Source organism: Eschrichtius robustus, chromosome 2, assembly GCF_028021215.1.
Source record: "Eschrichtius robustus isolate mEscRob2 chromosome 2, mEscRob2.pri, whole genome shotgun sequence".
Lineage (NCBI taxonomy): Eukaryota > Metazoa > Chordata > Mammalia > Artiodactyla > Eschrichtiidae > Eschrichtius > Eschrichtius robustus.
Window position 1 is genome coordinate 74,512,696 of NC_090825.1, and position 72,089 is coordinate 74,584,784.

Genomic DNA, 72,089 nt, shown 5'->3' on the forward strand with positions numbered 1-72,089 from the left:
ATCAGAACAATTTTTTATACGATTGTAAGAATAATTGTGAGAACAATTTGATCTGTGATGTTTTAAAAGTAATGTCTTTTCCTTCCCATCAGTACATTTGCTTTTCATTCCTTAAATTTAAAATATTTGAAAGTTTTGGAAAAAAAACTAATATTTCTAAGAGACACAGACTATTTTTAATGTGCTAGATTTTTCAGATTTGAGCCGTATTTTTGGAAATCTAGGGCAAACATTTAGTGTAGTTCACTCTAACATTTGAACCTGAGTCAGAGGCCCCACTCTTTTTGATGCTTAGGCTAAAATCCTATCCTGCTTTCCTCATTTTAAGTGAAGTGCTTATGAAACCTGTGTGAGTTAAGACTCTCAAGTACACTTCTGAACAGGGTACAGAAAGCCAGAGAGAAAAATTATGCTGCGTGTTGAAAAGCCTGACGCATATAAGATTCCACTGACCTGAAAGGGTGCACGACGCATCTATAAGACTCAGTTACTCTTAGCGAAATAGTTTGACTACCCAAGTAAGCAGAGTGTTGTATCCTCGCGCTTTCTGGAGGCTCGCCTCTGCTCACTGGTGCTTCCAAGGCTGATAATGAGTTTCCTACAGAGTTGACACCTAGCGCAGTAGTAGACCCCTGAACTCTGCTCCAGCGTTAAAGACAGTATTGGTCCGTCCCTATTCAAATATGATTGCAAAACATTTGGAGAATCATCCATGGACAAATCTGAAAGTATCCATAAGCCCAATCCCAGAAATCTTGAAGAATAATATATGTCTTTATTATAGGTTTCCTTGATTTGAGACACAGGTTTGCATACGTATCATTATCTAAAAATCCTCTTCTGATTGTGTGCTTTGAATTTCCTCATTGCTCATGACCAGAGATAGATGATCTCTAGCAAAACTAATGGTCATACAGAGGTGATGGATGGCTTGCTAAAAACATGTAAATCTACATTTAAATCTGTGATTGCCCCCATTTGCTCTTCATAAAGGGGTGTGATTCAATCTACTGAGGCTTACTTTCTTCTAAGATACTAGGACACAAAAATACATTGTGTCAACCCTCAAGGAGCTTCTGTTTTAGTGAGTAGAAACAAGTATTGCCCAACTAATGCTAATGCAAGGCAGAAGCTAAATACAACAGCAGAAGTATGAATGGAAGACCATGAGGTCACAGGATAAAAAAGGGGGCCCTTTGGAGGCAAAGAGACAAATCCAGCATCAGCAGGCAGTAATGTCCAGTATCTAAACTCTGTAGGCTATGATACCAGAATGAAGAGAAGGGGCTAAAAGCAGAATCAAGAAGATGATGTGCTTTACTGAATACTGCTGGAAGCAGTGAGGAGATGGAGCCAAGGAGGGCAGGGAGCTCTGCTGCCGACACAAGTTCATCCACTGGATGTATCTAACCTTTGTAAGGCAGTATCTGCGGGGATTATTTATTTAGTTTAAGTTTGGGACCTTATCCTTGTGAGAATCCAGATGCTTTGGTACATTTTATCTTCAGAATTTAACAGAAAATTCTATCCTTGCCTAGGGTGGCATTTGCTGCTATAAATCATGACATGCTGGGGTTTAGCTGCAGCTGCAAGCTGAAATATGTCTCCTTTAAACTTCTACTCAGTCCTCCCAGTTCTGCCCTCAGGAACTAACAGAGATTAAGCTGAATCCCTCTTCTGTGTGGCAGCCCTTGAACTGTCATTATGAGGGGTCCCTTTCATTCACTTCTCCGGGTCCTCAGCTCCATGAACTATTCATGTTGATATGGACTCTGCTCCCTATGCTGTCCTGGTCATCTTCCTCTGCACATACTCGAACCTGTGACATCTCTCCTAAAATGGGGAACCCACTCGGGGCACAAGGTTCCAGAGTGCTGTGACTGGGAGGAGTAGACAGGAAGGGCTGCCTTCCTCATCCTGTGCACTATGCTTGTAAAGATGCCCTTGAATGGCTAGCAGTCTTTCTAAGCAGCCCCTCATACTATTGGTGCTTCTGTGTTTCCAATGCACCCACACTTGGAGACATTTATCACATGAACTTTGAAAATCCATCTGTTCCCATGCCACCTCCTTATTTAACCTCCAACTTTACATTACTTGTTAGAGCAGGAGCAAAATTTCTATCACATCTCATGGGGAAAAGGAGCATTTATTACTGGCAGCCAACATCTATTGAGCTCTCACATATGCCAGATAATATTAATCATTTTAATGAATTACATCCTTTTAAAAAATTAAACTATGCATTTAATCATAAAAATAATATGAACAAATAGCAAGACATCAGACAGTATAAAAGGACATAATATGAAAATTAAATCTTACTCTTCCCTTACCTTATCACACATTTCCACGTTTTGGATATCCCACCAAAATCTTTCTGTGCATATATGTTATATATATTTTAACATAAAACCTAAAATAATGTTAGACGGTTTTAATCTAACTAGTTCTTGGCAATTTTTTAAAATAAATTTATTTATTGTATTTATTTTTCGCTGCGTTGGGTCTTTGTTGCTGTGTGGGCTTTCTCTAATCGCAGCGAGCGGGGGCTACTCTTCGTTGCGGTGCGAAGGCTTCTCACTGCGGTGGCTTCTCTTGTTGCAGAGCACGGGCTCTAGGCGCACGGGCTTCAGTAGTTGTGGCTCACAGGCTCTAGAGCGCAGGCTCAGTAGTTGTGGCACACGGGCTTTGTTGCTACGAGACATGTGGGATCCTCCTGGACCAGGGCTCGAACCCGTATCCCCTGCATTGGCAGGCGGATTCTTAACGACTGCGCCACCAGGGAAGTCCCCTTGGCAATTATTTTGTAACATCCTATACAGGGCCATCTAAATCTTTCCAACAACTACGTGTATTTCATTGTGTGGATGTACCACAATTTGCATCTCATTTAATTCTAAGAACAATCCTATGCATGGGTCTTATCTTCATCATTAAACATACAGAAAACTGAGGTTTAAAGAAATTATTACCTTGCTCAATGCCACACATTTGAAAAGTAACTCAGTAAGGGTTCAAGTGCCTATATGCCTGACTCCAGTGTTTATCCATGTATAACCCCTCTATAAAAACAATTTTCAAGGGTAGATTTCCCAATATTTCACATATTTTTTAAGTGCATAATGTGTCTTCCTTTACATTTTGCAATTGATACAATAAGATTTAAAAAGTAGCTCAAGCATTTTACTATGGCCAGAATTGTTAAAATAGCTCAGACTGTCCTGATATAGTTCAGCCTCTGGATTCCATGGACATCAGTGATTTGCCAGATCCTAATCGCAGAATGAAAGAATGAAATAATATAGTCCATACGCATGAGCACTGTTCATTTCTATACAATTTAGAATTTTTGTTGTACAGGTGCCTTTTGTTTTTATTTTTATTTTTTTAATTTATTTCCTTTATTTTTTTGGCTGCGTCGGGTCTTAGATGCGTTTTTATTTTTAACAGAAATTGTTATAGCATCCAGAATTATCTCAAGTCATGTATTGTAAATCTGTTTTATTTACTAAGTTTTAATATTTTTATTTACCCTATTTCAGAAAGCCATAGTTGGTCTTATCTCCTGGACTTATATGCCATCATTGTTTCCTGAATAAAGTTGCTAATTGCATGCAGAAAATATTAAAACATGAATATGATTCTGCTAAACATGTCAAGTGTCAACAAAATATTGTAGGTCTGCTGTGCTTCAAACTGAGTCAAAATAGACTGCTTAAGTTTGTTCTTTTCAGTGCCTGTTTGAGAAGGTGAAAAACATACACCTGTTATATTAACACATTCACTGTGCACCAAGGCTGTTCATCTTTACAATAAATAAATTAAGATTTTGGGTCCTCTTGCAATTCTCAGTTCAATCTGACTGACTCTGGCACCTCTCTAATCAAATACATCCACATGATATTGTAAGCTGCATTACAGTACATTAATAGCTTGTAAAGGGAAATTGATGCAGCATGATGGACTGTTTTCCTAAAGCAGTGACAAACTTATCAATGATAGATGCACTAATGGATATGTTGAATTGCAATAAATATAAATGCAGAATAGCAATTGCAGAGCATTAAAAATGTCATCTTGTGAGTTTAGGTATTTATGAGGCTGAGCCAGCTGGAAACATGAGTGGTACGTTCCTATGAGTCGCTGCAACTCTGAGGTTCCAAGGAAAGCAGAGGCCCTTTCATCAAACAGGTCAGGCTGCCGGCAAATTGTTGTCACAGCTGTGCCATTGTCAATTAGGCCTCCAATGACTCAGCCCTTTGTTTTTTTCCTGCTTGCACATCTCACCCCATCTTTTCTCTGGGCTTGGGTGCTTCACTCCTGCAAGCTTTCCAACACATTTCCCCTCGGTGACTCTTCTCACATGCTCTGATTCATCTTCCAGGCATTGATCTAAAACTCAGAGAAGTGACATCGGGGAAGCATCTCAGCTACTTCAAAAGGCACTACTATTCCTTCTGGGCTATTTTGGCATGTCAAACCCAACAAGCCAAGCAGAAATGCTCCGTGCTGTTACATATTTGCCTCTGATGTGTCTGGTGCACCTGCTCAGCCTTTCTGAACCCTAAGGTCTCTGTTTGATGTCAGCAAAATCCAGCAGGACAGCAGGGTCCAGGATGCAGTGGAGGACAGAGGCATCTCACATGGTTTTCGTCATGCTCAAGCAAAAACCACAGCATCAGGACCACGTCACAGACACACTGAATGCTTTAGGCAGTGAGGGAATGGACCTGGAAGTATGTTTTGGGAGACCCAGTTATTGGTTATGGAAGTTTTTGAAACATGCTGGAGTGGCAGATTAAGAGATAGCAACATTTTTTAGTATGTGCCAATCTCAGTCTCAGGTTTGATAATGGGGAGTGTTATAGTTACCAAAATATGCCCTTTTCATTTCTTGGGCTTTCATCTGCGTCCAGTGTTCTCATAAATTGGTGCAGATTTGTTGTCAGCATATTAAAGTAAATTACTCAATACTTTTTGGAATCAGTTGTCACAACGTGCTCTTGATGTGCTCTTAATAGAATATTATCAAACTGAGGTTATTTTAGAAGATTACTAGACTTGCCCAAAAATAAATAAATAAAGATTTGGCAATTATAATTCAGTTTTGTATGAAAATGAGTTAGTTGGCTTGTCACTGATTCTGCTTACCATCACAAAACCATCATTACTAAACTCTGTATTAAACTTAGTGGCGTTCCTCTGTCATTGTTTTTCAATAGAAGTAAATAACATAAGTAACAGAACTAAAGAGAACAGCAATGTGCCACGCATTGTAATAAAAATAATGGCATGACATTTTTAGTCTAAACATATTCCTCATCTACAAGCCTACACATAACAAATACAAAGTAAAGGAATCTCATAAACCTGACCCTTCAATGTATTCTGGCTGACTGTTTAATCAATTGTGAAATATGTAGAAACCATCTCTGCCTTAAAATCAAACTTCAACGTAATGCTAAATCTCACCAAAACTTGTATCAAGTATTTTGATTTCTTTCATATCTAAGGCAAACTATCAAGGACATTCCACCCCAAATTAGTAAATGGAAGGAAAATGTCAAAGAAAACTGTGAGAGAGATAACTTTATTGGAATTCCCTCCACTATTATTAGTCCTCAAATTCAGTTAAACAACTTTTTATTAAACGCCCGTTATAACTCAACTTTTTAATCTCTGGTGTTGAAAAAGCTATCCACTGAGTAAATATTTATTGGGTATCTGTTATGTGTCAACGAAGGAATATAAAGGAACAAGCAAGATTCTGCCCTCATGGGGTCTGATATTATGCCAAGGTAAGGGGGAAGATAGAATACACATTTTAATGTAAACAATAAAAAATATTAGATATTGATGAGCATAATGCAATGCAAAGAATTAAAATAGGGTGATGTCAGGCAGTAATAGGCTGCCTTTCTTAGAATGGTCAGGAAAAGCCTCTCTGAGGTTGATATTTAAGTTGAAAATTACAAATGATGACAAGAAGTCAGTCGCATGAACATAAAGGGGGAGCATTTCAAGTAGCAGAATAGCTGATGCAAAGGTCTTGAGACAAAGACAAATTTGGCAAGTTCAAGGATCAGAAAGGCCAATCTGACAGGACCATAGATTCTTTGAGTCAAGACAGTTTTATTCTAATTATGCCATTTTTCTTTAAAGAACTTAGTTCTTTATTCAAGATAAAGAAGTCACTGCCATGGTATGTCTCTCTCTCTCTCTGTAAACTGTGTGTGTGTGTGTGTGTGTGTGTGTGTGTGTATATGTGTGTGTGTGTGTGTGTGTGTGTGTGTGTGTGTGTGTGTGCGCGTGCCGAAGCTTTACTCACTATTTTCCTGTACTTGTTTCTGCCTTTTCTCTTGAATAGCCTTGGGTCTTGAGCCGCTGTGGGAGATGACTCTCCTCTAAAGGCCAGTTCTCAGCCTTAAGGACACCTAGAAGGATAAACAGCCTTAAGGGTATCTAGGTAGGTTAACTTGGGAATGTGGAAGCTTGATTCAGAACAGACATGCCAGGATGCTCTGAGCATATTGGCCCTCTAAAGAGTTTCTGTACCTTGAGCCAGCTGAGACAGAGAGCAGCCTCTTGCAGCCACATTAGAGTATGTTGTCAGAATTTTCAAGGGCATGACAGAAGATATGGGCCTCATGTTCCTTGAATATAGGACAGTTCTGTTCTCTGGAAAGAATTTTAGCGTGATGAATTCCTTGTTTGAAATCCTGATAAGTAAATCTCTGTTAATGGAGTGATAGTATTGCTGCCTTTTATACATCCCTAGATTTTAATGAAGTCATTAAATTCATTTTTAAAAGAAGATAAAGCCAGATATCAACCTTGACCTTGAGCGTCTCATTGACAATCACTTTTCATATAATAGAAAACATAACTTTGAATGACAATTTTTGGTTAATTTTTCCATGGGGGAAAAAAATAAGTTAATCACTTTATGACTCAGTTCCCTCATCTATCAAATGAGCAAATTTGTTTAGACCTGCTAAGGTCCCTCACATTGCTAACATTTATAACTAATAAAATATAAACTATTATATAAATGTAGACTTCTATGGTGTTCACTGTTAGTAATAAGAAAGGAATTCCATGCATACATGTACCAGAAATTATATTGTATGTAACTTTGCAGAACTCAGACAATAGTAAGGTGTTTATTGCAGCAATGTTGTGAAGAATGGCAGCAGAGAAACTGCTATTGAAACAAGGATGGAAACAGGAACTGAATTATATACATAGATGAAATCTGTCAATTAATTCAGTTTCCATTTGATTAATTGTTATTCTTTTAATCTGGACTTCTCAACTACATAAAACTGTTTCAAAATTAGTATTTTATTAGATATTTTCCCGAGGCATTGTTGACTTGTAGTCCATGGGATTCCATGGTCCCCCCCCCCTACCAGTTGTGTTTCTGTATAACCTTAGAAGTAGGCTTTAAAAAGGGATGATTTGTGAGGTCTCATAATGGGCCTTAAGGGCTCCGTCCTGTGACTGTTCTTTTGTGAAAATATCTCAGAGAAATCCAATGGTCTCTCAGCTATTTTCTGATGCCAGTTCATCTGTCTTCCTAAAAGTGAAGTAGAATCTACACCGTTTCTCCAAGTTGCCTATATATACTAGGCACTCAACTCTAGTTAGTATCGCATTCAAGTATTCACAAGGATTAAACATCTACTCTGTGCCAGGGATTATGCCAGGTCCTGGAAACACAAAGAAGCAATTAGAGAATTCACATGTAGACTCATTTACCCAAGGAGTAAAATTTTAATTTAAAATATTAGCCGGCATAATAGACCTTCAGTCCATATTGTTGAAAGAAAAAATAAAAAATAGCCTTTGGCACCTTTCTGAGTAGACCATAAGGAGTAAAGGATAGAAGGAAAACTAAATGCTTACATCAGAAGGTAGTATAGTTTGATTATCACTCATTATTACTCTGGTATAACTCATTCTCAGAGCAGTTAAGTGTGGGGTTGCGATATTCTCATTCCAAACCAGCTTGGCCGCAACTTGCTTTCATATTAAGGGTCAACAAAGAAAACCCTGGAGATAGCCCAGCTACCTGACAAGTTTCACATTAGGACAAGACCTATGCAACTAGCTGGTGCTGAGTCTTGGTTCACTGCACAGTGCTACAGATATGGAACCTTGAAAGCGAGACTCCAAGCAGGGTCACTTCCATATGGGTGCCAAGAAAGAGAAGGGGCCAAGGAGTGGAAGCTGGCAGCAGAATGAGAAATGCAGCAGTGAGCACATGCCAGTGATGAGATATTTGCCCTCTTCTGCTCTTCTAATAGTTACAACAGCAGTGGCAGAGACCCCTAATGGGTGCTAGAGAAAAGGGCAGGAAACTGGGCATAGAGGCTCTTGCTCCAGATTGAAAACAGTTTATTTCAAAGGGCAGGAAATGCAAAATTGCAGCATCTAGAAGCAGCTCACCATTTGAAGAAGGGAGAGGGATTGTACCTGTCTTCTCTATGTGCCTACTCAAAAATATACAAATCGCATTAAAATCCCAATTCATTGTCAGAATGTCAGCAAAACATAGAATTTGAGTGAGTCTCATAAAATAGCTCAATTGTTTCCATAAACATTTTGAATTTATTCCTAATAACACTAATAGACCAATACAGTATTTTTAGGATATGAATCTTATTTCCTAAGACCACATCTTTACATCTATACTGATATAATCATTCTAAGAACTATTGCAATCTTGACTTCCAAGCACAAGATTAAATAAACTCTACAGAGAGGGGTGAACAACAAAGATCCAAAAGTTTCTGACCAACACTTTGGTGATACATTAGCCCAACTAGTTTGATCAAAAATTTCAACAAAAATAATTCATTCTTTACTGTCAATGTACAGTTTAAAAATTATGTTTCCGATTAAAAGCACTATATCTGGTTCTCTTATTCCAGCTCAGCAGCAAAAAAGCATAAAATAAGATTGTTTTTAGAGACGCAAAAGCATGTTCACAGAGTGTACTTTGGCCATTCTTGCCTTGCCTTTCGTGGAGGCATGTGTTTAGGTCAGTACCCCTGCATGACATCAGTACCCAGAAGATAAAGACAGTCGTAAAAGGAGAAGTATCACTGCTCCTTGCCTGCTCACCAGAACATTCATTCAACCTATTAACATTTATTATACATCTTCTATGTGACAGAAATTGTACTGAATTCTGGGTTAATGAAAAAAAGATATAGCCCCTGTTTTCAAATAGTTCACAGTCTTTTGAAGGAAATGACAAGCTGACAGACTAGAAACATGTACAGTCCTGAGGATAAAGAGGGGTGGGTGAAGGTGGGGTCAGAAAAGTCTTCCTGACAGCTTTAGCTGAGTGTTGAAGGTTAAGTTCAAATTAGCCAGGTAAGGAACAGGAGTTAAGTGTTCCAGGCAGAGGGACCAGTATGTGCCAAGACTCAGAGGTGTGAGAAACTGCAGAGAGGGTGAGAGAGATGTCTTGTAGTCCATACTAGGAAGTATGAGTCTTTAGCCAAAGGTAATGGAGAGCCACTTTAGGAAAGTAATAGTATCAGATTTGCACTTTTGAGAAAGCTGTCTGGCAACTTGCATGGGATGCAATAAAGATACCACAGACTGGACACAATTAGAGGCTAGTGCAAGAATTCAAGCAAGGCACTGGGAAGGTCTGAATTTCTTCAAACTCTTATCACCATCATCATCGCTAATATTTGTGAGAGTTTACAACATGGTAAGCACTGTATGTACATTATCTCACTTGATCCACACAATAATAATAGTGCCATTTTTATGCCCATTTTACAGCTGGCAAAAGTAGGTAAGAGACTTGCCCTCACAAAGTAGTAATTAGAAAAGTCAAGACCGAAACCCAACAAGTTTGATATTATCACCTCACGCTTAAAGATAATGCCGCACTACTTCACGTGATTTATTGAATCTGAAGAGAAGTTGATCTACCACTTTCTGGATATAAAGCAATCAGGTGCTAGTGAGGCGGGGAGGAGACTAGGACCCCCTTAATAATCAGGCAGCCTCCAAAATGATGAGTCCTCCACCACTATGTGCTCAGCAGAGACAAAAGGGGACAAATATTTTAAAATATATAGTATAAGAACATGTTTTGTGACCAATAAATGAAGGTTAAAAACATCAAACTCTTAACTAGAAACCTACTATACGTTTTATCTGAAAGAAAAAAAAGTCAAAAGCAATCAGTTGCTCTCTTTACTCATAGGCCTTAGAACTATGATTTTATTTTAATGCCCCAGATTTTGTTCCTAACAGTTGTATGGTTACATGATTCCAACTTGCTCCCCTTTGACTAATCCATTCTCTATGAAAAGAATGTTATATTCATATTACTGCACATATGTTACATTACCAAAATACTGACTATTAAACTTAGTATTTCATTATTTTGAAAAAATATGGCAATAGCACTCTATCATAAAATGCATTTTATTTGAGGTGACAGTTTCCAGACCCACTCATCCAAACGAGAACTTCATTATTTCTGGCAAGGATCCCAGAGAGGATCTCCATAACTCAAAAACTTAAATATCACTTTTGTTTAGGACCAACTATTGTAATATTGCCAAAAATGCTTGAAATGCACATACCCCCAAATCAATCTTAGGAACAAGAGTGGATATGGCAGGTAAGAATCTAATCTCTAATTTCAAATACACTTAATATACAGAGATGTATCCCTAGATGCAGAGATTAAGACTTTGACCACAAACGAGATGCAGTATTTGTCAATATCCCAGTATACTTTGTCTACTTTTTATTGAACAGGAATTCCTTTTTCTGCATGTAAAATTAACCTGTTCCACATTTTCTAAAGTAAAGAACCTCAAACTATATTTAATGAAAATCCAAGAGCAGAGTAAATGATGCTTATTTCAGTTCTTACTAATTAAAAAAAAATTTTAAATACTGAAGTACAAATAAAATCAATGCACTGAAAGTCTTGAATTATATTACTAACACAGATACTTCCTATTGCCGTCACTTAACTTCTGTTAGCCTTAACTTCAGTTGGTCTTAACCTCATGTTGTTGAAGTAATATTTAAGTTTTGGTTTTCAAATTATTTTGAAGCTGAATGGAGAAGTTATATGCCATGTGTTGGACTGTAAGCCTTCTGAGAGTAGGGACCACGTCCATTCACTACTTTTATGCCTAGCCCAATAATGCCCTCCACCTGAACATCACTCCCTCAATACTGGTTAAATGAAAAAGTGAACAGAAGATTGAATGAAATAATGAAATAAAAAAGAATGTAAACAATATGCTGATGATTCAGGCAAAACTGTTCTTTTGTAAGAGAGAAAGGAAGATTCAAAAACCTGGGTTATTAAAATTAATTTTCCACTATAATTGAACTCATAGGATAATTTGACTTAAATCACAAGATAATTTCTCTCCAGTTAGACACAATAATCTGATATAGGCACAGTGCCAGCATTAACACTGGATCACTGTGATCCCTCAGAATTAGCACTGTTTTCTTGGACTTTGTGTTCTTTCCCATAAGATAAGATTATTTCTTACCACTGTTTAGCATTTATATTTATGTCTGTTCATATCAATTTCTCTAAGTAACCAATGTGATAAATGAAATGTCTCTATTTTGATCAAGATAATATAAAATTGAATTAAACTACATTTAGTCCCAATTTCTGATTAACAATTTCTTATCAGTACTATAGGTTTAAAAATACTTGCTAAATTAGCATGAGACCTATCTTCTTACATGTTTATTTTCTTGTCATTTAAAAAGATAACTCTTTTTCTGACTTAAAAAATGTGAAATAAAAAATGCATGTTTATCTTGTAATCTAGACCATAAATCTGTGGTATTTTTATTTCAACTTTATCATCAACATATTTTCTTATCTTAAAAAAGAAAGAAAAATAAAATTAATCACAAGGAAAATGGGGAATAAATATTGTTAAAAACACAAAATAGTACTATATGGGAACATAGGTCAGGGAATGAACTAAGATCTACTTAGAATTAAAAATTAAACTATCTTTTTCTGACATGATTCCAGGAACTTTATGAAATATTTGTCCCTATTATTAACTCTTGTAACTTTCATGGTTGTATGGTTTTTAATTATTTCACAGCATGGCATGAACTGGATTCTCTAGAGGCAAATACTCATGAGTCCATCACCCAGCATTTACTTGGAAGAAATAAGTGAAAAGAGCATTTTAGTACAACATTTCATGTAAGTAAATGTCTTGGGTATTTTCATAAACTCCAAAGATTCAAGTTTAAAAAAAAAAATGACATTCTCATTTTTGCTCAAGTATTTTTTGATCACCTCCTGCAATTTGACTCAAACTCCACATTCATTTTTGTATTAGAATCCTTAGTATGCAAAGTTCAACATATTACTTCATTGTCCTTGAATCATAGAAAAATTTTAGGATTCAATACAACAAAGTTTAACTTACCTTAAAAGAGACTGGTTTTCATGACCTCTTGTTAAGACAACCTAGGTTCTCTGGCCAAAAGCAATACAGAGACTGCCCTGTCTTCTCTTCTCTCAGACCCAGTGGGTTGATGGTTCCCTCTCTGTTTGTGATAAGCACTGCGGAAGACTCTCAGAGTTTGTCCTCACTCCTGATGCCACACACCTTTTCTTGGCACTTCATCTGGTCCCAAGGGAAAATTCCTGCGGAAATTTTCTTCTCCATAATCTCTTGACAGATGGCTCTGCTGGCAAGAGCCTCAACTCTTAGGAGCGCTCTAATAGGCTTTTATTCTCCTGCATTGCCTCCTCACAGGTTTTATTTTTTTAATTGCACATTGGTTAATGCCTCAATGTCCGGACAGGCCACAGCATCATTGCCCCCTTGGAGTACTCCCAGCTAATCTGCTTTTCCGTTTTTCATTTCAGTAAATTTGCAAAGCTAGCTTCCTTTTAATGTTCCATTATTTTTCTGCTCCTATACACAAAGGCAGTTGGGAAAAAAAGGCTCAAGTATTTACTTTAAAGCACAAACTGAATAAATATTGAACTGTTCAGATACAAATAAAGTAATTTTGTACGGGCATTGATAAAGTTGTAAACCAGAAGAAACAAAAATCTTACAAATACCAGTTTCCTTCACATTTCATGCTTTCCTCTGACAAATGCCTTTCTTATGCACTTTGGTTTCTCTCCCTCACTCTCTCTCCCACCCTCATCTTTTTGGTGAAATAAAAAGGAAACATACCCTGAAATTAGAGGTTCAATTGTCATCTAGATGATTTACTTAAGATAGTAAAAAGAACACTCAATTCTTTCAACCTTATCCTTAAATGTGGTGAAAATAGGGATGATTCAAATATGGATAGCAAACTGAAATGCCTATAAATTTAGGCAAGATATTTCAGCCAAGTATGAAGTGTGGAGTGGTGGGACATGGCAAGCTGGATCACGTGGGCCATTTTCAGAGGATAGCGGCTGCTCGTCTCCAGCCCGTCACTGTCTGGTAGGAACTCAGACTCTGCATTGTGAGAGCTACCTGTTTTTCAACAAAACTCCCATATCTGACTTTTTATATGTGAAAAATCTCATGCTTTTTAAATCTTAGCGGAAACTATGGCAACTAGCCCAACACCTGTGGCCCAGCCTCAGCCTGATTTTGACCTAGAGCATACTGAAATGAAACTAATGCCATCACAAAAGGACTGCCCCTTATTAGTTATGAGCTCTTTTCTCATATGTGAAATGATGATAAAAAATGTAGACTAGTTAAAACAAGTAAAAAAAACACATAATAATCCTTATTAAAGAAGTTAGGAATCCTTATCAAAGAAGTTAGGAAGGGCATTAGCCCAAGAACAGGTAAATGGTGTGGGCAAAGTGGAGCTCAAATATGAAGAAGGGCCAGGTTTATTAAAAATAATAATTAAAAAGCAATTTAATGTCATAAATTTTATTTTATTTTATTTGGATTTCTCTCTACCTAACAATAATCTAGGTAATAATTATTAGCTTTTTCCTAATTTCACAACTCATGCTAAATGCAGAAAAGAAGAAACTTTTTAAAATTCTAATTCCATTACTAGTAAAATATTATAGTCTTCTTGAATGTGTCTATATATGTACACATATTTATAATTTTACACTTATATTTTATATTATATACATATATACTGACCTTTATAAAAGTATACTGTATAATATTGTAACATATTATTTAACATTATTTAACATACTAATAATATACTAATATATTAGTAGTCTGCTTTTTTTGCTCAAGACTAAATAGTATTGTTTTCCCTATTTCAATAAATAATCTTCCCACAATGTGAAATTTAAATGGTATCCCATTGTTTAGATGTAACATAGTATCCCATTGCTTAGATGTAACATCATTTATGTGGCCAATCCCCTATCACCAGGTAAATTTTTTTTTTTTTTTTTTTTTTTACAATAAAGTGTATATAATTAACAACTGTTCACTTATCTCTGTGCACATCTATTATATCTTATCGTGTCAAAATATATGCATATTTTCCTTCCAAAAGACTGTGCCAATTTACAGTCCTATAACTGTGATAAGTGAATTCATTTCCCTGCATTCTCAACAAAATTGGATATAATCCCCCTAATTACTTTAGGTGGAAAATAGATTGTGCAGTATTTTAAACCTTATAAAAAAATCTTTTTCACATATACCAGCTGAATTACTATTTTCCTTAATGTTTTTTCTCTTGACTGACTGGCAGGACAGGTTTATCTAGCACTTCTTGGATCCAGCAAACTCTAACATGGGGCAATGGGAACCATCCAGAGATGGATCTGTGGTCTGTCAGCTAAAGTGTCTACACCCCTGCCAGCAGCAATGGGCCTTTCTCTCTCTTTGGGTCCCTGATAACCCAGCACTAATCAGACACTTCACACATTGGTACTTGGGATGGTGAATTTTATGTCAACTTGACTGGGCCACAGGGTGCCCAGATATTTGATTTAACATTATTTCTGGGTTTGTCTTTGAAAGTGTGTTCAGAAGAGACTAGAATTTGAATCAACTGTCTGGGTTAAAGCAGATTGCCCTCCCCAGTGTGGGTAGGTGTCCGCCAATCCATTAAGCTCCTGAATAGAACAAAAAGGCAGAGGAAGGGAGAAGTTATTCTCTGCCTGACTGTTGAGCTGGGACATTGGTCTTCTCCTGCTTTGGGATTGGCACTTACACCATCAGTGCTCCAGTTCTCAGGCCTTCAGGCTTGGGCTGGAACTATACCACTGGCTTTCCTGGGTCTCCAGCTTGCAGGTGGCAGACTGTGGGACTTCTCAGCCTCCTTTAACATGAGCTAATTCTTCATGATAAATAAATCTCTCTCTCAATAGATAGATACATATCATGTTAGTTATATAGATATAGATATATAGGTATAGATAAAACCTGACTAATACCCAGACTGACACAGTATTGATTAAGATAATCAAAAAGTGGGGAAATTTGTCAGCTGGTAAGCTCTTTTCAATAAGTAGACTTTAAAAATCAATGACTCATTGTAGCATACACATAACTGGGAAGAGAAACGTGATATCAAGACTAGTGGCCATTGCAGCCTTGTTCAGCAGCATAAGTAATACATATTCTGTACAAAACATTCTAGATACTCTGGACAGAACCATCCTTCTATAGGGTATGGTTTTGGAAGGAGCTACTTGGCTCAGTAGTTGCCATATGCAGGGTCCTTTGTAACTGTTCTCAGAAGCTAATCAATCTCTTCTTTGAGAAGACTCAATCTCCCCTCTGAGAAGTGATTCCTCTCAATGGGCCCAGAATCACTGAGTGACTTTGGACAAATAACCTCCTGTACTTCAGTTTCCAATCTGTAAAATGAGAATGATAATTGTAGTACCTATCTCATACTTGGTATCATAAAGATTAAATATAAATTGCTTAGATGACTGCCTGATATAGATAAGATATAATTTTTTTTTTTACTGTTATCAACTGTACTTTCTACAAGTTTCTCTAGTTTCACAAACCTGAGTATATTATAATTTATCTTTGATGTAACCCCAAAAGTGAATTTTTTGAGATCAAGATCTGTTTTCCTTTACTATCACAAAAATGAACACATTGTCTAGAAAATACAAGGCCCTGAATAAATATTTCTTTAATGGTGGATGGGTAAGTAGATGGCCAAATCTTTATGCTGAATCTTTCCTGTTGTAATTCCCCTTTCTGGTTTCTAGTTCTAGTTCTTAGTTTCACTCTTTAGTTGTATAGTCTTTAATAAACACATACACTCCAGTTAAACTGGAACCAAAAAGGATTACACCTAAAGTCAATCAAAATATACTGAACCCTAACCTTAAACAAGGCTCTCATTGTCTTATGGCTGTTTCCCTCATTAATGGCATGTCTGTCATAGAGGACCTATAGCATGACAACTGATACTATAATTAGAACAGGCAAAATATTAGTCTTCACCTTAAGGGGAATATATTTAGTTTTGTATGAAAGATCATGATTTAGCTTCTAAATAAGAGCATTATCAAAATGTGATCATTAGGGATGAAAGCTGCTGTCTGTAGAACAGGTCATCAGTGTGGATGTTGAACCACGTGACCTAAACAATTTAGCTTTTGTGCTTCAGAGAACTGTGGACACACGAAAAGCTAACAGAATTCTGGTGTGTGATCCAGATTATTTGCTTAGTGGTTTTTAAGGTTTAAGAAGAAATTATCTTTTCTTGTTTCTTTCTTTGAGGTAAAGCCTGTTTATACCACATATTAATCGTTCTGACTTACTACATAGGTGTCATTCATGTAAAAAAAAAAAAAAAGCTCATTTTGCATGGTTCCAGAAATGACAAACTCTATCTCAAAAATAAATTTCCACAAAATTCAACCCATTTTCAATTGAAATAAACATTAAAAATTATGTCTTCCACATCAGGCAGAGAGAAGATTTCTGAACCCTCAACACAAGAAAGCTATGGTGATGTTTCAGAATATAATTTAATGCTACATATAGAGAAAAAAGCATAGTTATCATATGCTTTTGTATTCAAATCAAGGGAGAAAAAAAGATTTCAGTCAGATAGTCTTTAAACAGTGTTGGAAACCTGTGGAAAGATGTGAATAAACGATTATTTGGGGTGGTTTTTATGCCCTTGAAGTTGGTCATACTGTGTCTTTTCCTATACATCCTAAAAGATGAGTTAATTTTTATTCAATCCTCTATTAAATGCCAGGCAAAAGAACTTTTGTTGGTATTTAAATAGAATTAAAGAATGTTAGATCTTAAAAGAAACTTAGAGCTCATCTTATGCAATTCCCTTCTTTTTACCCGTAAAAAGAGGAGGGTGAAAATCAAAGTTATTAAGTGATTTTCCCAAAAATACATTTAATAACTGGTACAACCAAAACAATCCCAAGTTTAATGCATTTTGAAATATAAGAAGACGTCCTTCTGTAGACAAAGATAGGCTTTGACTCCCATAGAGTTGCGAACCTCAATTTTAAAAGATCTAAACTTGACCAGGACACATTTCACTAGGAACCACCATGAAAAATCACACGCCATCCCAATTCTATGGGTGCACCTGTCACATTGTATAAATTGGAAAGGGATGACTGTAACCGAAACTGTGAGCACACTCTCACCCAAGATTGACATGTATCTGCTTAGTAAGGTATTAACATAATTCCTTACTAGCTCAAGTACCCCACATGCACCCCCTGGTGCCATTTGTTGGGACTCTCGTCTCCCAATAATTCAGCAACCAAGGTGTAAGTACCAGCATGTCAGGAGTCTCCAAGACCCAACTCCTTCTTGAGACTGGCTTCCATTCTGATCATTGATGTTCATGGTTGTTAAATATATTAATATTATTCCTGGATCCACTTTCTCCCTTTTCCTTCTGTAAATGTTAAAGGGCAGCATTTGATTCAACTACCCTGATACATCCTTATTTATCTGAAGATAAACTAGGCATAATGAATAAGGGTTATTCAATGAATTAATAAGAACCAGATTTTTAAATATCTAATGGTTCCATGGAAAACTCAGCTAGAGGGCTTCCCTGGTGGCGCAGTGGTTAAGAACACGCCTGCCAATGCAGGGGATGTGGGTTTGAGCCCCAGACCGAGAAGATCCCACATGCCGCAGAGCAACTAAGTCCATGCAGCACAACTACTGAGCCCGTGTGCTGCAACTACTGAAGCCCACATGCCTAGAGCCTGTGCTCCGCAAGAAGAGAAGCCACCACAATGAGAAGCCCTGCTCACCGCAACTAGAGAAAGCCCATGCAGCAACGAAGACCCAACGCAGCCAAAAATTAATAAATTAAAAAAAAAAAAAGAAAGAAAATTCAACTAGAGTGCTGCTCTGAAAAAGTCTAAGATAACTGTCTAAAGATTAAAAGATACTTCTGTTTAGAATCACCATTCAAACAATATAGTCTCAGGTTTTACCCCAAATCACTGTCTTGTGGGCATAACTTTGTGTCCTTAACTAGTGATATCAATATAAATGATCCCTGCTTCAAGCCAGGAGCATGGTGGACAAGTTAGACTCTTGCTAAGCCTTGGAGGATTTTAACTCCTGCCTCCAAAATTACCCCTAAACCTTGTGAAAACTGGCCCATCAAGTTGACGAAACATGTAGTCTAAAAAGCAGTGAAAAGTAGTCAACGAACCCCCTCCCCCTGAAAAAAAAAGAAAGCTAACAGTGGAACCAAGTCAGTGGTTGAGATTAGATAGAAAGAGGAAATTAGAACTATAATAAAATATGACATAAAAGGCAAAGCAGCACAGCATAAATAAAATAGTACATTACAGGAAGGGATCCAAACCAATACAAACAACTGCAAAGGGCCTTACTGGCAGACTTTCAGACAGAGAATTTGAGGAGGACAGAAACATTTAATTGTTGAGTAATACTTCTTAAATGATGTTTTACCTCAAGGAAATCATATCAGTGAAGAATGTGAAAACGGTTGGGCAGCTGCGTCCACCCCTTCTAACCAGAGCCCAGCTGCAGGAAGAAAAGCCAGAAACAGAGAGGAGACAAAGAATAATGAATGAGAGGATGAAATCCAGAAAGAAAGAGAAATTAAAATGAGACAGTGAAAAATTAAGCTGCAACTCAGAAAGGCTAGAAAAAAAAAAAAAAGCTTTAAACAAACCGTAGGAAATGTAATTTAAAATGTTTTTAAACTCAACTATAGAAAACAAATCTTTCCGAGACTAATTTGTAAGGCTGGCAGACCCTTGAAATTCTTGTCCCAGTGGTGGAATGACTGGAAGACTGTACTATGCACTCACAGTATAGGCCCCCCGGGTTGCCAAGAGCTATTTATAAAATGGGCATAATTGAGAAAATGGGTGTATATTTGGCTATTTTTCTCTAATATCTGACAAAACAAAGTACAAAGCCTCTATAGTTCTCTGATACAGAAAATATATGATTTGTATCTTAGCAAAGTATATTGGAAGCTTTGTATTGAAATTATTATAGTAGTCCAGGGCCTTACAAATTTTACAGTAAACAGACATACAAGAGGCAATTCAGCTCAGTGGTGGGCTCAGCTCTCAAACCAGCTGTATTTGAAACCCATTTCTAGCTTTGTGTCCTTAATCCCTTAAATTCCTTAAACCCTTTGAATTTCAGGTTACTCATAACTAAAATGAGAACAATAATGATATCTAACTCATAGGGTTTTGTGAGGACTTCATAAAACCCTTAGTAGAATGCTTGCCAAGCGCTCAATAAATGGTAACTCTTCTCATTATTCTGTGTATCATGGGTGCCTTCTCTGGTACACTCCAAAAAGGTCTGCTTTGATTTCTTTAATATTTAGTGCCTGTTGTTAATACATATGTTCAATAAGGCAGTAACTATTAGATACTAAGATCATGTCTATAACGAGTCAATAGATAAATGTATGTTGAGCATTCTCCCTGGGCTCAGCACTGCAGTGGGTAATGCAAAAGATACAGACCCTGCCCAAAAGGTGCTTATAGGTGAAACAACCTGCTACCAGTTCCAGAGAGCACGTCTTTGTGTTAAAGTGGGTAATATAAAAATCTAAATTCAACAGGTGTTAGAATTCAAGGTAAATCAGTGAGAACTGGGAGAGTCAGAGAAAGCTTTAGGGAGGAAGTAAAAAAATAAAGTAAGCCTTGGAGGATGTGCATGATCAAGACAAGCATAGAGAAAAAAAAAAAAAAGAAAAGAAAATGTGCTCCCTACTAAAGGAAATGATGCCAGCAGGATTATGGGTGAGTATGGAGGACAGCTGAGCCTGGCTTCCTGGCTTGACTAAAGTGAATGGAGATTTTTAGAGAAAAAGAAAATGGGCAATGGGGTTTTTTTGGAGCACTGGAGTAGACCGTGGAGGGCTTTAAGAGCCAGAGGAGTTTTTAGTTGAAATGATAGGAGATAAGGATTGTGTGTTATGAAGCGAGGTGATAAAAACAGTGTTTCATAAAGACTGGCCTTATTAAGGGATGCAGGGAGTTCAAAATCAGGACAGAGTACTATGGCAGCTGGGAGGATATTGCAGTTACCTAGGTGTGGAAAGAGGGATGGGGAAAGAGAAATGGAGGTTTTATTGTGAGTGAAATGGCAGTCACTGGAGGGTTTTGAGCAAGGGAGCGACATTATCCTATTTATCTTTTATTATCTCTGACTGTTCAGTTGAGAATACTTTGAGAGGGTCAAGAGGGGGAACTGGGAGACCTGGTAGGACCCCATTTAAATAGTTTAGGAAAAAGTGATGGTGGCTTGGATCTCATGTGAGTGGAAGGGGTGAGAAATAGTTAGAATAAATATATTGTGAACTGGCTTCACAGGCAGGCATCTTAGGCAGTCTCATGGAACTCCACCCTTGGTTTAATGCTCTGCTGTCATAGTCTTGAAATTCTTAATTGAATAAATGGTCTCACATTTTTTATTTTACACTAGAGCCTCACAAATTATGTAGGCAGCCCTGATTGTGAATGTAAATATCAACATATCAGGATTTATTAATGCATTGGAGTTGGGGCTATGAGAGAAAAGAAAAGTCAATGATTACTCTGGGGTGTTTGGCTTGAATAGTTAGAAAAATGGATTTAGTGAGATGCAAAAGACTGTGGAAGACAGAATTACGGGGGAAGGGTAAGAGGCTCAGTTCTGAACATATAAAGTTTGAGATGTTTACTAAGCATCCAAGTAGAGATGTCTGGAGTTCAAAGAAGGGTTTCAGGCTGGATATATAGGTCTAGAGTAACCAACATTTGCATAATATTTGAAGCCATGAAACTGAAAGCGAACACCTTCGTTCGTATGGGGTATAAACATAAAGAGAAGTCTAAGCACTGAGCCACAAGGCAGTCCCACCTGTTGACGGAGGTGATGGGGCGCCAGCAAAGGTGACAGTGCAGGATCAGCCAGAAAAATACCAGACATTCAGAAGAGTGTGTTGCACCGGAAACCAAAGAAAGAAAATGTGTCAAGAAAACGCTGATGATAATTCAAGTAAAATGAGAGTTGGGATTTGAGTACTGAGTTTAATATGGAGGTTATCAGTGATAAGAGCTGTTTCCGTGGAAAGATGGAGGCAAAGGCCTGGTTAGATTTGATTCAGGAGAGCAAGAGAGGAGAGAACTAGGAAACTATGGGTATAAACTACTCTTTGAAGAATTTTGCTGTAAGGGGTGGAAGAGAAAGGGATAGTAGCTGGAAGGAAACATTGGTACCATTGAGAGGGCAGGCAGGCTGGATGTTTTAGGGTCGAAAATGAAATGTGATTTTAGATTAACAGCTTGATTTTAGGTACATAGAGTTAGAGATTGTGATGGGTCAAATGGAAATGTCTAGCAGGCAGCTAGAACGATAAGAATAGATGTGTGAGAAGACAATTGAAATTATCCACAGTTTAGACTTTATTCACACAGAGGTGCAATATGGGGCTGTAAAAATGAATTGGCCTGGAATAAAAGTGTACAGAGAATAGAGGATTGGAGAAACTAATATTCTGAGTAAAGTAGTAAAACAAAATCAAGAGCACTGGGCCACATTCCCAACTTTTAACTCCGTTTAGGTGTAGCTGTATTTCCATTGGCAAATTAAGGTAATTATCTGCATAATTAAATATCCACACAAAAGCATTAGTCCAAATTAGCTGGATATTCTACACGAAAAGAGGATCTATTATTTGAGAAAGTTTATTATTGGATTCATTTTTTTTCTGCTTTTCTCAGTCTACACAGACTGAAACGTTATTTAGAAATAAACTAGAAATTACCACCTGCTAGCTGACAAAGAGGACCTTAGCTTCTACTAGGATTTTCACGACCCTAAAATTGAGACTTTTAAAGAATAAGATAAAGGCATAAACAAGACCACATAATTTAGGCTAAAGCATACTATTTGTCAAAATGTATGTTACTATCAATGAAGGAAACTGAACAGCAATGATTGCTCTTCACCAAGGATTCAGCAAAATCCTCACAGACCTGGCCTACTGTGACCTGTAACCTTTAAGGCAAAATCAAAGGAGAAATAGCTTTCTGAGCAAAAACTTGACACACACACACACACACACACACACACACACACACACACACACACACACGAAAATCAAGGCCAAACAGCCCTGGAAGTGGAAGGGATATTTGGGCCTTTTTCATAGCAGGAGGCAAGTCAACACCGTCACTCACTAAAACGACACTGGTCGCAGCCAGCTCAGACCTCAGCAGGCACACACTGCTCAGAGCAAATAGAACAGTTCAGACTGGGGGGCTTCAGATGCTCCTGTTTTCCTTTGTTTTCCAAGATGATCCCGCTGACAATGATTATTGTCTAAGGACTGTAATCTAAGAAGCATTATATAGAAACATAAGAAATGTCACATTGGAACTGACAAACGAGCCTTATTATGGCTCTGACAGTGGCACCAAGGGACATTTCGTGGCAGAGCGTGAATGTTACTCTAGCAACCAAAAGAATATTACTAGTTTCTCACTTCAAAAAGTTCTCCCCCCACTTTTTGAGGCACTTCAATAAAGAGCTCAAGAAGAGGACCTGGGAATGCAGCCAGAAGAATACACTTGGCCTAACCCTGCTTCCTCTGGGCCCCAGAAGGTGGCAATGATAACAGCTTCACTTCAGAGCCTGGGGCAGTGCCTTGGGAGACAGAGAGAACCTTCACCAGGGAGACCAGCATATCCATGTGGTTCCAGACACACAGACAGTGTTCTCTGGAATGTCATCATCTAAGCATAGGCAGCAGGTATAGTTTCTTGGGTAGCCAAGACGATTCCCCAAACTTGTATTTCTGGTCATCTCTCTGACCTTGGCCTGGGCATTCACAACACCTGCATCCAGACTTTCTCAACCAAGTTCCTCATCTGAGCCAGACAACTCTGAAAATAACTCAAGCAACAAAATGAGCACCTTTCTGGAAGCAAAAAAGACAAATTCATTCATTACATACAATGGATGCCTTAGGGTTTAGGGCTCCTCCTGAGAAAACTGGCTGGATTGGGATTAGGAGCGAGGGATAAATCCCAGAAATTTTAATAACGGATGTTGGGAGACAGAAGCTCTTTCCACTGTGTTAGGTGGGAAAGAGGCAGCCTGGAACCAGTGGTGAGCTTGTTCCTTAGCCACACGGAGGGTTTCTGTCTGCACAGGAGAGAATGCGACCGCTTTATACGGAGCAGAACCGGACAGAGTGAGAGCTGAAGCCAGAGAGCAAGAGACACCCTGATGACACTGTGTGAGTCTTTGAGTCCTCGGAATCCGTATCCACCCATGAGTTAACTGGTCACGTGAGCCTGTGGATTGTATTTTTCTTAAAATCACTTTGCAATGATTTCTATCACATACGTATGAAGAGTTCTGAATAATATCAGAGGAATGTATAATTATAGTAAATAAACATACAGAAACAAATTTAACCTTTAAATATTAAAATCATCAGGTAAAAACAAAAATGCACTTTTTCTTAGTCTAATTTCGCTTTCATTAATAACAGCTATAATATTTTGTGTACCTAACATGTACAGACATTGTGGCAATCCTAGGAAGTAGGAATTATATCCATTTAGGTTCAGAGAGATTATTTATATAAAATTACAATTCTATCAGATACAAAACAGAGGTGAGATTTGGCTCTAATTTTATCTGAAATCTAGACATTTAATCACGAACTTATATTACCAGGCCAATAAGTACTAAAACTAAGTATGTGCGTCATGGTAGCTATTGGCCTTCTATCTGCTTGGCAAGTTTTCTCATCTCCCTTCTAATAACAGAAGAGAAAATAGCACCCAATTTAGTAAATATGAAGATTAGATCTAGAAATAAGTATAACATCTTAAATTGTTGTAAATGCTATAAATTAGTACAAACATTTTAGATCATATCAGGAGCTATAAAAATTTGGCTAAAACCCTGTAATTCTACTTATTTCCTCAAAGGAAATCAAAATATAAAGTAACCCAAGGCATAGGGATGTTTATTACAAAATTGTTCTATAATTAAAAGTAATAATAAATGTCTATGATAATGGATTAAGCAATTTACATAAATTATAGACATACTTATGTGTTTATCATATAATGTGTCATGTAGTGGTATGAAAGTACCTATGTTATAATGAGTGAAAATAGGATACAAAATTTTTATACAAAATGTAAAAATTTTAAATATTCATAAAAATAAAGACTAAATGAATGCCAAAATCTAAGGGTGCTATTTCTAGGATGTTATGATTATAGGGGTTTAATGGTAGAGCAGAGTTATGATAACTTATAAGAGCATCATTGTTATTTTAGAAGACTCCAGTTTATGTTAATTTTAGGTTTATTTTTCTTATTTGCATTAAAAGCATTTTCCCTTTTCTCAAAATGTTTCTAAAAATAACTCATAACCATTTATATTTGTAAATTATAATATTGGCTCTAAAATGCCATGAATACCACCACCAGATTGGGAGCTCCTTAAAGGAACAAAAACATTACGACAACTCAGTAAATACTTTGGAAATGAATTACCCTTCAATCCAAAAATATATCTATTATGAAATTCAATGGAAATAAAACTCAGATAGCTATAGGAAGTAGAATGGGGTGGGGGGGAGAACATATTAAGCTATTTTCTTTGAAACTTCACTCAGTTAAGTGAATAATTAGATGGGGGGGATGGTTTAAAAGTAGGATATACCTCAAACAGCTCTACTTTTCCAGAGTAGTCTTTTAATATTTCATTCATCAGAAATTTATTAATCAGAGGACCATATTGTCCTGAGGCTCGTGAAAATTAAAGGAGTTGTCAATAATTAATGCTGAGACCATGGGTGTAAACCAGGACCCTATTTATCAAGCATTTTTTGGTGCAGAAACTGAGGTAGGCACTGTGAAAGTAATTAAGACATGGATCCATCCCCAAAAGGTGGTTGTTATTATTTTCATAAATATATTTTGTATTATAAAACTACTTTCACAAATCATGTAATATTCTTCCTCTCCTTAAGGCATATTTATTATGTAACTGAAACAGAGCAGAACCCTGCGGTCCTTCCCCCCACCCATGTCCTCTGCCTGCCTTTTGTCTGTGGAAAGTTTCAAAGCTTAATCAGAGAAGTGAGAAAATTCAGGAACAAAGGAAAACAGTCCAATAAGACTAAATAATAGTTTAGTCATTAAGCATAGTCAAGGACCTTTAGTTTCTCTTCAAGGGCTATAGATAATATTCTGAGCCACGTCCTGTGAGCTGTCTTATAGATACTGAAACCCCCAACAGGTGAGAGACGTTAACGACATGATGATCAGGCTGCAGCCATGACATAAGCTGCCACAATTCCGAGAACTTGCCTCAAAGAAATGGAAACAAACCAACACTGGAACTCAAGACTAGCTATACTTAAATCAAGATGACACTGATCAGACCACTGCATGACCAATTTCAAGATGACTGTCAGAGCTGACTGTGCTGTTTCTGCATGTAGCCCCCCTCCTTCCATCTATAAAAGCTCTTGCTCACTGATTGTCAGGCGGGGAGTCGGCCTTTGGACAGGAGTCTGCTCTCTCCCCCCAACCCGGCTGCTGGCATCTGAAATAAAGCGAACTTTCCTTTCCACCAACCTTGCCTCTTTATTGGCTTTAGAGTGGTGAGCAGCTGGGACCCCACTTTCGGTACCAAAACTACTCTATGCCTATGAGCCTTCTAGAATCTGGGATACAGCAATAAAAGAAAACCCCTGTTCGTTCCTAAATTCTAGGGGAAAATGGTAACAAAGGAACAAACAAAAATCAAGTAAAATCTATTGTACATTACAAAACAAAAAGTGGTAAGGAAAAGCAAAAGGCCTGAAGAGTATAGCAGATGGATGGTGGGGATGGGAGGAACAGATTTTGGTAACGTAAACAAGAGAAAACTCCCTGAGAAAAGGATATTTGATAAGGGACCTGAAGAAAGTGAGGAATAAGCTGTGAGTATACGGGGGAGGGGGCGGGGGGGCGGGGGGGGGAAGCATTCCAAGCAAAGGGAAGATCAAATGCAGAAACCTTGAGGCAGCAGGCTACGAGGAACACTGAAAAAGCCAATGTGAGTGAAGTGATCAATGGGGGCAGTGAAATCAGAGGGATAACCAAGTATCAGATCATGGAGACTTTGATGTAGTACTAAAATTTATGGAGTTCAAATTTATCTATAGATATGATTTTTATATATGTCCATTATACCCCAATTTGGCATTCATCTTCCCAGACTTGTGTTCTAATACTGTTGGATTGTCCTAATAATACCCTTGATTAATTTCCAATTTCAGAAATTTTATTCTATTTTGGATTTCCACAACCAAAACTGAATGTAATATTGTAGTCTTCCTGGTGCATGTGCACCATGATTTTATAAAGTACATAGTAACTACAGCAATTGCTTAGGGCTCAGACAAAAGATGTTTTCAAGGAGCAGCATTTTTTCATTGGCATTATTCTGAAGCATCAGTGCAGATTGACTTTTAATTAGTTTTGTTTTTATTTTTAGTTCTACAAACAAGGTCCCTTTTATTGCCTCACCCAGGGTGAACTGCTTCTGCAGTCCAGTTTTAGTATGCCACTCCACACAAATTTTAAATACTTTTCTTTAAATGTATAAAGCTCCAGCTTTATATCTTTAACTGATTACTTAAGTAATTTCAACTGGGTCCTCCCACATGCATGTCAAATTCTGCAGCTCCAAAGCCAAATTCATTTGATCTTACTCTTCTTTCACCAAATCTGCCCCAAAACTCCTTTCTTACTCAGAATCTTAAGGGGAAAATAAGGCATTTACTCAGTTCCTGAGCCAGAAACTCAGACATCAGCCTTATTCCTTATTCTCGACTAACCTCTGCATTTCATCAACCCCCAGATCTATCAATTCCACTCCCCAAAATGTTCAACATCTGCTCTGCCTTTGACAGACATCAGCGTACAACTGGCTACTCAGTAGCCTCCTTCCTTTTCTCCCTAATTCTCCCCACCGAACCCCAACCTTCACTTCATCTTTTCCTCTAATATTAGGGTGATTTTTCCAGCGTGAAAATCTAATCTGGGGCTTCCCTGGTAGCGCAGTGGTTGAGAATCTGCCTGCCAATACAGGGGACACGGGTTCGAGCCCTGGTCTGGGAAGATCCCACATGCCGCGGAGCAACTCGGCCCGTGAGCCACAACTACTGAGCCTGCGCGGCTGGAGCCTGTGCTCCGCAACAGGAGAGGCCGCGATAGAGGCCCGCGCACCGCGATGAGGAGCGGCCCCCGCTTGACGCAACTAGAGAGAGCCCTCGCACAGAAACGAAGACCCAACATAGCCAAAAATTAATTAATTAATTTAAAAAACAAAAACAAAAAAACGCAGAAGTACTTAATTAAAAAAAAAAAAAAAATCTAATCTGCTCCAAATGCTTTAGTGGCTTTTGATAATAGGCTCCACGACATACTAACAATGCCATGAAGGGGCCCTGCCCAACTATCCAAACTCATTTCCAATTATTTCTCCCTCACCCTTTAGGCTCCAGCCCTACTAGACTCACTTCCTCCACACCCCATGCTCTTTTATCTTCTGAACTTTTTGAAGATGTTTTCCCCTCTACCTAGAATGCGAAATTAGGAAAACTCCTTTAAGTCTTACTTCAGATGATACTCTTGGAAACAGAAGCCCTGGGGTAGGGAGCAGTGGCAGGGGAAGCTTTCCAATCCATCTTGTCTGTTCAGTAAACTGTCAGCTCTTTGAAGGCAGGGGATGTGCTTCTTCATCTTGGTTTCCCAGAACCTATGCCAACACCTGACACTTAAAATATCCTGGGACTAAGACTTTGAAAATATGAAGTCAGTGCACTTTCTGCTACTAACACTAAGCTTTGAGACTTTTTTACCCCAGAGAGAGAGGGTGATTTCAAAGAAACGAATGCAAGAAGAAAGAGACAAGATCCTATCTGAAGGGAAGACAAAAGAAATAGTTACTTTGGTTCTAGAGGGAGAAGAAAAAAACATGAGATCAGGCTCCCCACTTAGGGGCTTATAGAAATATCTACATAAAATGAGGGGGGTTAACCGTGATAGGACACTATGGAAACCCCAGACAGTGTGAAGGATAGGGCTCCTCCTCTTTTTAGTAACTCACCAGGACCAGGAAGCAGAAGCAGGTTCGTTCATCTGAAGCTCAGCAAGCCAAAATGCTGAGACGCCAAGGTTCGCAGCAAACAGCAGGTTGATTAATGAAGCAGCCAGGCAAGGAGATGGGAAAAACTCACAACCCCAAACCCCCCAAGGCAAGAGGCTGGAGTATTTATGGGCTATCGAATAAAGGGGCAGGGTCGTCTGAGGCTGGAGGGCGTGGGGAAAGAAGACTGGAAAAACGCGTGGTAATCATCGTTCTGCACATGCGTAATAGGCTACAGGCCTCTGCTCGTTCAAACTTGGAGGCTCTTTGCACGATCTGAGGGTGGAATTTCAGCCCTCTGATGTCAAAAGGTCACAGAGCGGACATTCGCACATGCCCAGTTGGAGGGTTGGTGGTCCTATCCAGTCTTAACCAGCTCAGCTGGAACTCTACACAGCTGACTCCAATTCCTGGAAAACAACTCCCGCAAACATCTTCTTGTTTAGGCTTCCTGCCGCTTGGAGGACATGCAAGACTTTGTAGCAACAATTAAAATGACCTTGATTAGTCAAGGCAGGCTACAGGTGAAATTATTTAACCAATGATTACCCACGGTATCAAGGACAGAACATCACTGGTGGAAGGAAAGGTCTCAGTAGATGATTCTAAAATGGCTCGTTAAATATTTATATTAAAATATATCATCTTTATAGAGTGACAGTGACAGACTACGATTCCTGTAGCAGTAGAAATATAAGAGAAGTGGGAGACAAACCTTAGAAGAGAAGTCTTTTCTTATAAAATACATAAAGCATGAGAACAGGGATATGAAATCATAGAAGACTCTCCTGACATGTGGGAAAATTTCCAGTTGAAAAACTCCAGTCACCTTTTTTAGCCATGATACATGTTTGAATTCCAAGGTCCTGACGTTTTGAAAAGGTTTGTACTGTAATGGCTACAGAAATCTCATATACGCTTGAGTCATTTATGCTTACAATTCATCACTTTCCCACCAAATTACGTAAAAAGAATTGGGAAAAGCCAGTTACATTATGTTATAAAATATTTTTTGACTTATTTTTGGATTTCCTTATCTATTTTAAATGTCAGCTGAGCTAAGCAAATGCTCTCAATCCCCATTCAGTGAAGGTATATCTGATGCCAGTTTAAACTAAACCAGAACATTTGCCTTAAATTTTCCAAAATAAGTTCTGTAGAATTACAATGTTTTCTACTAATAAAAAAAGAGCCTTTTTATGTGATATTCATGTTTTATTTTGCTGCTTGTTTGAAAAATGTGTTTTCAATTAGAAGTTTAATTAGGGAGACAGAAGAACAAGCAGAAAAATTTTTTCCCATCTCAACCTAAAATTATTATTAAAGAAGTTTTTTATTTAACTAAAGTAAGATCCAAGTAACCACTTTCCTATGCCTGAAAGCTATACTGACATCAGCAGTTTTATGGAAACGTTTTGCACTTCCAAAACCAACAGGTAACCTAGAGACCACTAGAATGCTAATGGCCATTTTCTGTAGTTTTACATTAAAAAAAAAAAAAAACTGCTGTGCTATCCATAAAGCAAAATAATAAAGTCTATATGTAACACTCTTATTTCCAGTATTCATTCTTTAAGTATGGCCTGAGGTGAACATTTGCAATGCCATTTAAAATATTTTATTATTTATAATATTTTCCCCTCAGATATTTGAATGGATGATAAGAAGGCTTTATTTTATAGAACATTTACTGGTCTAAATAGTATTTGAGCTCACACAATTTGCTGTTCACTTAAATAAACAATGTTATGTAGTGTTGGTGAGCTGGTTGTTCCTTAAGATCTCAATCCCGCGTCTCAATAAAATCAGTCAGGAGTCCATGAGTAGCCAACAAAGGTGGTTGAAGTGGGTGTTGTTACAAATACCTTTGTTTAGTTGTTTTGAACAGACTTGAAATTGTATTAGTAAAACTACAAGGTGCAGGTGATTAGGGACTGGAAATCTGCACCCTCAGATTTGGTGCTAAATTGAACACTTCACTTGTTTGGGGAATTTATGTAAATAATAGAGTACAAGACATTAAGATTTTATTTAAATAATTTATTTTTTACCTAGAAGTGTTTAACTTTTTTATTTAGCCCATTATTTGTTTAGATTATGTATATCTTTATTTTACAGTGTTGGATGATGTGAATGACGTGGTTACACAGGGTGTTTAGGAATATTATTCCAATAGAGAAGAGGAAGAAGAAAGCTCTCGGTTTAATTGAGATATAGTATCCTTATTTAATACTTCCAACACTCCCTGAAGTAGTTAATATTCTAATATCTCTGAAGGATAAAAAAGGGAAAATTTAGAGCAGTTAAATGCTTTACCCATGGCCATACCCATGGCCATACAAATAGTAAGTGGCAGAGGGAAAATTTGAAGCTGGCTGTGCCTAGAGACCTTGTTTTTAACCTCCACACGGTGTGCTCCAACACAGAACTGGCTTTTCTATTACACTTTGGCCTTCCCCTTTCCTAGTGGTTCTTTTCAATTTGGTCTTTTCCATCTCAATTCTGGTTTGTCTTTGTATCTTTCTTTGGTTCCTATCAAGAAAGACTATGCCATTCTGAATTAGCATGCAAAAGTCAACATAAACTGTAGGTGTGAGAAGAAACCTATGCAAATAGCCATATTACCCATATCAATGTGCCCTTGCCATAAGCAAAGCAACTTTTGACAGTCAACTTATTTGAAAGATTTCATTGGTGGTAAGTAAAGAAAAAAGTTGGACCATCAAGAATTACCACTCACATACTGATTATTAAGGTTACTTGATGCCTGGCACTGAATTTAGCCATTTATATACAGTATCTAATGTAATCCCTACCACAACATTATGACATAAACATTATTGCTAGTAATTTACTGAGGAGAAATTTGAGGCCTGGAGACATTATGCAATTTACCCAAGGTCATACAATTTAACAGGTTAAGCAGAAATTTGGACTTATATTTGATTAATTGCAAAGATTGTGATATATTAACCATATGGTAAAACTGCACTTTAGACCACTTGGCTGTGTTCCTTCTTGAAAGAATATTTTGAGTAAAGAGAGAGACCAACACTTAAGTGACTCAAGGTCACATTCTCAGCACAGGTATAGCAAATGTTCACTAATCACTTCCTGAAAAGTATCAAAGAACAATTTTTCTGAAAGAAAAGAGGGGAGAGAGAAGGGGGGAGGAAGGATGGGAGGATAAAAGGAAGGAAGGAGGGAAGGAAGCAGAAAAGAAAATCCCTCCTCACTTCCTTGGTTGATGGTTAAGCTCAAAGTCCTGAGCCAAATGAGCAGATAAATCGTGAAATCAAAGCAGAATTTTCCTTTTCACTACAGTGGAAGGAGTTGTCTTATCAAATATTTTCACATTTTTCTTTGTCATTATTTCTATCTGTTTAGTCACCGCACCACTGCTTGAAGCAGAAACTGAAGTCAGGGGAAACGCCAAAGGCAAGAACCACTTTACAGTGATAAAGAGATTGAAGCAGTGGCTCCTCTTCCCCTGCAGTTCCTGGTGGAGCCCCATGCCAGAAAAGGACTCCTAGAGTCTCTAGATGGCAACTGAGCCTGAATGGAATGTTGAAAGCTTTCACTTATCATTCTGGATTGCATGTTTCCACTCTGAGTACGGACAAGAGGGAATAAGTACAGCCAACTGCCAGAAGCTTTTTATTGCCTCAGCGCATACCTAGTTTTTAGCTGGATGACTTTTACTTTTCCATTTTTTAATTGCTTTGTTTGTATTGTCCCTTTTCTCAGGGCAGTTTCTAAATACGACTTTGGAGAGTCTTCTATGTTCAGAACAGTGACAGAACCACAGAGATCTCAAGCTAAGCATGAAAGCCCGGATCTAATATCTTCTCACTACTTTCCTCCCATCTAATAGGTCTGCTTGCTTATCTTGCTGCTATGATACCAGGACCGATACAGATGCTCATTGAGGAAAAACTAGGAGTGGCAGAAAAGTAGACAGAAACAATTCCTTGTCAGAACTCTGATAACTCATCAAATTGCACACACATTATTGCAACCAGACGGCCTACGATGGTGAAGTGTGCAGTCAAGAAAGTGAGAGATTGAGAAAACTGCCTCCTGAACTTGCTTGGCCAGCTGTGTAACGTTCTCCAGCAGGAAAAAGTAGGTAATCACAAACACTCACTTTTTATTCACGGAGATGCAGGAATGGATTTGATCATGTCTGTGGAGTGCTTTGTGGCCTTTGGAATAAAGGCATTCTACAAATATATATTTCTATGTAGGGTTGTGTGTGTGTGTGTGTCAGTGTGTGTGTGTGTGTGTGTGCTCTTTCTCTTGAGTAATAGGGCAGAAAGGGAGAATTTCCTACAGGATCTGCAAGTATATTTCATCGTCTCTGTATGTTGTATGCTCATCTATCTAAACATTTTTACAGGTAAGCTGCTTTCTGTCTTATGAAAAATGTCTCTTGACTGTACTAGGGTCTTAAATATCCATGGTACAAACTGGCAGCTTAGTGCTTTTCATTCAGTATCCAGCAGACGAGCAAATCCCAGGGCTGAACTATTGATCCAGCTGAAGTCACAAGCAGTATGTCCTTATTCTTCTGGTTCAGTAGCCTTGGATGTAGTATACAAAATAATTTGCTGCATTCTTCAGAGCGATTTTCCCCTGGGGTTGGAAAAACACAGTTGGAAAAATGCGAAGATATTTCACTGCATTCAACAATAAAAGGAACATTTTAAATAAGTTTACTGATATAAAGAAGCCTACTTGTTTTGTTTATGTTTAATGTTGTCTTTGTTTTATCTTATTTTGTGGTTATTTCCACGAAAAAGTCCAACAGGGTAAAACTTTAATCAAAATTCTTTTAAAACAATTTTAACCGGCCCACTGTAAGCTAAGCTCTTCCTCACTTATCACTCAGGGTTTGGGGAAAACACTTAATTTTCAAATCAGCTTTTATTAATGTTCACGATCATACTATTATTTGTATCTGTACTTTTTATTCATTTATCTAATTTATATACCATATCAGTCTCAAGATATGAAATAATATTTTTCTGTTTCAAATGAAAGACAAAGAACAAGAGAGACGATAGAGGAACAGCTGGTGGTCGCCATGAAAAGAAGGAACACATCAAGGTCCTTATTTATTGGTCTCCTCTCTTGTTAGAGGCACAGGGGTCACTGCTCAGGAAGATGACCTGGATGTTCAGTCCAGGGAAGCCAGTTAGCCTTTGAATTCAAATCAGAGCTGGACCAAGATTTACAGGCTAAGTGATCAGTGCTGGTCTCTGTAGGGCTCAGTTTCTTCACCTGTAAAATGATCCTCCATCATAAAGTCAGTGTGACATTCAGGTTAAGAAAGAAATGTATTGAAAGCATTTGGCACAACCCTGGAAGAGAGCAAGCACTCAAAAATAAGTACTTAATATGATGAACCGTAACATATCAGTAGCAGTAATGGTAGAGTCATGGGGACACAAAACTATAGATCAAACTTAAATAAGTCAGACTCTTAAGAAAACTGTTTACTGCCTAGCACATGTTCAGCACTGTCTTAGATGTACTAGGCACTGGGGATACCAATTAGGAAGAATAAGGTATGGCGTCTGCCCTAAAGAACTATCTAGTTAAAATGGTACATGGGGAATACGTTTAACACAGGACAATTAAGTAACAAATGAATACTAAAGGAGATAGAGTTCATAGAATAGAATAGTAATAGCATTCATTATCTGATAAAAATGCAGAACTAGGAGACATATATGCATATATATGTATATATATACATATATAGATACACACGCATATATTTAGAGAGAGATGATTTCTTCAATAGTTTTATCTACAACCTCCCACACCCATGCAACAAAGATAAACAGTAAACTGTCAGAAAACACAGCCACTTCACCATTATCTAAATATTAAGGAATTCTAGGAAATCAATTTCTATTTGATGAGCTTAAAAAGCCAATCATGAAAAGAGTAAAGCAAGACTTTGAGTAGCCTCAGAAGCCCAATGTCAAGTATTACATTTCAGTTTGCTTCTGGGAAATTAATCAGGTCAACAAAGCTTATATCAATAAGAAATGAGGGAAGTGGGGAGCTATTTTTAAACAAAAGCAACAATTGGGCTATAATTATATAATCAATAGCCTCTTTCAATGCCTGGAGCATCAAACTGAGGAAGATTTTATGTATAGGAAGAATGAAAGCATCATTGGCTAATAATCATCTTGGTGATTACATCAAGTAAATGTTAACAAATTATTAAGACAATATTAACTATTATTAGCTTTTTTAATTATTATACATAATTTGGTTGAGTTTCAGGGCACTAAGATATTCAAAATGTTCACACCTATTGTCCAGGCCCCTATTTTGCTGGTGTTATCTCACATTGGTGAGATTTGAAAATAAGAAGCATTTAAAAAGAGATCTATATAGAATTTAATTTTATTACTTTAGATTTACTTGTATATTTATTAGTTTAACAAGTATTTTAGGATCTGGGGACACCACTATGCATAAAACACATGTATATAAATAGATAAAGCAAACATATAATAAGTTATAAATTGTATATTATATAAGAATTTTTAGGTAATGAAAAATAGCTTTAAGAAAAATGAAGCAGAATACTACATGAATAGAGATTCTTTTTAAAACTCTCTAAGGAGGTCAACTTTGAGCAGAGGCTTCAGTGAAATGATAGGGTGAACAATGCATGCAAAGTCTAGGTTAAGGTCATTTCTAAGAGGGAGGGATAAGAAGTTCAAGGCCTTGATGCTGAAGTGGATTCAAGTTATTTTAAGAACAGCAAAGAGGCTAGTATGTCTAGATGCACAGAGAGGTCTAGAAACTTGCCTGAAATTTTGCTCTAAGCTTTGAAACTGAGAATTTTAATTTTTATGTCTACACATGATTAACTTAGTTTTATGTATCCAAAAACTGCCACTGTCAGAACACAGAAGAAAGAAGGTCAAATTAATTTAAAGTAGTCCCAGGATGGTAACCCTAGGAACCCAGCACTGTTAAAAGCAGAAGCAAACAATGGTCAACAGACACAGCAAACTAGAGAAGTAAACCTGCAATGTCTAAGCTGCTTGGAATTAGTGGATACAGCATATTTATATCCCATAAGACTCCAGGGCCAGAATGATTTTCCAGAGAGTTGTTTAAACTTAAATGAAGAAATAATTCCCAAACTAACAACACTGTTTTAAAGCACATTTTTTAAAATGCTGCTTAATTACAAATCCAATAAAAAAACACACAAAAATTAAAACTATATAACAGGAACAGTAAATACGTGATTTCAGTTTGTGTAAAAAGTTTGTCTCTTCATAGTTGCAGCCTGATTGATGTGCTGAAAATGATTCCAAAACTCCGTCTTGGTTTATTTAGCAATGTCTGCTATGCCATTTTAAAATCTAAGAGTAAAAAAATGTTTAACAAATATAGTAGAGGGTTAATATTCTTAATATATTGAGACCTCTTTCAAACCAATAGTCAAAATTCTACTACCCTCATGGGAAAGAAAAAAATGGGCAAATTATATACAATAAAATCTAAAGAAGCAGAAACATAAGTGACCAATTAGCATAAGAAATATTCAATGTTTCCAGTAGTAAAAGAAAAAAATTAAATCAACCATGAAACTCTATATTAGCTTAGCAGATGAACAAAAAAATAAGGGAAAAAAATCACTCATCATCAGTGCTAATGAGTGATTAGTGAAACAGCCATGACCTGGTGACATATAAAATATTTTCTTAGAGAGTTTCAGATCTCTCATAAATGTATGTCTCTTACCAAATCAGGGTTCCCTGCATAATAAAGAGAATTGCTCCACAACTTTATCATTAAGCAGAACAAAATTAATTTAATGTGACTTCTATCAGTGTTTTGTCTGTATTGGGTAAAGATTTAATTATTATCTGGGTCATTTTCCAGTATTTCAGATAAGTGATGCTACTTTTTACTAATTCATTTGAAAAGAAAAACCTAAAAGAAATCTCTATTTCTTTATGACAATTGATATAGTAGTGATTTCTAAAAATAAGGCCCAGAGATGACCTGGACTCCCATCCAGACATATTTGAGCCTAGAAATCTGAATTTGTAACCAACTCCCAGGAGCTGCTGATGCACATAATTTTGAGACTCATTGACCCAGAGGAAGCAAACCGAAAAATGAATCCATACCGGCACACATCAGGAGTCATAGATGTGCCCCAGAAACACACATCTGCAAAGCAGCAAGCAGGTGAAGTGACGCATTGCCACTTATCAAGGCCCTTGGAAAATCAGCCTGGGAATGGCCTCCAAGAATGGACCTCATGTTCGACCTTGGCAGCTGACTTCCCAGGCAGTCCTATGCACTGAGGCTGAAATGGATGCAATAGCACAACTCAGCGGGTGGAACTAGTCACCAAGCAAACCTACCGGGGCAGCAGGAGACCAGCTGTGTCATTCCCCTATGGGCATTTCCATCACAGCCACCCTTCAGGTCAGCACACACATTCTTTGGCCTCAAAATATGCCTTTTGCCTTATTCTATTGAAAGTTACAATGGATCCAATTTTCTGAACCTCTGCTTACTGCCATATCTTCCTGTCATCCTCAGTGATCATGAATTGCATGATTTGAATACATACTCACAAAGATGAGTATGTATTCAAACTCTACAGTACAGAATAAAGAACAAATTCAGACTTTAAAAAAGCTACATATGAGAATCCTTTTTCTAGCAATCATAGACAGGTGAGTGGTGAATATGATATCTGACATGATGGTGGGACTCTGATGGCAATACAGTATAACTGAGTGTCTATCAGTCTGGTTCTGGCCTGTTTGTTCACGCTCCAGGCCAGTTTCATGAAAGAAAAAAAGAGAACTGTATTTTTCCATTTGTAGAGCTGTAAAAAAGAAATGACATTTTTATTTATTATATGAATAGTTTTCAATTGTTTCTTAGTTTATTTGAAACCAGTTTTTAAAATTATTTCTGAGAACGTTAATAGATTTTCTTAAGTAACAAATTGTGCTTTTATCTACATTTTCAGCTTTTCAGTATACAAAGAGGGCTTGCAAAATCACTTCAGTGTTTTCTGTAAAAGCCTAAATGTAAACAAAAAGTAAATACAAATGCCAGGAGTCTGTTAAAATTCGACAGATGTGTCCTCTACCCGTTTTTCTTTGCTTGAATTGGGTTCTTTGTGTCCCCATTTCCCCCAGCCTTGGCCAAGTGCATTTTGTCTCTCACTAGTGCCCTGAAGATGATGATACAATGGTGTGCATTCAGTGCGGTGGCATGTGCAGAACTATGGCTCAAGGTCCCTTCATTGTTTCCTCAGGGCAAGCATTTCAGGGAGTGAATTATACTTGTTCTTAAGGATGGGCACTACAGCCATTTCTCAATGGCTAAAAATCACTTTCTTCCAAGATGGTTTTTAATGTAACCACTTTTCTTATTTATAGCATAGACATAGTAGTCCATGGTCATACAACACATTTTAAATAGTACATTAAAAAAAATGATATTGTCTTTGCCCCCCAAGCCCCGCCTCCAGGATGTTCACAGCTTTGGAGAGTTTGGCTGGTATTTACTTTTATTATAATTTTGTGTAGGGAAAATTTAATTTAGAGTCTGTATAAATGATAAAGTAATTCCAAATAGTAGTTGTATCCATACTCATCACTGATCACTAAGTGGGACTGATTATAAATGTACTGGGAGACTATCAGAAAGGCACTGTTGACTTACTTTACATAGATAAACAAGCCACATAAAAAATGAAAGCACAATGCTTACTGAATTGTAAGTGATTAAACATTAATGACTAAAGCTTAGTCAAACACTGAAAGTCTTAAAGTCTTCCACAGTACATCATGTTGAGTGTCAACAGATAAAACAGAATGCCAATATTAGTTGTAATGTTCTTGAAAAGAGTTAAGCTTTGTCGATAGCTATAAATGTACGTGTGCCAATATCTAAAAATCCATCAATCTCTACACACTGTTTGTGTGAGGCTCTATTAGTCTGACCGTACCAAAAATATTCCAGTACTGGTTAGCACTGAAAATAAACATGTCTGAAAGTACTTTTATACTCACTTATTTGTTTCTTTTGTGCCATGTGTATGGATTTTGGTATTGATATAGTCAAATATTTATTATCCACACTAAAAGAAGGTTGAGATAGAATGCCTAAATCAAATCTTTGTTTTATTTTTGTTTCTTCATAGCCTCTCTACCAAGTGGAATGCTGTAGTGAAAGCAAGTTTAAACCAGCATCTGTCATATATCAAATAATTATTAAAGGAGGCACAAAAACAGTAATACAACCTGGTTTTTGTAATCTCAGGGAAGTCCCCAAACTCTATCTTCAGTCACTTTGGACAGTCATCTTGCAGGAACAAAATATAAGAATTCAGGATAGGTGGCCTTGTAATCCCAAAGCTCTGTTTTGTTCAGTGACCCACTCCTAGCACAGATGAATTTGTTGCCTTATCTGACAAAAAAGGTTGATTGATCCTGCTATTGAAAGATCATTTCATTAGCTTCAAAATAGCCTTTTCACACAAGGACCCAGGGGAGCAGAATTTTCCCCACCAATATGGGAAAGCTCTACTAGTAGAAGGCCATTCAGCAAGTCAGAGTATTACCAAAAAGCTACTGAGAGACAGTTTAGATGTTGTAAAGCACATTTTCTGTATATTTGGGAATTGCAAATGGATCAGGCATGAGATGATATTCAGGAATAATTTTTAGTTTTATTAGGTATGATAATGTTAGTTTGACAATGTAAGAAGACACTTTTATCTCTTAGAGTAGGATGTTATATTGTCTGTATAATATTTGGTATTATCTTTCCCCCCACCACCATTCCACCCCATTGTATAGAAGACTCAACAAATCTTTGCTTTCAATACCACATCCATTTAACTGTAGATGTATTGTGGTGACTGCATTTAAATATTCATTTATCTAGCTAACATTAATTTTGGCTTCATATAAGAAAAAACACTACACTTGACATCTAAAGATCTGTGTTCAAATTGTCACTCTGTTTTTGATTAAGCCATATGATCTTGTTTAAAAAAAAAAAAATCCCTTAACCTGTTTAGATTAGGTATTGTTGCTTTAAAGTAGTAGCTCTTTCTTGTCAATTACTTAGTTATTTTGAAGAGTCAAACTAGCAGTAAATTTAAAAATTCTTGATGAACTCTTAAGTGTTATATCCATGTGAGGTATTATTGAGAAGCTCCTATAACCCTAAGAAGATTTCAGATAAGAAATGCAAATAAGGGGTAAAGTTTACATTCAGGGGTCACAGAGTATAATAACATTAACAGCTGACACCACAGATCTTTCAAGGGACAAGGCTGTATTTTTCTGGGAAAATGCACTGAATGTTCTGTGTTTGAAAGTTAGCCCGGATAAAGGCTCTGGAGGAAGAGGAAGCTGTTCTGTGTAGTACATAAAATAATCCAAAACTGTGGGAGAAGAAAATCCTTGATGGAGGGAAGGAGGAGCAGAGATTCAAGGTAAAGTTTCAGATAAAGGAATTATAAAATCAAATAGGGCCACCTTTCAGTGATTGTTGATTTTTCTGCAAAATCTTTTCAACTCACCAAAAGCTTCATTTTTGTGGATTTTTGTGGGAACCAGGGAAAGGACTAAATTTCAGGTTCAGTGCGTGAGAAATGCTACGTACAGATAACAGAAGAGGAAGTATTTATTATCTTATGGCAGAGGAAATGCAGAAGAAAGCCCTCAGAAATCCACAAGAGTTGGGTTGATTTGACCAATCATAGGCTCTGGAATTTAGGGTCCTAGTCAGATTTACCAGGGTGGTTGAGAGACCAAGAGGCTTCCATTGGCACAGCGACATCACAGTTAAATATAACACACGGTAAGCCACAAATATGCTGTCAGAGAGATGTATAATATCATATGGTGTTAAAAGAGAGGATATCACTTTCAGTTGAAGATAGCAGAAAGTTTTTATCCAAGAGAGGGATTTGAAACTTTTTATTTTGTTCTGATTCATCTCATTCTGCTGGTTTTATATGAAAGTATGAGTAGAGTTTAAAGAAAATAAAGACATCCTAGAGAATGTATTCCCTTCAAATGAATACCCAAATTTCACTGTAGGAACTTAAAATTCACCCAAACTCTCCATTCCTACTTTTATTTTTTGTTCCAAAGATCTTCATTTATTTCATTCAGTAAGTCAAAAAAAGTTTTACTTTGTTACTCTTGTGTGTCAAATACAGTGCTAGATACTGAGCTTACAAAAATGAGTAGAATACTGTCCCTGCCCTACAGAGCTTAGCCTTCAGTGAAAGGACTTGTCGATTTCCAATGCATATTGGGCTCATAAGCATCACTTCCCAAAAAGCATTAATGTCTCAAACTATGCTCTGACTTATGTTAAAAGTTGACGATGTACTTTGAAGGTTTTTATTTAATTCCATTCTTATCATACTGACAGATATTTCCTGGGTGTTAAAAAAGGATCACCTTTCAAAGCAATTTAAACTTTATACTATTTTTTCACTTCCGTAGTAAAATACAACTTGAGATGGTCCTACAAAACGTCAGAAGTCTCATCTAAGTAAGTCACTAAGAAAACTTTGAAATGACGTTGCTGAGGACACAAAAGTTTATAGGGAGGATGATTATAATTAGACTTTCGTAGCTGATATGCATACAGTACAAGAATGAAGTAAGCTAGGAACTCAAGAATCTGCTATTCTCTGTAAATATACTTCTCATGATAAATAAGTAAATTGGCATTCCAATTTTTGTAGAGGAGTCCCTGCTTTGAGAAATGTAGACTCTAATTCATTGTTTTTTAATGTCTTTTGGATTATGGAATTCTGAGACAGAAAAAACTACAGGTCTTTCTACAGAATAATGAACATGTGGCCCTACACACAACACTTTTGATATAGATCAGGGGATTTTTCAACTCCTGTTCTAGTTAGGAGAGGACAAATTCAAGTTCACTAATGATTACAATAAGTGCTATTACTTGCAAGTCCATGATATTTACAGGACCTGAAGTAAATTACTAATATTTTAAGGTCTTGGACCACTTTGTGATGACTGTAGAGATATGATCTGAAAATGTGTTGTTGTTTTTTTAAAAAAAGGCCAATCAAGAATGAAAAGAGGATTCTGAGATACTTAAGGTCCAAGCCAGTCTTTTTCATGTTATGTCCCTGGAGCCAAAAGCAATCCCTGACATATGTATGGTAGATGCAAAATAACCTGTGTTGTAAAAAGCAAAGGTCATGGATATGCCACCAAGTAAATACTCATCCTTACAGTTCTTTGCCTGATGCTAAATGGTTCTTACAACACTTCTAAGGTAAAGACTCCCCATTAGATGCATCCCCTTGCATCCCCAACCCCTCCGGCAGGGTCTGAGTAGCCTTTGCATTTCTACTGTTGGTTGGGATCAATCCTGGGGCCATTAGACCATGATCTCTTTTGTTTTAAGACAAAATGTTAGACCTTAAGTATTGCTGTAAAATAAAATAATATCTTTGGCCTGCATTTAAAATACCAACCTGCCTAAAGGCAAAATTCTCTTCCCCTCATCACACAGTGATGAATCTGTATTTGCTGGGCGAGCAACCCTGTCCCCAGGCACTGTGAACAAGAATGCAGAGAAGATAATTAGTGCAGAACCTGGGAGAGATGGGCAGTGCAGGAACAATCCACTGCTGTGAGTGCAAAGAAAATTTGGCCCAAAGCACGGTCATTAAATATATACTGTGTTGATGATGAAGCTGGGGAAGGAGGACTGAATAATGCATTCTGATATTTTAAAGATAATCCTCTCCTCATCCAAATATGTTGACTCAAAGAAAGCCATTCTTACAAAGAGGAGGGTTTTGCCTTTTTTAGACATACTATTTTGGGTATGTCAGAGGAAATCTACATCATATTAGTCTAAAGATTAGACAAACTATATTTTACTGATATATTTGAATTAATTACTGAAAGAATACCCTGAATTCTTTGAAATCTTGTGTTACTTAGAATTAAGAGACTTTGCCTTTAAGTGTGTATTAAAGAAAAATTCCAGGAGTACAATACCTCTTGTAGCATTTTACCTAATTGGAGAAATGGTTACATAGGATCATTCACTTTGCAGCAACGTGGAAAAGCAAATACTTTGTGGAAAGTTGTCCAGGCCCCCACTGTCACCACAACAACAAATTCAACTTTCCAATAAAAGAATATCATGTAGATTAGGATATAAGATAGCAGTTCTTGGGCCGTTGTGAATAAGTACCATAAATTAAGTTTTTTAACACCAGTTAGAATACATATATATATATATATATATATATATATAAAGCCTTAAGGTCAGACATTCTTTCATGAATCATAGCACAATACAAAATAAATAAGGAAGAAATCCTGAGTTTAAAATGATCATCTGTATAACAATGTGACTGAGGATAAGCAGATGTTTTGCTACATTAAACAAGGTCCTAAAAGCTTACATTAGGGGTTGATAAACTGGGGTCAGTGATCCAAATCTGGCCCATGGCCTGTTTTTGTATGGCCCTCAAGCTAAGGATGGTTTTTAAAATTTTAAAGGGTTGTAAAACAAAACAAAACAAAGAGGAATGTATGAGAGAGACCATATGCAGCTCCCAAAGCCTAAAATATTTATTATCTGGCCGTTTACAGAAATACTTTGCCAATCCCAGGTTTAGATTCTAGTGTATTAATGGCTAGCCTTAACGTGCAACTTTGGATTCAGTTGGAAATGCCACATTATTACGCTAAAGATAGCTCTCTTCTTCTGCAGCGGTCAATTTGTGCCATTTTAGAGACTGAAAAGATGGAAAATTTCCCTAGCAACAAATCAAATGCTCAAATTTCTAGTTAATTTAAATCACACTAACTGGATTTGGCTTCCTTATCAAAAGAAATGCCTTAGGAATGAAGTTATCTGATGATAATTTTAATATTGAGCAATTTTTTGACATATTTTGAAGGAACATGGATGTGAGGTGAAAGCAATGAAACATTCTTATACCCAACTGTAATATTCTTTCCTATGAATTATTCTTCAGAAAAAGCTATATCTCTCCATATGTTTTTGAATATGTGGCTCCACATAAGGATATGTGGGTATTTTAATCTACGAAATTTTCAAATGTATTTATTCAATAACATAAAATTCTTTTAATAAGCTTACTTGTCTTGTGCACTAATTATATTGTTCAAAATTCAAGCTCAATTAATAAACTTTATCATTAACATTATTGATATATTGGTATTCCTTTCAAATTATACTCATGGAAATCTATTACAGTATGGTACTAAATTATAAGATTGATCTGGTCATGAGTAAAGATTTCCATATTATAAGCCAATAACATATTCCAGAATGGTCTTTTACATTAAATAGGAATTAACAAAATAATTTTAACAGAGTTATTTTTCTCTTTTAAACAATAAGTCATTATTTCTTGTAATCTGTGATTATTAATGAGGCTATTTCTCTGAAAAATAAGTGATGTAGAGAGATATAAGTACCATGAAAGATAATTTAATTTGAATGTTTTCACAAACCTTCGAAAAAAGAAATTTTTTTCCTTAAAGTTCATTTGAAAACTATTACAACAATTAAGAGAAACAAAGTTACATTTTGATGGGTGCATTACAAGTGAAGGAGAATTTTGCCTCTATTTAAGGCTTTATTAATAAGTAGACTACTACTCGCTGTAATTTTAATTTAAGGTGTTCATTCCAATATCTGGGGTGCCCTGAGAAACAGTAACAATATCTAGATCACATACCTAGATATTTCTAAGTTTTTGAGTAATGAAATACTGCTATTTTACTTAGGAGAAAATGTGTTTGTTGGTAGTCTATTTTTAAATCTTTGACAAATTCTCTATGTCAAACAAGGTCAAGCCACAAATAATGCCCCAAATCAAGTTAAAATCAAGTAAAGATCAATGACTTGTAATACAGATTTGAAAGGATGTGGGTCAATGTAAAAGCTGCAAGATTTTGTTCTTCATTATTTTAAAACGAATGCACATCTTCTGTGGGTAAAACAGCCCAAAGCAGTTTCTTTTAAATCATCTATTCTGAAAGACACAATACCTCAAAACAAGCCTTTGACATCTGTGACACAAGAGACATGCAGAAGTCATTAAGGGTATCCCAAGGGGCTTCCAACAGTTGCTTCACTTTAGGGTGGGTGTGAGAAGGTTTAAAATTAAATTACTTTAAAATAAAGTTAGAGCACTAAGCAATTTCCTGCTTTTGACTCAGTAGGGTTTCCCGTGAGAAAAGAAAGTAGGCAAAAAGCTCAGACAGACAGACAAACATATTTACCCCTAGGTGGAAGGTACAAATTAAATTAGCCTGCTACAAAGGGGAGATGTTTTCTCCTTCTGTTCAGATGTCATGGTAGTGAGGAAACATAGTCTGGGGCCAAGAAAAATGGCACAAATGCATTCATCTGAGCTACCATTCATCCTGATCCAAGGTCTAAACAGAACACATAAAAGAACAGCACTGTTGAAGGACTTCCTCTCCCTAGTTACCAAGTTGAGATTTGCAAAGGAATATGGGAGCAGGGGGTGGGGTTCTTTCCAGAATGTTTCAATGTTGTTGGAAGTGTCAGAGGATGTTATGGAATTAATGACTGAATCTGAAATCACATCAGTATAATTTGATTCCATATTTCATAGAAAGAGCTGTATTTTATGGTACACAGTATGGTGTGTTTAAAGGTACATTGTGAACTTTCTTTCCCTCTGTAGCTGGAAACCAATATAGGCACTTCCAAAGAGTCAAGTATCTATTATAGTGCCTCATTAATATGCATGTTTTTGGCACTCAGTTTGGTTCAGCTGGTATGCTTTCCAGTATCTCATTCTTTATTTATATGAGACTAGGAGGTGTGACCTATGGAGCCAGTTGGCTGTCATGAATTGGAATATTCATTAAGCCTCATGAATTATGCATTAGACTACTTATAATACTGAGATCCACATTTGATCTAGCCAGAACTCTCAACTGCTTCCCATTCGATGGAATGATCCGCATTGTGGACCAAACTATATATGTGTTCCATACAATGCAGAAGGAGGAATTATGTATTTGCTACCCAAACATGCTTGGAGATTTTGCAACTCGTGTCTGACTAAGTCGATTTCATACTTTTTGCATGTTTGAAGGGCACAGCAGACATGGTTCTCTTCTGGCAAACTAGGTTTGAGTAGCATTCTTCTCTAGGCTGATTACTGTTTCCATCCATTACGGCCCTTGCTTATAAAAGTCACCAATGACTAGTGAGCAGCCTTGATTATAAAAGATATGTAGCTATCTCCTGGTGATCCACACATAAAAGTGAAGCCAAATATAAAGGACAAGGAGAGTGCTTTTAAGAATTTAGCTTCTCTTATCTAAAATAAGGAAATCTTTTTACTGATAATCTTATAATTTGTGTTGCTTTTTTTAGGAATAGGTATATCCAGGCCACATAAAATCGAATTTGTAGATTTTGCTGATGTTATAAGATTTTATCAGAAGTCAAAAACAACATATACTTGTTAGGCATTAAGTATTTTAATTGTTAAAACATATGCAACAATATTAAATTTATGCCTTGTTTAAATCCACGCTGAAATAGAAAGACAAAAAACAGCTGAAAAGATCAACTGACAAAGATTAATATGATCTCTTGAACATATATTAGCAAGCTCAAGTGCTAAAGGCATTACACTTTTTAGATTCTTAGTACAAGTTACTCAAGTTAAAATCCCCCCCCCCAAAAAAATCTGTTTTTAAGTAAAAATAAGGTCTTATGTAGCATCGATCTCAAACCTTTGATTACCATCCACTTAAAAAACATTCTACTCTTTCTTTCTTAATGTAGACCTGCCTTGGAAGGAGCCTCTATCAAGGGAAGTAATTATTATCAGTTAAAGTCTAAAACATAATTTGAATTTAGTCCATTCTGTTTGCTATATTCTGGAAGAGTAGACGAAAGAATCTATAGCCGGCTCTACAAAAGGTCATGGGTGAGTCCTGGGTAAAATAGCATTGTTTACAGATTTTTTAGTGAAGAGATTAGCTGTCATTTATTTTCACATACCTAACTGAGGAGCTTTAGTGGTTCCCAGCAAGACTGTGTTCTCTTCTCTTTCTTAGCCTGTCACATCCTTGTCAGTTTCAATAAAATTACTTACCTGAATTATGCAAATGAGGTTTTGTTATGTCCAGCTCCCATCATTGTTCATCTCCACTACAGCTGAAAATTCTAGCAGACCCCTTGCTTACACTGTCTGATTCCAGGACTCCTTAGGTCAAGACCTTTCAACCTCAGAGCTTGACTTATGCCACAACCATTTGACAAATCGCCCAGACCCTCACAAAAGCCGGTTGAGCTCCAGAGTGGCTGTTCTCTCTATACACCACTGTTTCTCTGTTTTGACATTTCCTTCTCACTTTTCCTCTCAGTAATTAGACAAAGGGAGAAAAAGACATTTGTGTTTAAAGAATGCTTTCATTTAGGACTGTGATAAATGGCTCCCCTTTCCAAGAAGCTGCAATCCCACTGCAGGACAGAAGGTTCCTTCACAAGGGGACTGGACAGTGGAGGCCGTCCACCAAAGCCTTCCCGGACGTCAGCTTTGCCTCTAAAAAGCCTGCAGAGAATGCCCACTGATATTATCTGTATTTTCAGTAAAACTGGAAAAGGGAAAATGTAGCATGAACTGCCCTTATTAAAATGATCACGGTTGTAAATACAAGGACACCGAGTTTATAATTTGTGTTTCTGGGAATGTTTGGTGTTGGAAAACAAATTTGGAACAAAAACACACTGTGATTTTCTTAAGCCATCATAGTACCATTAAAAAGTCTCTCTTCAAAAAAAAAAAAAAAGTCTCTCTTCAAGTGCTAAATTCCAGATTATAATATATCCCACTCCCCAGTATGTTTCATCTATCATCTTGAAGAAGAATGAATTAACAAAACTATCAGAGATCTGACATTTTGGTGACCCGTGACAAATCTGAAATATTTTTGGGGAAGTTTGGTCGTGTTCTTTTGAAAATAAAACACAACTCTTATCATGTTGCAAAACGGAAAACTGGCCTTGTAATAAAAAAAAGTTTTTTAACAGGGTGTAACTTATATTCACTATGTTTTTATAAGCTTCTTTCAGAGTAACGAGTTGATGTTTACTGTTCCATTGGGGAGGAAAGATTGCCAAACATGCAAAATAACTGAAACTGCATGTGACTCAACATTTGAGAGTTTCAGTGAAGAATGAGCCTGTTCCTGTTCTTGCTCTGGTTAACCTGTCACCTTTGCTCACGGTAGTGCATTAATTAGAAAATCTCAGGGCTTCCCTGGTGGCGCAGTGGTTGAGAATCTGCCTGCCAATGCAGGGGACACGGGTTCGAGCCCTGGTCTGGGAGGATCCCACATGCCGCGGAGCGACTGGGCCCGTGAGCCACAACTACTGAGCCTGCGCGTCTGGAGCCTGTGCTCCGCAACGAGAGAGGCCGCGAGAGTGAGAGGCCCGCGCACCGCGATGAAGAGTGGCCCCCGCTTGCCGCCAACTAGAGAAAGCCCTCGCACAGAAACGAAGACCCAACACAGCCATAAATAAATAAGTAAATTAAAAAAAAAAAAATTAACTCATAAAAGTCATTCCAGAACACCTCTCCCAACCCCTCTTTCCCCTCTACCACTAAAAAAAAAAAAAAAAAAAAAGAAAGAAAATCTCCAAATGACATTCCCAAAGGAGGCAAATCACTTCTATGGTCTGATATCACACTTGGATTAATAAACCAACAAACCTACCTTTGAAGTTTAAGGTATGATATATAACTTTATTCACAAGTTGATGGAAAATAAAAGGAAACTTTGGGATTTTTTACAAAGTACTCATTAGAAGTTGGCATATGACATTTATGTGATTTGTGGAGCACTACCTGTAGAATCACTTAAATTAATCCTGTGAAATTACGACACTTTAAATATTTGCAAGAAAGCATTACTTTCATTTTACATTAATTTTAGGAATTAATAGATCTTACGAATAGCTCCTACTAATGGATTTGCAATAACATTTCTTTTAATAAAATGAAATCTGGCACATGATTTTAAAAAGCCAATGTCGATTTGTGTAAGCAAGCTATTTGTGGTTGCTTTCTCTTCCTTGTGTTTAGCTGTGGGAGCTAAAACAATGTAAGTGAATAAACATACCAGAGTGTCTATCTCCAAAATCAAAACAAAGCCAAAGGAGGAATCAATTTCATTTGGATTTTTATTGAAATCTTTGTGAGGGAACAGGGTATTTAGATGTTTCCCATGTAAAAGGCACTAGACCAGGCAGCCTGATATGCTTGAAATAATGTACCCTCAGGCCTAAAGGCCGGGATGCATTCCGCTTCAGAGATCTTTTCCAGCATGCGGGAATGCATTTAGTGAGAAAAGGAAACCATGGGAACTCTTTTGGTAAACCTTTAACTAATACAGTATATGCTTAGTTTACAGTTTCCATTTATTCTGTGAAGAGAACAGAGCAGAGGTGAACCTGCCGATGCATAATTGAGAATGAATATCAGTAAACCTTACAGATCCAATGTTTCAGGAGGAGTACAGCTTAATGTGAAAGGAGGTTCATTATCTTTGACAAATATGAAGTAATATTAGCCATATAGTTTCTCCTTATGGTACCAAAAAATCTAGAACTTTAAGTGTAAGTATATCCCTAACTGAAACTGTGTTGTGTTACTACATGAAGATTTCTAAAGATTTCTGGGACTTCTCTTTTGACTAAATTTTGTGTGCTCCAATATCAGTACGCTCAAGTTTTTAGTTTGGTCTTCTTACTTGTAGCGATCCATTATATGCTTCCATCTGACTTTTGTCAACAAAGTATATCTTTATTTTTAAAGCAAAAATGTCTGCTTTTTCTGATGGATCATACTAACCAGATGATGATTTTCTCTCTTAATTTCAAGGAATAAAAATCTGGTTTAATTCTTTACTTAATATAAACTCCTTCAAAAAGGAGCCTGATTATTCAGAAAAGTTGCAGTCTAAATTTATTTACTCACTAACACACCATTTCCTTAAAGGCAGTGATAAAATCCTATTTCTTAGGTATATCATAAACACTCAGTAAATGTTTGTTGAAAGATTAATTTTTATTGAGCAACTACTGTGTTACTTTTGCTCCTAGGAAGCTCACAATCTAAAATTAAAAATAATGTGTAAAATAACCATAAAACAAAAGAAGAAAGCTCAAATGCTGTATGGGCAATATCATAGGACTTCAAAGGACCTGAAAGACTACTTACAATGTTGGTTATCAGAGTAGCTGTTGGGTAGGAAATCTATATGTCATTGACTATGAAGAAATGTACTTACTAAATCTGATTCATCAGTCAGAAGAAATTCTAGTCTTTATAGATTAGATGCTCTTCTGGAGTTTTAGTTGAACTTTTTATGATTCAGAACAACTATTGTGTAAGTTACATCTGTGATGGAATTTTTACAGAAGTCAAAGATTTCCTTAACTAATTTCAAAAAGATTATTCCTCATCAATCAGTCAGGAAGTGATTAAAGAAAATGTTTAATCTGTAGCTACATTTCCATCGTCGTTTTTCTTATCCTTTCAACCAGGTCTTTCTACCCAGTAATTAGTTGTATAGTAGAACCCAAAAAAAGTTCTTGCTGGAGTTATCATAGCTGAGTAGGCATGACCTCTTTACGAAAGTATATGGCCTGAAGCAAGACTGCATTTGATTTTGAAACTGAACTATGATAATGATTTCTAATTTCCGTTCAGGAGTAGAAAATTATGCAATCTGATTTATCAAAATAAGGGCAGCGACTTCTTTTTATATCTATTCTTCTCCTTAGAGTAGGTTTTAGAATACTTTAAAAAGAAATACTTAGTGTACTTTTGAAATATATAGAAAAAACTTATTGTCGTTTTCCCTCTCATTCTCTAAATACAACCTGCCCCTCCTCCTCCTCCTCCATTTCAGTGCATGGCACTATCATATCCCCATTATTGAAATCACAGACACTTAGACCTCCCTCAACCCCTAAATCCTCTCACGTATACAATATACATATACAATATATGCACCCTAACATCTTACATATTTGTTTATTTCACCCCCTTGTCACTGCCTTAATCCAGATCCTCCTAAATTCTCACCTCCACAAATGCTTTAGATCCTTAACCTGTCTCTGTGCTATCTGTCTCAGATGCTATACCTTATCTTCCCCTCTACGGACAGAGTCCTATGTATAACATGCAATCCAAATATACCACGTCTCAGTATCCTTCAATAGCTCCCACATAGATTTCAGAATAAAATCAAATGCCTTAGCAAAGCCCAGCACTCCTCCACAGATGGTACTCTTCTTCACACCTTACTTAGTGACTTGCATGCTGCTTCGTCAATCCTTCATGCTTTCACATGGTGTTCCCGTGGCTGGAATGTTTCTTTTTCCCTCCTCCTCAATCTCCACTCCACCTACCTAAGTACTGTTCTTGATTCCATCAGTTTCTCCCAGAATCCTTCCTGCACCTGGTGTCTGCTTTATATGCCTTTCTGTACTCTCAGCATCCTGCCTATTTAGTTGTCCTAGTATTTGTCTGTTTACACTACTACACCTTGAGCTCTTCCAGTGTAGAAATTTTACTCCAGTTCGTTTCTTTCAATTGCCTATAATTTATTTAGCTTTTGGTTAATATTACCAAATGAAGAGACTTCCAAAATAGAGGAATTGAGCCTTATGAAGTGTTTGATGATTGAATATTCTGTTTCCAGTAAGAGCAAGGAAAAAAAGGTGAGAAAAATTACAACAGTAGATATAATAATGATGATATAAATCCAGAATATCACTGAGGCTATGTACAGAAAAAAATTAAAATTAATAGATACAGACTTTTGGTTTCAGCTCCAATATATAAAGAGCTAAGAAGTCATCACCCCATCATACAGCAAGAAAAATCTGGCTAATCTGAAAATCAGTGACTTTTCTTGGACTTTGAAGAGAACCGAGGTTGCAGGGCAAACCACCACCCTGAAATCTGGAGAACAGGAGCATCCTTAGATACAGCATAAGATGTGCTTATGTGGAGGAGAAGCTGGTAGAGCCATAAACTGGTAGGAACACTTCAAGGTTAATTTTTACAACTTGAATTTGGATTGCATGAGAATAAGAAACTCCTGGGAACCACAATTTCAGGGAAAGCCTCACACTTTCATGGGCTTTACTTCCAGGAACACTACTAGGTTCTCACAGGGAAGAGCTATGAAAGGTATTCCCCTGGCTCTGAAAGGGGAAGAGGAATCATTGTGAAATATTCCCAGAACCTTCTCCATAAAAAAGGCTTAGGCTCCAAGGAGAAGGATTTAGCCAAACCTTATCGCAATCGGGGGCAAGACAATCGTTCTGCTCTCAGTTACCTATAGACTCTGTTTGTTTCATCTAAGGAGAAGAAAACCATAATCAACAAGAGTTAGAGCCTCAAGTAAATAGGTTGGGAATTCTACACTCAGGGAAGATAATAGAGGAGAGGCAGGGGAATCAGACTATTGAAGGTCACAGCCACAAGACACAGACCCACTAAAACATGAAGATTTAATTGGAAGACAGTAAAATACTCCACTTCCCCCATATCTTACTACCACAACAAAAGGACTTCAGTATAAATAAAAGTGCATTCCATCTGGAAGAGCTGGACACAGAATTCCTCTGTGGAGGAGTATTAGAGAAGCCCAATATCAAGGAGGGGGATAAAATAAGGGCAATAGAGGAATTTAAAGCCTCTGCAACCTGTAGCTACAGCACACATTATACACAGTCAGTTCTTACTCAGATGGCCATAAATCTTCATAATGAAGGCCTATTTACCTCAGTTGCTATTACCCAATGCAGTATGTATGGCTTTCAAAAAAAATTACAAGGCATGACAAAAGGCAAGAAAAAATACAATCTGAAGAGAGAAAGCAATAATCAGAAATGATACAGATGTTGGAATTATCAAATAATTTAAAATAATTATGATTACTATGTTAAGAGCTTTAATGGAAAAGTAAACAGCATTCAGGAACAGATGGCTCATGTAAGGAGAGAGGTGGAAACTCTAAGGAAGAATTTATACGATACGCTAGTATTAAAAATATTGTAACAGAAATTAAGCATGCCTTCAATGGACTCATTAGTAGACAGGATATGCCAAATAATCAGTGATCTTGAGGGTAGGTCAATAGAAACTTCCCAAGGTTTCTATTCTGAAATGCAAAGAGAAAAATGAATGAAAACAAAATATCCAAGATCTGTGGAAAATTTTCAAAAGTATAACAAATACCTAATTGGAATATCTCTAAAGAAGAAAGAACAAAGCAGGAGAATTATTTAAAGTTGCCAAGATTAGTGATAGACCTTAAACCACAGATTAAAACAAAACAAACAAACAAAAAAGACCCCTACCTACACATGTCATACTCAAATTGCAATAAATGTAAGACAAAGAGAAAAACTTTTAAGAAGCCAGAGGAAAAGACACCTTATCTAGAGAGGAATGAGGATAAGAATTATAGTAGACTTCCCACCAGAATTCATGGAAACAAGAAGAGAGTGGAGTGAAATATTTAAAGATCAATGGAATAGAATAGAGAGCCCAGAAACAGACCTACATCAATATGGTCAGCTGATCTTGGACAAGGGTGCAATTCAATGGAGAAAAGAGATTCTTTTCAGCAAATGGTGCTGAAACAAGGGGCACTCACCTAAACAACTGAACCTAGATGCAGACCTTACAACTTTCACAAAAATTGCCTCATGGTGGATAATAAACCTAAATGCAAAATTCAAGGTTGTGTAACTTCTGGAAGAAAACATGGGAGAAAATCTAGGTGATTGGATTTAGATGAGTTTTTGGATACAGCATGGAAAGCACATCCATGAAAGGGAAGATTGATGGGTTGTATTTTATTAAAATTAAAAACTGCCCTTTGAAGGATAGTATTGGGGGTATGAGAGAATGGGCCATATCTTGGAGAAATATTTACGTAACACATATCTGATAGGGGAATTGTAATTGTACCAGAATAGAACACTTAGGGCTCAACAACAGGAGAAAAAGTGAATCGAAGAATGGGCAAAAGATCCAAACAGACACCACACTGGACCCGATATATGATGACAGGTAAGGATATGAAAGGTCAATCCACACAATTTGTTATTAGGAGAATGCAAATTACTTCCTGGATGGATTCCTGGAAAGGAAGAAAATGATATGTAAAAAACTAAGGGAATCTGAAGAAAGTATGTACTTTAGTTAATGTATCAATATTGGTTCATTTTTGTGACAAATATACCATACCAATGTAAGATTTAATAATAGGGGAAATTATGTCTGGAGTATATGGGAAAAAATTCTCTGTACTGGCTTTGCAGATTTTCCATAAATCTGAAGCTATTCCAAAATAAAAATTTTATTTAAAATATGTATAAAAATTGAAACATGTCTTTCTAAGGTCACATGTGTACATGGATAAGGGGAATTTCAAAGTCACTTTCAACTCTGTACATGCCTTATTTTTAAACATAATCATTTTTAACATAGACTATAATTCATGATTCACTTAGCAAATGCTTCAAAGCTTTTCAACAATTCTTAGCATACAGCCTGACCTTTAAGATTTTCATACATTTTTCCATAAGAAAAAAATGTTTCCTTGTAATGAGCTTGATCTTCTGCTGTACTTCCTTGACCGTGACTAACAAGGGCTGACAAGGAAGCATTCTCTGCCCCACCTCCCTCCTCCTCAGCACCAGCCTACCCTGCTCAGGTTCCCTCCTCACCCCCAAGGGTGAGGCTCCAAGCTGAAGTGGTACATGTAAGCCTCTCACTGAGCATGGTTGAGGCAGCCTGGGATGAGAAGAGCAAATAACCATTGTCACTGAGCATTTGTATCTCCCATGTTCTTGAGAAAACAAGTCTCCAGTTGCCAGCATGGACAATTATTCACTTTGGGTTTCAGCAAGGGAACTCCAGAAAAAACCTGAAGTGGAATAAGCTATCACTTAACGTATCTATTCCTCAGCATACCCATCTGCTAAATGATAAGACTTGAAATGGTCCCTCACTTTATCTCCTAATGAGAACAAACCCTAAGGTAAGGATCAAGTAAGAAGTTCACCACAGATTCCACTCTGCAAGGTCAGTGTGATACGGGTGCTAAACTACCCCCCTGAGATGCAGGTGCTGAACTGCTCCCAGAGTCACAGGCTCCTGGAGTGAAATGTTCTTGGTCATATTCATACCCTCTGTTCTCCCTCTCAACAGGGACAGAGGGTATGAATATGAGGGTTCTCCCTCTCAAAGGGAGGTCAAAATAAGCCCCTGGAGGGTAAGAGTGAGAAAGAGATGTATGCAGTCTTTCCTTGGCAGACAAATATTCACTTTTACGAGTTGGAAGCCTCTAGCTCCCTCCCTTGAATCAGGGCCTGCTGCAGCTCAGGCTGCTGCAGGATGGATGTATTTGTCTTTCCCCGCACATTATTATTTTATTGTTATTACTCTCATTCCTTCCTAACTGTGAGCCAATGAGCAGAATTATTTTTATTTACTCTGATTTTTGGATGCTTGAATATATTACTTCAATATAGTTTATAATCCCTATAATAGCACATAATGGGTATACTTTAAACATTTAAAAGTAATTGGGCGCATTCAATATGTCTGACACATAACTTTATAATGACCTATCTCTTTCTGTATTAAATGTTTCATGTTAGTAAATTCTAACCTATTTTGTATGTTTCATATTTGAGCGTACAAACTCATAAAAATAATAACTGCCATGAATTTTTCTGGTAAACTTGTAGTGTGAAGCTGTAATGGAACTACTGATATCAGAGGTAAAACTCTGTAATTGAGGAAATCAAATTGAACATAAAAATATTATAAAATTCAAATTTAATAGGATTCTGACCAGATCTAAAAATAACATATTGGAGATGCATTTGAATAAAACTTTTCCTAGTGTCAAGAAAGCACTATACTCTACATTATGGCAGACGGTGATCTGTGTACAGATGAGTCATCTCTGGGTCATTTGTCAGTGACCCAGACTCCTGACAAAGTACAATTTTCATTGTAAACTAATTTTTATTATGTCATAGTTTCAATGTCATCTGTGTCACTAACACAGCATTCTTCCAAAAATGGTGGGCTCTGCCATACAGAAGCTCTGCAGCCTCTCTCTTTGATAAGTCTAAAGGATTAATAACTAAACATGATAGAGCATGATGACATGACATCATCCTCAGAGGTGACCCAAGAAGACACAGGGCCAGACCAGGCTCACATCCCTGGTGCACATTATTGTTGACTGCTGCAGCTGTTCCTATTGTCCCTTCAGACATGTGCAGGGTGATGGAAAGGATGTGTGCTGGTGGCTAGAGGAAGGGGCTCGTCATCCTTGGAAGTCATTTTGAGTAGCCTAGACTTCTTATTTTTCCAGAAGAAACACATGCCTCGTATACACATAAGAAAAGTAGAGTGTGAAACTAAGGGAGAAGGCAGTTAAATAAACTGGCCCATAGGGTTTCAGGAATTTAGTAAGCATAATTTCAGTAGCTCTAGGTTTAATCCCTAGTGCCTGCACAAGCTAATCCTTTATTTTTGTGCTCAAAGATGTTTAGCAGCTTTTCTCTCTGGTCCCTCATTATTTATATTCATCCCATAACAATATTTCTTTTCTTTAAAGCTAGGCTGACTCATCAACAAAAAACTATTTTCTATCCGGTCCCTCTGTGGATAATGGCCAACTCTGGTCTAAAATGATAACTGTATTTCTGACCCAGATTTTTTTTCTCTGAAATAACTCCACTCATTCTTTTTTGTCTTCACTTCCATGTAAGTCGTGCAGCACCATGTTTAAGGAAAATACTTATTGGATATTATATCAACTACCTGTTATAAAACACCGGTTTAAACAGTGGTCAGCTTTCAGTAGGTTCAAAAATGGTTGTTCTGTTAGGTAAAAGAAATTAAAATTTTAGTGGTCTGATGTGATTTAACTGGACTTTTTAAAATGACTGTAGCTAAAATCTCCTTGAGTAGCAGCTGAACCAGAGTTTTACCATTATTGAAACTTAATAGCAATTCTCCAGTGTATTATCAAGTGATTTTCATGGAATCTTGAAGATTCATTTTTTAGTATTTTTTTCTATTGAAAAAAGAGGCTAAATTACATTGCTACTGGAGTATTTGGGGTCAAAGAATAAATGTAAGATAAAGAAAAGCTTCTAAAGTAAGAGAATCATTTCTAGATTGCATATTGCTTTTTTTTAGCTTTCAACTTGCTGCTTTGGATACTACAAATCAATTAATCAAGAAGATCTTATTTTACCCTTTGAAATCACGTTGCAAAGAAATATTTAATTTGACAACGTATCTTTCCCTCAGGAAAATAGAAGTGATAAAAGTAGTTTTATAAATACATAGAACAAATTCTTCCTTTTCTGAACAATGGCCATTTTCTCATGATTTTAATAGAGGCAGCAATACTTTCCTATTTAAAAAAGTTTGACAAAGTATACACACATTTTTAAAAATTTAAATTGTAGGTTATCTTTTTAAAGTACATTATCATTTAGAGATGCACATGTTAATAATCCTCCATAAAGCATAAATGGAGGACTTCCCTGGTGGTCCAGTGGTTAGGACTCTGGGCTTCCACTGCAAGGGACGCGGGTTCAATCCCTGGTTGGGGAACTAAGATGCCGTGTGACCAAAAAAAGAAAAATTACTATGACAAACTATACTTCAGTAAAAAAAAATTATTTTAAAAGCATAAGTGGAGATGTTTAAAAATCACTAAAATATGAATCAGCAATAACAGTAGTATATACATGCCTGAAATGAGAAAATAAGTGTAGTAAATGCTTTCAAAATATTGGTTTTAAAATTGAATTTGTGGGGACAAATACCACAGTGGAGCAACACCAGACAATTAAAAATCCAGGTTTAGTCCTAACTCTGTCTGGCTCACTATGTGATCCCAGCAAATCACTTAATTTCTCTAGACCTCAGTTTCTTATTTGTGCAGAATTGATAAACCTTTCTGTATTCCCTTTTGTCCATTGGAAATTATGCATCCATTATTTTAATGACTATCTTTGAATTAGCTCATATTTAACTATTAGACATCAGGATAGCAGTCCAGGTTGCTTGCAGAGGCTGCCCTTTCCAATTTATTCAGTGTCCCTTTATGATTAGCTGTTGTCCCTACTATGTCAGTTGTTAAATATTTTTAATGACAGCCTTAAATATTTATCTTGCATCTTTGTCCCCAAATCCATCTTTAACAATATATCTAACCTCTTTACTAACGTTACCAAGAACTTAGAAAACTTTTAATTCAATCTTCTCCTTCCATCTTCCACATTACTATTTACCACTTAAGTCTCTCATTTAGTTTAACCTCCCATCCTCCAAAAATAAGTTTATCTTTCTACATGATTGCCAGCATATATTTATTCATTATTTTGCTCATCAATGATTTTATTATTTTCATTCCATCTTTCTGTGTTTGATTTTGTTCTTACTAAAATGTGTTATTTTAAAGTTCTTTCAAAATGTGTCTGTGGGAATAAATGCACTGTCTTTCTTGCCTGAAGAAGTCAAGTTATGTTGCCCTTATTTTTGAATAATAATTTGGCTAGGCATAGATATCCATGCAAAAAAAAATTATTTCCCCTAAACTCTTTGAAGACATTAATCTACTACCTTCTGAGAATAATTGTCATTTAAGATTTGCATTTAAGATTTTCTCTTTGATGTAATGCAGTTTTATTAGTGTGTCTTCACATGGACTTATTTCTATTTATCATGTTTTGAATTCACCACTGTCTTTACAAATTTTGGATTTTGAGCATTCTTTTACTCATGAAGATTTTTCAGACCTTATTACCTTGAATATTTCCCCTCTTCATTTTTTTTCTTTGCTCTGAATGAAACTCCACTGAATGTGTAGTGAAACTTTTTGATCCATCCTCCGTGTTTCTTCAATGACATCTGATATTATTTATCTACTTCTCTAGGCCCCATTTTGGGTGTTTATGACCCTCCATGTCACTAAATTTCTCTTCAGCTTTGTCTAGACCCATCCATATCAATTTGATTTTTAGTAACTGTGTTATTGATTTATAGAAATTCTGTTTGGTTCTTTTTCAAATGTATCTGTATTTTTTTATACATCTTGGGAAAGGCTGTCTAATATTGGAGTTTTAAAATAAAAAGACCATTGTTGCCCTATACCTATCCTTCACATTTCAATAGCTGAATCACTCCTAAAGCCACCATTTTAATCTCCTACTTTACTCCTTAATTAGGTTTCAGCATTTTTTTTAAATAAAATGAATTAGCATTTAGAAAGCATGGAAGAATATAGAAGTATTAAACTCAAATGCCTGCAGGAACGATGCAAATAACGTAAGAGGAGCCAGCCACTGGAAACTGTATCAGACTGGAGAGAAAATGGCTACTCAGCTGCAGCCAATTTGTTGCCATGTGGAATGTAGACCTACTCTTGCCAGATTTTCTGATTTTTCAAGAGAATCCAAATATCTTGATTTTTCTGTGAAATCTAAGTATCAGTGTTAGAAATCAATTCATTTTTATAAACCTTCTTGTGGCCATAAAAGCTTGTCTACTGGCCATATTTGGAAGCACACATTTGGGAATCAGACACCATGATCGACATTTTAGCTTTTGGAAAACAATTTACTTCTCTAAGCATTAGTTTACACATCTGTAAAATGGAGACCATGGCCTGTTATAATTAAATGAGAAAAAGCAGATAATGCATCTTAACTAGTACTTAATACATAGTAGTTATTTAATAAATTCCTAGAGTAAAATAATCTTGAGGCTTATGAATATTAAACTGTATCCCTAGTATCCAATCCAGAGTGGTACTTATTAGGTACTTATTAATAACTCAACAACTGACAGTTGAATGAATGATTAATGTTACTTGAATAAATTTTAGTTTACAAAGTTGATTATATTCCACATATATTTAATATATAGTACAATAGAGTTAGGTGATATTTTCCATTAAGTTTATGAAATTAGTATAAAACATAAGTAGCTATGAATCAGTTCACTCAACTTGCTAAGTTTTTCCTGAAAAAAGTTACACAAAATTACACATTGAAGATAATATTTAGATATCAGTAGTTCTACTTACTAGTGTCCTTTACATACAAGCATGTGTTAAGTAGCTAATGTGTGCAAAGATCCCAGCATCTAGATTCTGGAAAGGGAGGATAGAGAGAAACAAACCTGACATTTTACACCACTTTCCTGGTTCAAAAGGACTCATAGTTTGGTAAGAAAGAAAATAATACACAAATAATACAAAGGAAAAAAGAAAAGTATGTGTAGGTGGAAGAAGAGAGTTGGTTAAAACACAGAATTTCACTAGACTCCTCCAAGTTTCCAAATAATGCACTGGTGTTCAGAAAAGTGCCCTTTTAAATTCTCTTCCACATGCATGGTTGTTGGCAATGTGTACTAACAAAATCTCAAGACTGAAGGACAGACTGTTAGGGTAGTCTTTTAAATCCTATCCTCAGCCATGACTGAAGGTCATAGTTCTAAAATCATGCAGGTTTGGAATTCAAGAATATTTGGATGCTCACTCATTATCTTAGTTTGGCTCTATGTTAAATTGATTTTCATTGGTGTTATATTAAAAGAAGCACATTCTAGGTGTAGTTCTGGGCTTAGTAAATTTTTGAAGTTCAATGTCAGGTTCCTTCATTTTTTTCATGTGGTTTAGGTCCATATTTGGGTGAATTCAGAAATATTAAAACCCTGAAATTATCTAGGCTTTACCATAGATGATCCAGTCTTCTCAGAACTAAGCAACTCGCCTAGATTCTTCTGGTGTGTGGCTTTGCAGAATTCTCTGAGAGGAATTTGGACACTATCAGCATGCCTCCTCTAATGTCAAGAAACTGAATTAATCAATTTTACTTTGTGAAGTGCCTCTGATATTTTAATTTATGAAAATTATTTTGAATAGTTTCATTTCTCACTAAAAACTTAGGTCCCAAATTTATATAACTGCCAAAAATTTCACAATGTAGACTGCTAAATGAAAATAAGAAATAAATAAATTTTTTCTACCCCATAGCTATTCTCTTATGTGTTGAGCTTCCATCTGTTTGCCTTTTGTTTATGTGAAGCTTTACATTTTGCCATCAATATGTTATGTTGTGTTGTGTTAACTTGTAAGCCAAGATATAAAGATAATAAATTATACACTTTCACCAACATTTTAGTTGACTGACTAGTAAAATCTGATTTGAAAACTCAGCGAGAATGCAATAGGTTTTATGAGATTACATGAAGAGTATTTGCTGAGGAAAACTCCTACATGAAAAGAATTAGTAATTTAAATTAAATAGTAATTTGAAGGGCAAGGACCTGTATGTCACAAGTGAGAAGTGATTACACTCACGAGCTAAGAAGTCCAACCTCCAGAGAAGACTTATTCCCAGGGTTGCCTTTCATTCTCCTTTTTTATGGAAAATGCGTCCAGCTAGTGATTCTCTAAGGATTTGAACTAATTGAAGAGTTTCCTACATCTTTCTTTCATGTGCGTCATAAGAGGAGGGAATGATGCAGAGAGCTCATAACATATAAAGAATAAAGCTTTGGGACTTCCCTGGTGGCGCAGTGGTTGAGAATCTGCCTGCCAATGCAGGGGACACGGGTTCAAGCCCTGGTCTGGGAAGATCCCACATGCCGCGGAGCGACTCGGCCCGTGAGCCACAATTGCTGAGCCTGCGCGTCTGGAGCCTGTGCTCCGCAACAAAAGAGACCGTGATAGTGAGAGGCCCGCGCACCGCGATGAAGAGTGGCCCCCACTTGCCGCAACTAGAGAAAGCCCTCGCACAGAAACGAGGACCCAACACAGCCATAAATAAATAAATAAAATTTAAAAAGCTTTATGTATACAATAATAAGTAGACTTACACATTTTAGAAATTTATATAAAAGGTAACTAGTTCTGTATATAAATGATATTTACATAGCATAGTAGAAAAACCATAGCTTATTGTGGATGTGTTAGTTGCCATACTCAGAGATACATCATCTTCTTCAGTCTCCTTATCATCATAGATTTGTTCTTTAATGACAATAGCTTTGGCTCTAAATATGGGTCTTCTTAAGGCCAGCTTAAAAAGAGTTAAACTCTATTTTAGGAATGGTATTGTCAAAGTAGTGTCATTGCCTTCATCCAAAGAGTGACACCACTTGAATGCACTGGGAAGTGAAGGAAGGTGTCTCAGAGCATACGGCACCTAACTGTCACCTAAACTAAGTTTTTCCACCGTTTCACTACAGGGTCTCCCTTTTTTTTTTCTTTTCTATTGCTCTCCATATTTGGAAGATTTTTGAATTCTAAATATACTGTATTCAGTAAAACTCAATTTATGAATTCACATTCTCTTTGTTAATAATCATAGAGAGAAAGAGATTTTGTGAGAGTCTGATCATTGCACTGCACTGAACTATAATAACTCAAGCCAAAGTGTCAATTTAGTCCTCTCAAATCATCTTAAGTCTGTGACCAATATTTATTTGACCTTAAATATATATGTATATATGTGTGATATGTACACAAAATAGGTTCATAAACCACTGTTTTAGACTCTCTAAAAGATACTGATTTCAAGTTGCTTTAGAGCAAATTCAGATTCACAGAAACCCTTAGCTCATATACAAAGGACACCTCTCTCAAGGCGGGAGAGAGAATGACATTTATGGTAATATTTATGTAAAAAAGAGAATGACATTTATGGTAATATTTATGTGTATGTGCTGAAAGTGCACATATACATGTCAGAAACAACCAAAAATCTATAAGTAATATAAAAACAATAGCAAGTGAGCCAAAACTGGACTGTGATTTTAAAAAATTTTACAACAATCAAACAAAATGTCTAGAAAGGATTAGGCCTTAACCATAATCAGCTAAGGCAATTCTATACTTGTAACTACTGCTCACAAACAGGCTTGGATATTATTTTTCACTGAGGAAATAAACACTTGTCTTTGGACTGATTCCCATGTGGCAGAACCAGGGCAAGGCATTTATTGCTATTTTGCAGCTCTTTGAAAAAATCAATCCAAAAGAGAACCTCTGCAGAAGACCCATCCTCTTCTTGTTTCTCTGATCTGCTGCACTCTGAAAATGAACTGAAGTGAAAATGAAAATAAAAGAGCCACACAGAAAAGTGAAGACATGATGGAGAAAGCAAAACCATTGCTTCCAAGCATCAGATTAGAGAGTGTTGCCCTTGTCCTGGAATTCCCCTAGAGTTACTTAGGACAAGAATCTGGTCCACTGAGATCCAAGCCAGGAAGAACAAAGCAAGTCATAGTGATAAACAGCCTACTAGGAAGAAATCTCAAACAAACACTGACAGTTTGTGGAATGACTGGGATAAAAATCAGCTGTTCAAACTGATCTCTCATTTCGTCCATCAAAATAAAGATGGAGTGTTCTGTGTCCCTGACGAGAGCTGGACACCCTGACACTGAGTATTTTCTTCAAGAGGAAGAACTCTAATTTTTTAGCTCATTTACACTCACAGTCAAACCAGGTCTACCCCAACAAGGAATTATTTTGAAAGGAGCAGCCATGTCCACTCAGACATGTCTCACTGTAGACCTCCTGAAACAATGAATGGGCTAGAATTTTTAAATAGTGTCAACCACACTAATTGCTCCATGATCCTAAGGCCTTTCTGTAGTATGCAACACTGGTCAAGCATAATATTAATAAATAAAGTCTTCTTGATTTTCCCCACTTCTTAATTATTTGGACAAAGGTAAGATATAATTTAGAACAAATACACTTAGTCCTTATGTGGAAAGAAAATGCCTTCATTTTTCTATAATGAACCCAATTTCCTTAAAAATTCTTCATCCTTCTGGGTGATAAAGACAGGGTTAGTGGTGACTATAATTTAGTCCAATTAGGTAACCTCAATTCAACTTTAATAATTAAAACAAGCTTTGGAAGTAACTGTGTTTCCGACTGGACAACACAAGAAGATGTTCAGTCTTGTAAAGTTTTACTCTCTGCCCCTGCTCCTCTCTCTGAGAAGGCATCTTGGTGTATGGGACAGTGTTGACATGTGGCCTTGTGTTGGGTAGGGAATGAGAAGGGGTTTTCACTGTGCATTGTTCCTTCAGGGTCTTTGCAAGTCTCTGGCTGCAGAGGGGATGGACAAGCTGCTCCCTGGACTGGTGACACCTGAGAAGCTACTGTGCCATCCGGCTCTCTCATCATGACATGCTGTCACTGTGGTGTCAAAATTCTCTGTACAACATGACTCTTCACTCTTAACCTAGATCTGATGGCCCACCAGCCATATCAACAGCCCCTTCCCTTATTAGGGCAAATATGGGTCCCTGCCTGCTAGGTACATGCCATGGAGAGGGAGCAACTGTCCCAAGCCCATAAATCTTGCCCTTTCCTGCCCCCTCAGTGCCATATTGGAAGTGGCCTGGCTTAAGCCTTCTCCTGAAAGGCAGTATCATGCCTGTAAAAGCATGTCACTAGGATGCCAGTAAAAGTACGTCACTAGTTCCTGTGTCCTAAGGCTCCCCATAGAAACGTCTTCCTCCCTTGAGACCCAACAATGATTGAGGTAAGGATGGAGAGCACTTACAAATGAACCCTGCATTATCATCATTTTTTTCTCTCTGTGTCTCTATTTTCGCTTGCCCATAAGCCCTGGAAACTACAACGAGCAGATTTTAGTTCTATCATATATTCTTTTTATTCCAGGGTTGTCAACCTCATGGTAGAAAGTTCTATCCAGAAAGAATATGATTTCTATACTATAGAATATCCTTTATAATCTGGATTCTAAAGGCTTCATTTTTATTTATTAAGGAAATTTACAGAATTATAACCCTCCTCAAAAGACTGGTTTTCTTGATATGTTCACGAATGAAAATCTAAGTGGACAGTAAGTACATCCTGAATAAAGACCTTCTTGTTCTAGAGATTATGCACTATCCCCCTGCAGTGCAAAAATTCAAAGCGTCATTGGGTGGGAAGTCTCAGAGAAAAATAGAGTGATAAGATACAGCACTACATTTGAAAATATTTTTTTAAAATATTATCCACATTATGCTTTGGACTAAGATTTTTAGATACATAAAAGCAATATAAGGTTTGACAGCATGACTTTATTTTCTTCAACACAATTTCCAGGTTGAAGATAATCGTGAGACTCCTGATAACTCAGACTCTTGATCAATCATCTTAAGTAATGAAGAGCAGGTATCTGGAAAGTCTTTTGTAAAGCTGAGCTGTGTCTCTCAGTAAGGAGCAGTGAAGACTAATGAGTGACACAGACTGATCTAAACTCAGAAAAAAAATTGGACTGCCTGAAAGAACAAAGCATGGTTATTTGCACTTTCAAATAAATGATTACACAAGATGGCCACATGAGAGCTACCATGGACCAGGTGCCGTGAGAGTCCTTAGAAAACATCTGGTGATCAATGATGGCTTCTCTCCACTACCCTATTTTTTCAAGTGCCCAAGAAGTGATGAGGGTAAGGCATGAAATTGAAGAGTAGCAAGTAGAAAGAAAGAATTATAGCAGATATTCAGGACTATAGATTCAAAGCTTGGCTGGAGTAGAGCAAAGAGGAAACTCCCTCCTGTGGTGTTGCTAAAACCTCTATTCCAATGCTTCCTGAGGAAATCAATTCACAAAAATTTGAAATTGCAGAATGATGTTGTCTCCGTATGGATGGCAGGTGGCCGGGGGGTGGGGGGGTTGAATGTAAGAAAAGATGCCAAAGGCATGTCCTAGGACTCACGGGCAGTCAGAATAGCTGGTAAAGATCGCTTGTGTTTCTGACAGGAGAAAATTTAGTTGCCTTTTTACTCATTTTCATAGAAAGTTTTTTGGCATTTAATACAAATTATATGATGGTCTTTTCAGTCTTCTCAAACAAATCAGGATACTACAAAGTCATGTTTGTGGTCATAACTTGTTTCTTTATTCTAAGTGGGCTCCACATCTAACCAGCCCCTAGTCAATGTCAGCTGAATTTGGCTTCCTCTATATTCCTCAGGGAACTTAAGGGACACACAGGTTGGCTGCATGCTCATAAAAAATAGTAAAATGATTCACTGGAAGCAACTTTTGCCTAGATAGGGAGAATTAAACTCCTGTACACCTTCAAAACTAGAGGAAGCAAAAGTCCAATTATCCTCCTTCTTGTCTCCATTAATTGTGAAGCTGATAAGAATAAGTACCCTCCTTTGACAGTTATGACCAAGGCCATTCATAAAATAGAGCTTCATGAATAAACCTATTCTGGAGCATCTAGGAACAGGCTAGTATTAAGTGTAAAAAACTATTTCAATGAAACCTAGATTTCCCCCTCCACCAAAGTGAAAATGACATTAATATTTTGCGGCTAATTGAATCAGCTAAATATATCCTTGGAAAAAAGAATATAATCTATCCCAAACACTTGAATAATTTTGCCTAGGGCAAATAATTATTGTCAATAAAAAATCCCTTAAAAATCTAAGAATAATTTCATGTATTTATTCAACAAGTACCAACTAAACAACTACTATGTGCCAGATATTTATCTAGGTTCAAGGGATACGACAATTAACAAAACATGGATCTCCATGCCCTGTTAACCGTGATGGTGTTCCCCACCTCATGATTGCTGCTAGAAAGCTTAGAGAATATTTCTACTCCACTTTAAGCAACTGTATAAGACCTTGTAGCAGCACATTTTGTTAACAAATCTCACTTGTGGCCCCCTCTAATTTTCCTACCTTTATTTTCTTTTCTAATACATTTTTATTCCTTATTTTCAATTTATTTTATTTTGTTATCGTAAACTGCTAAAAATTTTCTTTTGGAAAAAAATGAGATAAATTAGATTTAAAATTCTCTTGATCAACATGGAGCAAAGGGAACCCTTATGCACTGTTGGTAGGAATATAAATTGCTGCAGCCACTATGGAAAATAGTATGGATTTTCCTCAAAAGTTAAAGATAGAACTACTATGTGATCCAGTAATTCCACTTCTAGGTATTTATCCAAAGAAAACAAAACCACTAATTACAAAAGATATATGCACCCTTATGTTCATTGCAGCGTTATGTACAATAACCAAGATATGCAACCCAAGTGTCCATCAATAGATGAATGGATAAATAAGTTGTAGTATACATATATATATATATATATACACACACACACACACACACACACAATGGACTATTACTTAGCCATATAAAAGAATGAAATCTTGCCATTTGTGACAACATGGATGGACCTAGAGGGTATTATGCTAAGTGAAATAAGTCAGACAGAGAAAGACAAATACTGTATCATTTCACTTAAATGTGGAATCTAAAAACAAAACAAATGAATAAACATCACAAAACAGAAACAGAGTTAGAGATACAGAGAACAAACAGGTGGTTACCAGAGAGGGGGTGGGAGAGGAAAGAAATAGGTGAGGGAGATAAAGAGATACAAACTTCCATTTGCAAAATAAATGAGTCATGGGTATGAGATGTACAGTGTGGGGAATACAGTCAATAACTAAGTAATATCTTTGTGGTGACATATCATAACAAGACTTATTGTGGTGATCATTTTGAAATGCATAGGAAAAAAATCACTGTACTCTATAATGGGAACTAGCACAGTGTTGTAGTTTAATTATATACTTCAAAAACAAACAAACAAACATAAATAAACTCATAGAAAAAGAGATCAGATTTGTAGTTACCAGAGGAAGGGGATGAGGGAAGGGAGAATTGGAGGAAAGTGGTCAAAAGGTACAACCTTCCAGTTATAAGATAAATAAGAACTAGGGATGTAATATACAACATGATAAATATAATTAACTGCTGTACGTTATATATGAAAGTCGTTAAGAGATTAAATCACAAGAGTTATGATCACACACATTTTCTATTTTTTTAATTCTGTATCTATATGAGATGATGGATGTTCACTAAACTTATTGTGATAATCATGTCATGATGTATGTAAGTCAGATCATTTTGCTTTATGCCTTAAACTTAGTGCTGTATGTCAACTGTATCTCAATAAAACTGGAAGGAAAAATAACAGAGGAATGGATAAAGAAGATGTGGTACATATATACAATGGAATATTACTCAGCCATAAAAAAGAACAAAATAATGCCATTTGCAGCAAGATGGATGGACCTAGAGATTGTCATACTGAGTGAAATAACTCACACAGAGAAAGAGAAATATCATGTGATATCGCTTATATGTGGAACCTAAAAAATTGGTACAAATGAACTTTATTTACAAAACAGAAATAGAGTCACAGATGTAGAAAACAAACTTACAGTTACCAGGGGGAAAGTGGGAGGTGGGGGGTGGGGGATAAACTGGGAGACTGGGATTGACATATACACACTACTAGATATAAAATAGATAACTAATAAGGACCTCCTGTATAGCACAAGGAACTCTTCTCAATACTCTATATGGGAAAAGAATCTAAAAAAGAGTGGATATATGCATATGTATAACTGATACATTTTGCTGTACATCAGAAACTAATGCAACATTGTAAATCAACTATATTCTAATAAAAAAAATTTTTTTAAATAAGTAAAATAAAAATCTCTTGATCTAAAGTATTTTTCTGAGCTTCAAATCCACTGTTTGCACTCTATTCTTTGATGCTGCATAAGCAGCCCATGTAACAAACACAAAGTCAACCATTTATTTCCCAAGTCCTGTTCATCCATCTCGTATATTCCCTAGGAGGTTAATGCCACCACCCTCTATCAAATTGACCAATACAGAAACCTACCTGTCAGCCTCAGATCCTTCCCTTCAATTTTCCAACCCATACTATCAATTCCACATTCTAAATTTTCTGTAAATTTATCCCTTTCTACTTAATTAGCATGGGCATTGTCTGGTTTAATGACTCTCAGCCCAGGTTACATAGATTCCTACATCATGCTTCTCACTTCCCTCTATAAAAGGATAAATCCTATATATTTACATATCTGATCATGCCATTTCACTGCTCAGCATTTCACTGAGCACACCCTGTTTCTCCACCATTAGGCCCTGTCTTTCTCTCCAATGAAGTATGTGTGTTTATGTTTTAAGCTTGAGCCATTATTTGCAGGCATAAATTTAAATAACATGTTTATACCCTTATTGTCAACATATTTTAATTAAAATATCATTATAAATTCATTAGAATAGTGAGGGATTTCAGGAAAAAAAGGTGATAATAGAAGAATTTTTTTAACTTTCCATACACGAGTCATGATGCTTTCCTTTAAAAAAAAATAATTGTAGCTAAATTAGATCAGCTTCCACTGATGATAGTCAAATTTAATAAATCACCTTTCAACCAGCTCTTACTTTTATATCAAAGCTAAAAATAGAATTATAAAAATCAATATTTTAAGAGAAAAAAAGATAAAAATGAAGAAAACAGAATAGTAGATATGTGAGATTATGTTGGATGGAGTAATTGAGAAGAAAATACTTTTAAAAGAATAGGAAAAAGCCATAAAGGAAACAATTTAGAATTTTTAAAAAATAGATATTATCTTCTATTCCTTTTTGTTTTTCTTTTACACATTCAACTGTAACTTTGGCTCCTCAAACTTGTTTAACTGACTATACTTGGCATGCACTCAATTTTGTGTGTCATCCCACAAGTTTCATACATTTAAAATTTATTATGAAAGTTATTACTTAATGTAATTTTCACACTATTTTGACCAATATAAGCCATATTTGAGAATAATATCTGATGCCTATTCCTAACATTGCTTGAGAGTGACAGATTTATGTGAACTTTTGAGTTTTCAATTAAGATATTTTTATTTGTCATCAGATACTTGTTGGGTTGACATTTTCCTTTAGATGACAGTTATACTGAGCTGAACACTGTCCCCCAAAATTCATGTCCACCCCAAAACTCAGAATGTGATCTTATTTGGAAATAGGGTCTTTGCAGATATAACTAGTTAAGATGCAGTCAAATTGCATTAGGTTGGGCCTTAAATTCAATGACTGGTATTCTTATAAAGAAAGGGAGATTTGGACAGAGACACACAGAATAATACCATGTGACAACAGAGACAGAGATTAGAATGATGTTTCCATAAACCAAGAAATGCCAAGGATTGTCAGCTACCACCGTAACTAGGAGAGATGCATGAAACAGACATTTCTTAGAGGTATCAGAGGGAACATGGCTCGGCTGACTTGATTTCAGACTTCTAGCCTCCAGGACTGTGAAAGAATAATTTTCTGTTGTTTCAAGCTACCTAACTTGTAATAATTTGTTACGGCAGCCCTGGGAAACTGATACAATAATAAAATTCTTCTTCTGAGATTGAGTTATAGGAGAGGTTGTGATGATTTTGGTTGCAAAAGTCAAACACATTCTCAAAAAAGATTTGTTAAGAGGTATGATTTTATGTATAGATGGATCTTCAACTCTCTCAAATTTGTCCTTTTCCTTACCCTAAAATTTTCTTTTTAATGAGAAGATAGTTTATAATACCTATGTAATTGAAACAGGAGAATTCAATAAAGTAACTCAATCCAAGGATATCAGATCCCCTCACCTCTATCCAATTTCCACCCCCACCCTCAAGGAAATAGGTAAAGTCCATATGGGTCATAAACCAGATGGGACTCAATCCCAGGTCTAAGCCACCATTATCACCAGCAGTTCTTTACCACTCTCCGTGAAAATCAGCTAAACTTTACTCTTGTGAACTTACCTTGGAAATATTTCAAAATAAATAACTTGAAATGGACTAATTTTTCAAAGGAAGAAGGGACCTTGGAAAACATCTGCTTCATTCCTCCTCTCATTTTAAAGACAAGAAAACTAAGATCAAAAGAACTCAAGTGGCTTTCATTGGTTATACAGATAATTAGTGGTAGAATCATAGCCTGAACCCAGATCTCTAAACTTTTCTGAACCTTACTGCCCTTCCACTGCAGCTCCCATCTGGAGTGTCTGGCTTTGATCAGACATTAACAAACTTTCTTTTCCCATTTCTCATGTTTAAGAAGTAGTCGAATATGTTTTCTTTGATTTTGCTTTTAGTGAAACCTCTACTTTAGGAGTTGTCAAATTATAATTTTAAATATGGTAAACTGTACTAATAAATAAATAATGTATTCATCATACCTCTTCTTTTTCTTAAGAGAATTATAGTGTATGTGGCAGATGCTAGATTGACAGACTTGAAGCCTTATTTTCAAAGTATTACCAGAATATTTAAATCACAAAAAAAGTATATGATATAATTGTATTTATGCTTACCTGCTTGGAACAATTTTTCAGTATGTCAACGGATTGAGAGTAGCTTCCACAACAGAGATTAAAGATAGTTACAAATTGTGTCTATATCCAACAGCGATGTAACAGTTAAACACACAAACATAGAAATGTAATAAAACACACACACGTATATAAATGACACAAGAAAAACTGGCCTGAGAAACAGAAATGTTCACTTAAAAATCTACCATAAATTTGAAGGTGTAATCAATGGCCAAGTTCTGATCATGCCTGATGCCAAGAAGAAAAATAATGGCTAAGCAAATACCATTAATCACTGTATTTACATAACTATCATTTTCCTATGTAAAGAGCTACCCTGGTGAGTGTTATAACACTTGTCAATTAGTTCTAATTAGTGTTTCTGCCTCTAAATGCTTGACTCCACTTTCAATTACAATTGTTTGCCTGTCTTAACAACTACTGTACTAGATATGCTGGTGTGAGGCCCGATACATTTTAAGCATAAACTATCAAGCCTCAGCACCCCTACTCAGGTAAGCAGCACCATGCTGTTCTCTGTGTAGGTATGGTAATTTCTTGGACTTGATGCGGGCATCCAAAGATGACCCAGTTGTCGGCTGCCCTCATGAAGATAAAGTAAACTTCTTCCTCAGTCCCAGAAACAACTAAAAGCTCCACATTGCAATAATTTCACAACAATCAGAATTGGACCTGTCCATCCCTTAGGATATCTACAAACAACTCTGAGAGCAGAGGTTTAAGAGATGACTGAATGAGAAGACATTATGGCAGCAAGCAACTTCAACACATGATGCGAAATAAAGTTTCTCACTCATGATTATATTTGCAATAAGTGGTGAATATCTAGAGATGTGAATATTGCATTTCATATACTTTCTATGTTTCCCAACAGAATTCTGACTTTCTTGGAGATGGCAACAGGTACAAATTTTTAAAAACTGTTTTGAAAG